At 33.0% G+C, this 72,089-nt stretch overlaps 4 protein-coding genes and 1 pseudogene across 5 annotated transcripts; all 5 read right to left on the reverse strand.

Annotated features, from left to right (window-relative positions):
• Window positions 1-5,962: 5,962 nt before the first annotated feature.
• On the reverse strand, window positions 5,963-9,792 carry LOC144559926 (protein neprosin-like). The gene is made up of 9 exons (XM_078309093.1): window positions 9,631-9,792; window positions 9,152-9,238; window positions 8,042-8,302; window positions 7,869-7,934; window positions 7,424-7,620; window positions 7,297-7,312; window positions 6,872-6,925; window positions 6,676-6,784; window positions 5,963-6,396 (listed from the first exon to the last, which is right to left on the reverse strand). Exons 1-9 carry the CDS (start codon window positions 9,790-9,792, stop codon window positions 5,963-5,965), a joined length of 1,386 nt encoding a protein of 461 aa, XP_078165219.1.
• A 1,309-nt stretch (window positions 9,793-11,101) lies between these two features.
• LOC144559927 (protein neprosin-like) lies at window positions 11,102-14,809 on the reverse strand. The gene is made up of 7 exons (XM_078309095.1): window positions 14,651-14,809; window positions 13,875-13,961; window positions 12,956-13,216; window positions 12,446-12,607; window positions 11,803-11,856; window positions 11,578-11,715; window positions 11,102-11,431 (listed from the first exon to the last, which is right to left on the reverse strand). Exons 1-7 carry the CDS (start codon window positions 14,807-14,809, stop codon window positions 11,102-11,104), a joined length of 1,191 nt encoding a protein of 396 aa, XP_078165221.1.
• A 1,644-nt stretch (window positions 14,810-16,453) lies between these two features.
• Window positions 16,454-20,786, reverse strand: LOC144559288 (EEIG1/EHBP1 protein amino-terminal domain protein). Its single transcript, XM_078308308.1, has 4 exons — window positions 20,306-20,786; window positions 19,407-19,616; window positions 18,675-19,004; window positions 16,454-17,569 (listed from the first exon to the last, which is right to left on the reverse strand). Exons 1-4 carry the CDS (start codon window positions 20,648-20,650, stop codon window positions 16,664-16,666), a joined length of 1,791 nt encoding a protein of 596 aa, XP_078164434.1. The 5' UTR covers window positions 20,651-20,786; the 3' UTR covers window positions 16,454-16,663.
• A 12,017-nt stretch (window positions 20,787-32,803) lies between these two features.
• On the reverse strand, window positions 32,804-36,011 carry IQD6 (IQ-domain 6). The gene is made up of 3 exons (XM_078309051.1): window positions 35,697-36,011; window positions 34,965-35,195; window positions 32,804-33,856 (listed from the first exon to the last, which is right to left on the reverse strand). Exons 1-3 carry the CDS (start codon window positions 35,760-35,762, stop codon window positions 33,014-33,016), a joined length of 1,140 nt encoding a protein of 379 aa, XP_078165177.1. The 5' UTR covers window positions 35,763-36,011; the 3' UTR covers window positions 32,804-33,013.
• Window positions 36,012-57,784: 21,773 nt separating this feature from the next.
• On the reverse strand, window positions 57,785-60,661 carry LOC144559725 (IQ domain-containing protein IQM1-like; annotated as a pseudogene). Its single transcript, XR_013513216.1, has 9 exons — window positions 60,525-60,661; window positions 59,950-60,380; window positions 59,695-59,809; window positions 59,352-59,606; window positions 59,173-59,260; window positions 58,944-59,081; window positions 58,757-58,849; window positions 58,561-58,662; window positions 57,785-58,460 (listed from the first exon to the last, which is right to left on the reverse strand). The product of XR_013513216.1 is annotated as an IQ domain-containing protein IQM1-like (transcript).
• Between the last annotated feature and the right edge of the window lie 11,428 nt (window positions 60,662-72,089).

A 72,089-nucleotide genomic window follows, 5' to 3' on the forward strand; every position in this document is an offset into this window, starting at 1 on the left:
GATATATATATACACACATATTATAAGAGAAATATATACTTATACACATTCCAATTTTGTATTATTCTTCTTCTTTGTTTCTAATTTAGAATACACACACATTGACATATTATATATTGAAAATATATTTTAAATTGCCCACACCAATATGTATAGAAACAAAGAAAGAGAAATAAGAAAAAAAAATTGATTTTCATTATGATCCGTATAGAAACGAAGAAGAAGTAAGGAAACAAAGAAATAAGAAAATGGAATGTGGAGTCTTCTCAATTGAAGATGAGAAATATAGAAACAAAGAAATAAAGAAATGAATAAATATATCGCTAAATTTCATAATTTGTTCAATTTTAATTGTAACATATTGTGTGACAGCACATGTGGTGAGTATACTTTTAACTAAATTTAGATTTTTATACATAAAATAGATACATTTAATCAAAAGAAGACAAATTATGTAATTGGAGGGCTGAAATCAAATCCGAAGTTTCATCTTTCAATCGTAGCCGTTGGCGGACTGGACACTCAACGTGCTTAATAATAAAATGGAGATATATATATATATATATATATATATATAGAGAGAGAGAGAGAGAGAATGGCTCCTTGGCAGCCACTGCCAAGCACTTTCAAAAAAAAAAAAAAAAAAAAAGAGAGAGAGAGAATGGCTAAACTCAAATCGTTTGTTCCTGGGCTCAGGAACAAACGATTCGGTTCTCCTATTTTTGTAGTTCAAATGGCCGATTCAAACCGTTAGATGTTTAATCTATATTAAAATGTGCTTGGAGACAAAATTTTATATTTTTTGGAATTTTTTACTATTTATTAAGATGATTTGAAAATCTCTGTTTTTATTAAAATTCTGCACCATAAAAAAACAGCAACTTTCAAACCATCTTAATAAATAGTAAAAAAAATCCAAAAAATATAAAATTTTGTCTCCAAGCACATTTTAATATAAATTAAACATTTAACGGTTTGAATCGGCCATTTGAACTTCGGAAATCAGAGAACCGAATCGTTTGTTCCTGAGTCCAGGAACAAACGATTTGAGCTTAGCCACTCTCTCTCTATATATATATATGGATATGATTTTACCACTGTCCGCTCTGTATCTGTTCCATTTTCACCCCTAACTATTTATGTTAATGATACTTGCATGTTTTATTATTCTATTGTTCTATGGCCGTTGCATTTGGGTATTAAATCTCATGTGTGACTTAATTAGTAGCCTTGTAGTTGTAGGCTAATATTCACTTGGATTTGTATGTATGTTTTATCATTGTATGATAAGAACCCAAATTTTAGATGTGCTTTGTAATATTTTTTATGAAAATGTGGAGGTCTAGCCACCAGATTCTTTTTACCAATTACCAGAACACCAGTGGTGTCAAATTGTCAATTGTTCCGTGATGGAACGAGTTGTTAATTATTGCTTATCTTTTGTAATCATTTCAAATTGAGTTATTAAATTCATTAGATAGGTGATCAAATAATTCAGTTGTAAACAAAAATTTGGCATGGAATACCAAAGAGAATGTTTTGACATGGTGCCGATTGCCGAAGCTAATGGAAATAGAATGAAGGGATGTGTGTGCGGGCTGCGGCATTGTCATAGTACTGCTGTCACAAGTTTTGGGGACCGAATCATCTGCCTTTCTGGGGGCAGGAAATTCCTGCCCCCAGAGTCACTGCGGGTGGGTTCCAATTTAAAAACAGTAACAGTAATTAAATCCTTTAACAGTAACTGGTCTCACCCCGCAGTGACTCTGGGGGCAGAAATTTCCTACACTACGGGGGGCAGGAGATTCGGTTCCGTTTTGGTGTATAAATGTATAATCATCATTCAAAAAGTTTCAGAAGTTGCCTTTCCCAAGTTCTAATCAAGTTCCTTAAAAAAATAGCATGCTCTAATAAGACCAGTATTCTAATTATCCAATACAAATTTATACATCTTATGTCAGGATAATTTCCGCCAAATCACTATCGTATGATGTTTCTATGGACAGAACCCGTTTCTTCCGGGACCGCCAAAATAAAAATTTGGCTCGGTGAACCTGATTTCGGCATAGTTCTCCGCGCTGTAACAATCAGGATGCCTACTGAAGGTCTGTCCAGGGGAACCGAATCCTCTGCCCACCTATGGGCAGGAAAATCCGGCTAACTATTGAGTTTAGCCAATCTATACTTGACACGTGGCTGCTATCTTTCATCCCATTAATGAGTATTAAAAAATAACTTTCTAAATCAATTAATTAATGAGAATCTTTTCTCTCTCCTTTGTCATTTCAACTTTCTTTTTTTTGAATAGAAGCCAGGAGGCGTTGTGTTAACAGAGAGGTTTCAACATTCCTCTGAAGGAAAAGTAAAAATAATAGAAGAGAAAAAAGTTAAAATAAAAGCTACAACTATGTGATAAAACTAGAACTTAAATAAATTAACCAAATCTAAAAGTTTAAACTGTTAACTACCTTTCTATTCTAAACCGTAAAATAAGGAGAGTTGGGGGGCTTCTTTGAAAACTTTATTTTACCATCTGACAGCTTCATTCTCCATTTACCAGTAAATATGTAATGGCCTTCTTCTCCATTTCAAAACCTGATTTCGTACCAGTGAAGACTGGAACTTCATCGTTAGTGAGTTCATGGGATAGGCGATGGTGAATATCAGAAATAAATTTCAAAGCCTTCGTTACCATACTTCTTGTCATCAGTATATCACTTTACTCTGCTCTGATTTCAGAAATAAATTATCTAAATTATAATATCATAGAAATGTTAAATAACTCCTCACACAAAAAAAAAGCAAAAAAAGAGAGTTAAAAGAACATGGTCTCTTCTTTCTGAAAAAACTAAAACATTTTGAAGCACTAAAATATATAAATCGCCTTTGAATATCTTCACAACTGCATGCCTATAAATTGGCCCTCCACGGATATTCTGCAATATCTTTATCCAAATTGGGCAGCACGGTTCCCTAAAAAAAATATGAATTATTTATATGAGTGTGTTTTATGATGGTAAAATATAAACTTAGCATACACATAAAGATTTTGAGTTAACCTGCGGTAACTGAGTATAAGAAGAAGAAACAGTAAATTTATTTTTTAATTAATTTTGAAATGGAAGGTGAAAAGACAAAGGAAAGAGGAAAGATTTTCGTTAATTAATTAATTTGGAAAGTTATTTTTTTAGGAAGCGTCTAATTGTCCACAGCCATTTGTCCACCATTTGTCCACAGAAAAATTGTCATTTGACCTGCGCCAATCCTGTAAAATTATTAATTCAATGTTGTAACTTGTACAACACATCTTATAAAAAACTAACTGTACTTTTCATGAACCGTTTACAATTTGGCCAACTTGACAAACTAACTGTACTTTATGTGGGACCACTTGACAAACTAACTGTACTTTACTTACTAACAGATAATGGCAGTTATTTACAGTTAATGGCAGTTATTTGCGGTTAATGTCAATTTTAGAAAAACTTCTAGAACATTCAAAACCGGAACAACATCTACAACTGGCATTTTTTTTCAAAATAAACCTTGAAAATATTCAAAAATATTTTTTTCCGGCAAAATTATAATTTTTTAATTTTTTTTTATATTTTATAATTTTTTGCTTCAAATGTGCACTGTAATTCCAATACTGTAAAATTAGAAGTTGTAAACAGTTAAATAAACATATGTCACTATAAATTTCAACACTGCAAAATTAGAAGATGTAAAAAGTCAAATCATATGTCCACTGCAAAATTGAATACTGCAAAATTAAAAGTTTCAAACAGTGAAATAAACATATGTCACTACAAATTTCAATACTGCAAAATTAAAAGTTTTAAACAGTAAAATAAACATATGTCATTACAAATTTCAATACTGCAAAATTATAATATGAAACCAATAAAACACACATAAAACATAGCAATATTCAACATACATCATTAAACATCACCATATATAAAACATTCACAACCACACTGTTCACCAAAACATAAACAAACAATCTTGTTCACCAACCAGATTATGTTCACAAGCAACAACATTTGTTCACCAACAAATAAAAGAATAATCTTATCTGTTCAAAACCATATAACTGTTCATAAGTGTCATTTGACTAGCACCAATCCTGTGAAATTCATCATTTAATGCTGTAACTTACGTAACAAATCTTATAAAAAACGTAATTTAAATTTTCAAACAACCAGAAACTTTCAAAACAATTTGCAACATGCATAACATCACAAAACTAACAGTACAATATGGAAATATTTCAATCTGTCATATACTGTAAAACTGACTTGCGCCGATACTGTAAAATTCATGATTCAAAGCTGTAACTTATGTACAAAACCTAATAAAAACTAATTAAAGTTTTCAAACAAAAACAAAGTGACATTTGACTTGCTCCAATCCTGTAAAATTCATCAGTTAATACTGTCACTTGAATAAGAAAACTAATAAAAAACGTAATTCAAATTTTCAAACATCCAGAAGGCTGAACGTTCCATTGCGATCATGTATAAAAAACGAGATCGAGTCAGTAATCTCAAATAAATTCCACATTGGAAAAGAAAACTGAATGAGTGAAGGTAAATGTCGAACAAACGTGCGATATCCTGTTAAATGTGACATATATCACCTAATTCACATATATATATATACTGTAAAATACGGATAATACAAAATTAGACGAAATTACAACATAACATTTGAAAAAGTACATCAACAATAATGTAAAACTGACTTGCGCCAATACTGTAAAATTCCTAATTCAAAGCTGTAACTTATGTACAAAATCTAATAAAAAATAATTACAATTTTCAAACATAAATAAAAAGTGTCATTTGACTAGCACCAATCCTATGAAATTCATCATTCAATGCTGCAACTTAAATAATAAATCTTATAAAAAATGTAATTCAAATTTTCAAACATCCAGAAGTCTGAACGTTCCATTGCGATCATGTATAAAAAACAAGATCGAGACAGTAATCTTAAATAAATTCAACATTGCAAAAAAAAACTGAATGAGAAAAGGTAAATGTCGAACAAACGTGCGATATCATGTAAAATGTGACATATATACCTGCAGCACGTGAACTAAAAACTCAGGCCTCTGGCTCTTGAAGAACTTGCACATCATTGACAATTAATCAGCAACTAGCTAGCATTATTAAATAACAAGAGATTAATTAGTATTTTAATCGAGTAATTAACATCATTGAAGAACTTGTTCCGGAAGCATGTAACTGGGGTTCCAGTTTTCATCATTAAATTAATATTTATAAACATTGTTAAATGCTGATTTCTTCATCTTTAGTGAATTCAGCTTCTGCGACTCAATCCACACGGCATCCATACCATCCCCGCCATACAAAAACTGAATCACATCCCCAAGAGAAAAACTACTTCGTCCATTTCTAATTTTCATCGGGAAAACGACAGAAAAATCAACAGATCCAACTGGTGTGCAATTCAGAGCTCAGTAGCGTACAGGAGCACAAAATCCATTAGATCTAGGGTTCGTAATAGGGTTACCTGGAATAGCCCAGACGATTAAACTCGCGATTTGGTACGGATGTTCTCAATCGCGGGTCGCTGTTGATCCAGTACGGTTGAACCGGCGATCCAAGAAAAAAGAGAGATTTTACAGATTATGGACTCGCGATCTTAATTTTCACTTGTGTATCAGAGATGAGAGGAAGGAAATAGTTGTTATTTTTGGTTTGAGATCTTAGCTATTGCATTTATTTTGTTTCAAAGAAACACAGCGGACGTCGAAAGGAAATAGAAAGAGACGTATCAGAAAAGGAAGGTTTATATACACGTATTTGAGTTTTTGTTGGAATGTGGAGAAGGATCCATTAAAAACGGTTAAACAATAGTGGATAAGATTTTGTGGACAAAATGTGGACAGAAGGTTGTGGACCAAAACCTTTTCTCATTTTTTTAATCCTCATTAATGAGATGAAAGATAGTAGCCACGTGTCAAGCAGAGATTGGCTAAACTCAATAGTTGGCAGGATTTTCCTGCCCATAGGTGGGCAGAGGATTCGGTTCCCTGTCCAGGATCTGGATAGTCATATTCCTTGGAATATCCCAATATTCTTGGTTTACGAATAAAAGCGGCATGTCCCCAGTGGTAGATGGACTGCTCCCCACTACCCATCTGCGTGGTGGTGTGTGGCAGCTGTTTATCCATGCGCGGACTGTAGACATCTCCGCCAAACAATGCTAGAGCACCAACCTTGCCAAGACTTCCAAAGAGCTCGATTGGCCAATATCCAATTGGTTTGCTATCAAAATAGACCCACCATTTGTCATAGGTCTTCAGGTCCTGGAAACAGCATATGACAAACACAAGAGGTAGTCGGTATATTTTTCTTTTGACAGCTTATTTGGCTTTTTGGAAAGTTGCTTGTTTTTCTTATTCATTTGTATTCATAATATTCCGGGCAATGATAGTATATTTTTCTGTTTAATTCTAACAATAAAAATTAAGAAATTGCAAAAATCTTGAAATTAAATCTATGCTAGTGATTTAAAAAATAAACAATGGGTCAGATGCAGTTACAAATGAACTGACTTCATCCGAATCCAACATATCAATAACAAAAGCAAATATTAATCTCACCATTAAGATTATTGGGCTGATTGAATATAGATTTCCACCCGGGCTGGATATCGGTGAAAGTTTAGCTCCGAGAAGCGAATTTGCACTAGTTTGCACAAAACCAGGACACACAACATTGAAGCAGCCTGTTGATAAACTAGAATCGTGCTGTTAAACACAAACAAAACCACATACCCAGGATCAAATATATGTAGTTAGCTTAAATATAATATCAAAATTAGGGGAGAAACTTACTGTCCAATACAGGAAAAATCTTGAGGTATAATCCCCATACAGCTCAGGGTAAACCTGATAAGATGAGAGTTGGGAGATTATTATTTCAAGATACATAATTTTTCTTTGACGTTGTTATGTTCTCTCAATAGTCAATTCACGACTTACAATAGGACACAGTAATATAGCAGAAAACTTGAAATTCTCAGAATCATTTTTAACCTTCCATATATATTGAATTGTCATAATATAAACAAAAATGAAACAATGTTATTTTCTGGTTTTGATATCTAGTAAGCACCAAAAAATATCCTACATGGCATCCAAAATGGAAAAAAAGTTTGTGCAAGTATAGATATACCGTGCAACCATTCTAAATGGACAATCAAAGTGCTTGCACAAAGCGTAATTATTTACTAGTATGGAATTTGTGCTCGTATGTATACCTGGTACATGACCATTCTAATTCATGGACTAATACTAGAGGTAGATAGATGCCAGGTTCTCCTTTAACTCTCTTCTTTTACCAGAGAACAATATTTTTATTAAATTTTGTTCTTGTGTATAATGTGCAGAGATGGTGAATAACTAAAAAATTGACTACTTACGATCCATCCAACTTCAATTGAATCGGATTTAAGAAATGGACCATTTCTGAGCCAGAACTGGCCAGAACTGTATTCGTCTTTGGCTTCAACTCTTGGGTTCCACACAGTAAGCTCACCCGTGATTCCTAAATAACTGTAGCCTGCCCCAAATAGTACACTTTCCTAAGATTATTATAGAAATATTTGAACTATGTACTGATAACCTTATGACGATAATCTAAAAGTTATGTGGCCATTTGAATTGTGTTGTTTGGTCATCAACCAAATAGTAGATGATCAAATAACTTCTGAGCTTGCAGTTGATAATAAATAAAACCACATGTGATACTTTATAAGAAATAAAGAAAGATTTCTTCAAACTAATTGTGGGCATTAGTTTATTTTAATGAGGCAAATTAAATTGCAGTCACCTTTGCTATGCCACAGGTGACAGGTATTAGATTACTGAACACAGTTATCTCTTTTACAGTTTTAGGCTTCCATTAGTATTTACCAAAACTACCAGCAAATGAAAGAAGAGAAAACTAGATATTAGACATAAATGAATAAATAAAAATTAAGGGATCATATCCAATGATCTCACCTCATGTTGTTTGTTGAACACCATAGGATATGAGCTGTTGAACGAATGAATATCCTGCTTCACAACGCCATGCCATGGTTTTCTGCCATAGTTTTCAAGAGATGATATGTTTAGCAACTGTGGCCTTTGCACTCGCAAAATAGGGACAGTTCCTTCGGGACAACTCTCATTATGTCTCCAGAGTTGAACTGGCATTGCATGCGGAGTCTCTATAGAAGATATCTTGGCTACTTTTGCCAGAGTTTCTTCACTGGGTCTCATCTACAAGATTGATTTGTGATCAGCAACAATTTGTGTTACTTGGTCTCTGTTGTGAACATTAATATTCTGTTGGTTGATTCTCGGTAATACATTGATTCAGAACTTAATTTTCAGTCTATGCTTAAACATATTGATATGTATTTTCTTAATCTTTCATGAAAAATAATTATTCTTCATTTATTTTATGTGTACCATTTTGTATATATACATATTGATTGCAGCATGTCTGTTTGTTTCTCTATAACTTTAACAGACTTTTATTTTGCAAAATCGCGGGCTTAGCGCAGTGGCTTGAGTTCCATCAACGCATGTTCAATTCTCGCGAAAAACACATAAAAGATGTTGGGGTATACCGGGGCCCTTTAATTAAAAACAAAAACATTTTGCAAATTATAGCTCGTGTGCAGTTAGTTACATTGGTTTGCAAAATTGGAAAATCAAACTGCCAGTACCGACAGTATAGATGCATAATATTCCCCAATAATGCTACTGAAGCACATCGACTTGCAAGACATACGGATCAATACTTCTGTAGGCAATAAATTTTCATGGGACAATATATAATTTCGCTGATCAATTCTTAAATATATATGAGAAATCATCAATTAAGGGATGACCATAGAAGCATATAATATGAAAACAGAGATTTAAAATTGTCTTACTAATTAAGGAGAAACAACTTCTGGTCTATTGGCTAACAAAATTTGTGTGGGTGATTTCAAATTTGAAATATGCATGGCTGAAGGATGTCATGTCAATATATATCTAAAGTTAAGATGATTGATCCCTATCTTTTATCTATAAAAATTTTATCATGCTAAGTCATGAAAAATTCAAGTTCCAATTCACCTGAATCTTGTGATTTTTAAGCAGCGGATGATCAAATGCTGGTTGCTTGTATATATTCACGCAGTCTATTATATCGTCATCTTCACTCTGTAAAAAAAAAAATTATATGGCATGCAGTTAGTTGGTAGACAACCAACAAATCTATTATTTTTTTTATTGCAAGACGAATTTCCTGCAAGAAATGTTAGATAAGATATATGATATCTTTAAACATCCAAAATGCATAGATAAGAAAAGGATGGTTTTTATAATTCTGTAACGCATGTGCGAAGCATAAATTATCTATTTTGTTAAAGGAATGGCAATCTAGCCCCCACTAACCCCCTATCTCGCTTATGCTTATAAGAAATTAGAAAAAGAAAAAGAAAACAGAGGAGGTACTGGGAGACGACCAAGAAAAATTACGAAAAATATTCCCCTTGTTTGAAGGAAATATAATCAAACATAAATAAAATTAGAAAAGTTGAGAGAGATCAGACATAAATTGTCTTGATAGCAGGCTTCTTAAGTTGCTTCAACTTCTCATCTATAGCTAATTCCTTCCCCGTAGACACTTTGAGTTGTGCATCCACCGGCACAAACATGACAGAGGCACCCAAAAGAATTATTAACAGTATTAAGCATGACACTATCCTCTTCATCGTCTTACTCTTTAAGTTTTCTCGCAAGATTTGGGGAATGGAGATATTGGTACTATTTATCGTGCGAAAGATCTAGTTAATAATTGTATATAGGGAAGTAAATCTTCTGATATCTTTTCTTTTCCAAAAAGTAAATCTTTTTTTTTTGGAGTAAAAATAAGGGTCATGCCCTCATTTCATTAATTGAAAAGTATATACAAGAATTCCATTTAGTAAATCTTCTGATATGCCTATGGGCTCATTTGCAAAAAAAAAAAAACTAAACTTCTGATATAATGGACAGATATTAAAGAAATTAATGGAAATAAATGCTGGCTGGTTCACAACAGGGGTTTGACAACCTCGAATGTGTACTTGCTCATGACATTCCTACTAATTTAATGCGTTTTGAACCGTACAATGGAGGCATTAAATCACTCCATTCTTACTAATTTATTTTCAACAGAAAAGGCCACAATAATCGGTCGTATGTCAATTATGGAGCTTCTTTCTAATATTACTATTCGGACTGGTATTTCATGAAAGAAAAAGAAAACATGTATGCGCATCATCTTTTACGGTACATCAATTAATTCCACAATTCTAAGAGTTTTTGGCATAACATAGTACAGGAGTATAAAATAACATTTTCATAGTATACAACATAATATATATCAGGTGTCAACTCATGCGTTCTTATTGTTTAGACTATTATGTTGCAATTGCAAATTAATATTTGTTTTGCAGCTCTACGTGTTTATATAAGGAGAAGAAATTTCTTTAAAAAAAATTGTTTGCCAATGTCATGTTTACAAACATTCTTGCAGATTGTTCGTGTTTTGGCGCAAGTAATTTGTGACTAGACATGCAATTTTAACAATTTTGCAGTTTCCATGTGTTTAAACTTGGCTGCTCGTGCCTCAAAAACCTATCAACACTTGGTCAAACATGAAACAAAACGGCACATATATAGAGTTTAAGTGTTTAACAATATGGATATATACTAGTTTCTTTTTTTTTTCCCTACTCCTACAGAGGTTTCGGGTCTACTTCTCAAAGCATCTAGCGCTCTGGAGAAAAAATGAGGGATGACATATCAGTTATCACTTATCACCATCCAAAACTCAACCATTTTTTTTGCATAGAAATCCAAGCAAGCAGAATCCTTGATGCAGAATTTAATTGCAAGGATATGGACTCTCCCAACTTCTAATTTTATGACAAGAAATAGATTATTTTACTTATAAGCAAATATGCTCATTTCAAACGACAATTAATTGGCATTAATGAAATCCATTGCTTTATTTTAATGAAATTTTCTTCCATATGACTACAATTTATTTGCAGTACATGTTTCTTCCACATGTGTGCTCACTGTCTGACCAGGATCAGGGTAATCATAAGACATTGAATAGCCCATTACCCTTGGCTTGCTAAAAAAGGCAGCCCAGCCCCAGTGATAATAGGCAAACCTCCCGCTGCCCATCTGTGTGGTGGTGTGAGGCTGTTGACTTTTCATGCACGGGCTGTAGACATCCCCACCAAACATTGCTATAGAGGCTGCCTTACCAAGACCACCATCGCCGAAGATTTTGACCGGCAAGTATCCGACCTCCTTGCCTTGGACAAAGACCCACCATTTGTCGTAGTTTTTTAGGTCCTGAAATTCCATGAATGAGAAAATACAAGTCACTGGACTTCTAGGAAGGGAGATACTTCAATAGAGGCAAAAAGGTGTTGTACGTAAAATTCTGTAGTCATTTAAACTAGAATGACAGTAACTACAGTTCATCTCATCATAATGACAATTGGCGTGATTGAGTACTGAGGTCCGCCAGGGGTGGATACGTGTGAGAACTTACCCCCGAGAAGAGCATTTGAATTTGTTTGAACGAAACCAGGACAAATGGTGTTGAAGCAGCCAGTTGATATACCTGAATCTTTCTGTCAAGCACAAAGAAACTATTTTTCACAACATACTCTCACTTGAAGTACCTCAGTGTAAGTATAAAAGATGAAGGGAAAACTTACAGTCCAGTACACAAAGAATCTCGCAGAACTATCACCATACAGATCAGGATAAGCCTAACAAGAATGGAGTGATATCATATTATATATGAAGATACAATATTCAAATTTCTTTTATACGGACAGAGAGGCTCAAATTCTCCATCCTTAAAAAAATGTACATTTTATTACAGAAATGCTCTTTGCTTTGTTATTTGTTAAGTCGTGTATATATCAAAACAACCACAATATGTATGGAAACTGCATGGAGCAAATAAAGTAAACAGAGAAACCACAAATTGTAAATATTACATGCTCAATTCATATAATTTCTTGTGATGCCATAAAGTAAACAGAGAAACCATCTGTCTTTTGTAAATTTTTGTAACATTCCAGCATCACAAATTGTAGTATACTGTCATATGAAAAATGTAGATTAACAGCAAAGGGATGCTTAGCAGGTGTTCTAATTGAAGTGCAGAATAAAAATTGACAGTCAAAACATACACTAATTACTCATTTTAGAGTACCTATCATGAGAAGCACATGGTAATATATGGGAAAGATTTTAAATTTTTAGAATGGCATACAAAAATTCCCTACCTGTATGAACTTTATTTACTTTAAAAAGTTGCATCGAAATTACAAAAACTATTGCAGAACTTACAATCCATCCAATTTCCAATGAGTCAGCATTACTGATTGGACCATTCCTGAGCCAGAACTGACCCGAGCTATACTCATCTTTCGCCTCAACTCTTGGGTTATACACACTGATCTCTGCAGTGGCACCAATGTAGCTATAGCCTGCCCCAACTAGCAAACTCTCCTGAAATTATCATGAAAATTTAATTTAGGAATAAAAGAGCTTCTGAGAATTCAGATATATTTAAGAAATTAACCTCCCTCCATATGTTGTAGCATCTAATCTAATGTTAGTAACACAAAAAAGATGTTTTAAATTAAATTGGGAGTGTGTGATTGATGCTTCTATTTACAACAATGATGGAAACATGCATGTCGGAATTTGGAACCCATATATAACACAAGTCATGTATTTAAAATATCATGTTATTCACATAAATAAATTGTAAACATGTAAGACAACTTTAATAAACTCAGATGTTAACAAATAACAAGATAAGAACGCAAGCGAAAGTAACAATATTTAAATCACCTCATGCAACTCATTAATCTCCACAGGATATGAACGGTTAAAAGAGCGGACCTCCCGCTTGATTGATCCGTGCCAAGGTTTTCTCCCATAGTTACTAATAGAAGAAGTGTTGAGCAAGTGGAGCCTTTGTACTCTCAAAATAGGAACTGTTCCTTCCGGACAGCTTTCGTTATGTCTCCACAATTGAGTCGGAAGAACATTTGGAGTCCGCATGGAAGATATCTCAGCTACTTTTGCAAGAGTTTCATCACTTGGTCTTATCTGCAATGTAACTTATAATGAGACAATATGGTTCTTGATTTTTGTCTGGTAAGATTTTACTATCAAATTGTATTCTAACAGCCATGATCCCATGACTGTTGCATTAAAGATTACCAGTACTCTTTGGTCTTTAATCACCGAGTGCCATATCAGTAAGTGTCTTCTATATATTAGCAAAAAAAATTCAATATATATTTTTATATTTTTTTTTCTCTTCTATTTGTTCAAGAGCTTATTTGAAGTTCTGAAGTTAAATGATTAGTACCAATTTCCATACATATCTTTTAATTATTTTTTCATCTTAGTTATCAGATCAGTTTGCAACAAATCTTCTGGTAGAACCATTATATTTTATATATTCACCGAATTTTGTCAGAAAAAATAGGGTATTGCCTTGCACAAATTTTCCATCCTTACAATTTCTTATCCTATTGGCAGAACCTTTGAGGGCTTTTATTAAAATGATATACTTCCCAACACATAGTTCACCGTGCATCTAGTCTTAAATAATAAGAATGGTTGATTACCATATCTTTCGTTAAACGTATAGACGATCCATTACTGCAGAGAATTATAATTCTTTTGTACGATTATGAATAAGATGGTAATGTAAAAGTTGGGGGTTGACTCCTTTGAAAATAAAATGGATTTAGCTTACCTGAATTTTATGGTCTTTAAGTAATGGATGATCAAATGCGGGTTGTTTGTATATATCCACACAGTCTATTACGTCGCCATCTTCGCCCTACAAAATTACAAATATTAATTCTCAATTGTGAAAGAAACTAGCAACAATGGAATATTTTACTCAAAAAAAACTAGCAACAATGGAATAATGTCAAATTATAACTTCTCATTATTTTTTTTCAATTTTTATTTATGATCCATTACTAAAAGAAATTATTCAAATAGAAACTCTTTTCAAATTAACTCTTTTTGTTTTCCAAAATTCCTTAAAATAAAAATACTATTTCATCATGTTTAAATTCTCATTTAAATAAAATGAAATGACATTTGCATAACACAGCTTTTTTTATAGTATTAATTTACTCAATTGACAATATTGACAATGAATTTATTGACTCGGAATCAAAAAATTAATCGAGATCATATCTAATGAATCCATTTTTTTTTTAATCAAATCACTCAATTATTTTTACTTCCAATTTTGAACCATCAGGTATCATCGTATATCAAGTGAATCATATCTCTCCAACACAGTATGAAAAAAAAAATAGTCTGAACATTTTTTTAATATAAGAAAAAAAATAAAACAAACCTCATTTTCTCACTTATTCAATAGAAATCTTACTAAGTTCATTGGTAAAATCTAAGTTCTTAATTTAAGCAACTGCATAACAGATTTAAAATTTCAATTGGAGGGCAATCCCCTGTTTTATACATAGGAAAGAAGAGAAAAATCCCTAGACCAACCTGAAAGGTCTTAACAGCGGGTTTGTTTAGTTGCTTCAGTTTTTCCATGATTGCAATTTCCTTCTCCACAGGCAGATCACTTTGAAGCGTCGTTTGTGCATCCACCACATAACAACAAAGGACCAACAAGACCATCAAAAATGGGTCTAATCTCTTCATTTTTTTTTTTGCTAGCTTTTTCCCAAATGGGTGACGATTGAGATGCTAACATATTAGAAATAAGAAGATATTCATAAAGATTTACTGCAGGTTCACAAGTAGACTTGGGTACATTGTATCTAAGTCAAGATGACCTGCTATTTTTCGAAAAAAGAAAAAAAGAAATTGACTTGTTATTTACAGATGGGGGCTTAAATTATAATATCACCAATTAATTCACTAATTTATGTAGTTCAAAAGATAAAACAGGTTCACAAAGTTTCGGTCAACTCTTTAATGTACTGGCAGGAGTTTCCAACTACAGGCTGGTAATTACTAGTGACTTAATGAGCCCCACTTAGAGTGGGAAAAATGGAACGGCAGAGCCGGCTCCGTTACGGAATGGCATGGCACGTGTGTTGGTTACGTGCCTTGACTCGCATGTTCCGTGCCGTGATCATCTTTAGAAAATTTAACACGACACGACATGACACGCGAAAGATTTAGTCATGGCACTACACGTAGTCACATGAGTCACGTGTAATTAGGACCATTAGAACTCGACCAAATGGTGAATCTTTAATAAACAAATCTAAACTATGTTAAATGGCCACGGACGTTTGATCACGGCACGTTTAGGCACGGCGTGACCATTCGTGTGCCGTAACCACCCCTTGACATTTTAGCCATGGTATGGCACGTGAAAAATAAACTTGATCACGACACAGAACGGCACGAGACCAAAGTCACGACACAGCACAGCATGTTTTTTCCCCTCTAGCCCCACTTGTACAGAGATATGAAATTGCCTATTCACAGTCGGGCAAAGAAAACGAAACGAAAATTATTAGTATTATGAAATAAAATTTATTTTTCTGACTGTATCAAGCATTTGGAAGTTTAGAAATATTCAAATCGATTTTGAAATTTTTGTAAATGGAGTATACAAGAGAAAGTGCAAAAATATGCTGTGTTAATTCAAAGTAAAGATTTTAACAGAGTACTTCTTGCTTCATGCAGCGCACAAACCACCTGCAGTGCTGCCTTGATTTTACAAGTACGTGCGCTAGCTGCATGATGCCAAAACTGTTCCTTTAATTCACAACTAAAACACAGAAGTACCCCGAGGCCCATTATCACAATTTCGGCCACCATAGTGCGCTATTAGATTTTGGATCTTATGTTAGTTGGGCTGGACGCAACGAGAAATTTTGACCAATGTAGTAAGAGCCTTAAGCATAGCTCTTGAAGGCTTTTCTTTGAGGGAAACACAATGAACCTCACATTTGTTAACCGAATTTTAAAATTTGAACAAAAACTTTTATTTTAAAACAGAACATCAATTACCTCCTATCTAACCTTCGTAGTGATGTGACATCAATTGTCATCTAAACCTATACATTTACCATATCATTAAATATATTTTCCCATTACTGGATTGGGACATCTTAATTTTTTTCCAAATAATAGAACATAAGAAACCACGGCGCATTTTTAAATAAAAGAAAGGAAGAAAACTAAAGAGAAAGGGAATAATTATCCCGCTTCATTAACCCTAGAACAAAAATTAATTAGTTTTTTCCAGACTCAACAAAAAAACAAATCAGCATAAGTTTAGATTTCATCCCCAAATATAAACAATTGCAAATCTAGAAACGAAGAAAGTGAGAGATATAACTTAATACTATGAATTGGGTGAGAAGGTTAGTACAGGCTCATTTAATTTATTCTCCATATTCACAATCCAGGTAAGAAATTTACAGTTAATAGGTATGTACAGTGAAGCAATCTCACTCTGTTTCCTAAACTAAACAGTAATGCCCCTAAATCTTTATAAAATATCAAATCCTACATATGTGCAAAGCAAACCCAACTTCACTTACCAATCTGTCGTGGCAAATTTACTGTATCACCTTTCTCATCCAATAATACAACCTCAGTATCTGAACTGGGTAAGCTCTGTTCTGACAACACTGTAAAATGGAACTCAATTTGCAGTCTTTGATGTGGGGCCGCAACAGTAGCTGCTTCAGGACCTTTTTTCTCTATCTCCAACTCCTCTCTCAGTGGAATAGCAGCAAAAAATCGACCTATAAACTCTCTGCAACACTCTTTTCCCCTCACAATCAGTTCTTCTTTCCTCCCACCCCGACTTTTCTCAGGTAAATTATATATTTCTGACAACTCATCAAACTTGAGCATGTACGCTTTCTTGCAGCCCTCAGATAAGCGTTCCCCCAACGTGTCTATAATATAACAAGCATCAAATTCCACCTTTAGGACAAAGAAATGATCATTCCAACTCACCACATAGACCTTTGCCTCACCCTCTTGGACGTTGCTCATGATCTCATTCCATATCTCATCAAAAGACTTTGCACCAGACAATGAGGTGAAGCTCTCCGGCTGGAAGAACCCAATAAATGATTTCTCGTCAACAACCAAGATGGGTCGAACCTTGGCACTCACCACAGTTTCAAGGTCAAAATGCTTGTTGGGGAAGCGATCTATAAGAGTAGCATCATCACACAGCTTTCGCCACTCTGATGAACCATCCCTGATTAGCATGTCAAGGTCCCGTTTTGTTGGTAAGATTAGGTTTTTCGAGAGGAGAGCGTGTGCGAACACCACTACTAGAGCAGTGCATGCACTCTCTCCACCAGCACTTTCATCTCTTTGATCAATGGAAGCGAAAAAGACTTCAGTTTTCAGTTTTGTTTGAGCTTCTCTGCAAATGAACTCTTTCTTCTCCCAATTGCCAACGGGATCTTCATCCAATCCCTAGGAAATTAGAGTCCAATATTAGATCTCATGACAAAATTTTCTATTGACCAAAAGATAACGGAGAAAACTGATCTTTATTTTACAGCCTATCCCATCGAAGTGAAAGGACACTTCCTATTTAATTTCATAAACTGCTATTCAAGCCTCTAACACACTAGATCAGGTTTTACCATTTTAGAGACTGATGCAACATAAGAAAAAAATAAAAGGGAAGGAACTGATGGTACTGGAGGAAAAACACACAAAAGTACTGCAACAGACTCAATAACCATCACAAAAATGATTTCCAAACCAGGAGGACAACCACAATGGTTTTTTAATTAAAAAACTTCCAATTAAAATTGTAAAATTACAAAACTGGAAATTTCAATACTAATTTTAACTGCCCAGACATTATCAATTTTCTGTGCTGTTATTTTTATTTAGCTAACTGCGGCCTTACAATTTTTCAAGTAGTGGCAGCTAATTACAATAAACGGGGCCATTATTTATTTAATTTCAGTCTAGAAAACAGGATAATTTCAAAAAAAAAAATATTGATTTTCTAGATCAACGGGATTTCCAATTACAAAAATGAAGATCGATTTAGAGTCCGTGTTGCTGCCGAAATTTACAGCCTATTAAATCTTTAGTAGTCAGCAAAAACTGTACCATTTTGCTTTATTACTTTAAATTCTTACCTTTCTTTGGAACTATTGTATTGTGCCTCAATGTTCCGGCAGTGAGCTTTCTTAGCTTCAATTAACACAAATGTAATTAAATAAAGAGAAACTAAGTCCAGATCAAGCGGTATGTAGCCTTCATTTCCGATGTTATTCATGACTGGATCATAAAAGGCCTACTTCCCAAAATGAACCCAACCAGATCTCTCTGCTAACATCATAAAAGAACAACCCCTAGATGATGTCAACAAGTCGATCAGGCACGTTCGTTTTAGATCAGAGGGTCCGAACTAGAAAAGTAGGGTCCTATAATCCAAATTAGGAATGCTAGCGGATACAGACTCATGTATGTAACCTGCAACAGCTGGGATTTTGTTCTATACAAACCAGCATCAGACAGACAAAAAAGTAATCTAAATACCACGTGGAGGTCAAGTTACCTTATGCTTCTTGGACTTTCTATTATCTCCTCCCACCATACTATCTTTATATATATCCTTATTTACATCCAAGTCCTTGCTGCTGCTCCTCCTCCATGAGAAATTTCTGCAGAAAAACTCATAGCTTGTACTACCCCCGAAGCTGCTTCTTCTGGGATCGGAAACCAAACTGGGTGCCGAATTGAGGAGCTCATGTGAGCCAACAAATTCAGTACAAGAGCTCGATTGACGGTGCATTGTAGTTGTCATGACGGTTGATTTCTCATCACGGTTAGATGGTGTGACCTTGGAGCCTTTACTAGGTGGTACCACCACAACTCGTAAATCGACCTGTGTAGCAAAATCTGTAATCAGAGAACTATTATGAAATATCGACATAATTCCAGTTATAAGTTTCAAAGGCATTTTCAATGAATATTGCTCCTACATTATACAGTTAGTGGACAGTTTAAAGGTCATGGAATCCTCAATTGGCACTGTTATGAATTTTGGACATCCATCCTTCCCCATTTCTTCCAAGCTAAAAAATAAACATTGTGGCATTCACTCATTAAAGTCATATATAGAGTATTTTGATAAGGCATACACAATTAAAACTGAAAAGGAGAAAAAAAAAAAAAAAGATAAGTAGGAAAATATGCCGACTGACGTACAGGTTCATACAAACATCATTATAATAACAACAATAACAATCAATTTACATAGCAGCATAAAAAGAAGAGCTGTTCTTACAACAAGAGTAGCATTATATGTCCTGCTTCCAGTACTCAGTGTGATGGGTACTTGCGTTATTTGTTGCTGAAGAATTGATTCTTCTACTATTACTTCTTGCACCTCTTTGTTTGGAGGCTGGCAACCTCGGGCCCACTCAGCCAGGCTTACAATAGCTGTGCCGATCACCTCAGATCTAGTTTCTTTGCTTTCGCCTTGACCTTCGTATCCCTGAATTCACAAGATATGTTATTGTTGGATAACAAATTTCTTCTTGCACGCTAAATAAAGATTCTTTGGAATTTCATGCAATTATATTGTCTATATGTAATGAATTTAATACACAGCGAGTCAAGATAACTATTTTATCATCTTCTTATTAAGAATGCTACGAGTTTTGTCAAACTTTATCACTTATGAAAAAGTTGAGAAAAAGACACACTTTTTATTTTTATCTCAATTTCCTCATACAATAAAATTAAATGAAAGATAACTCCATAAAGGGCTTAAAAAACTGTTGTGCATAATATCAAAAGGAAAGCTGGTGCGCATAATATCAGAATAATCAACAGTTCAAAATCCGAATTTGGATAAAATCTGACTGTACCAGCTATAAACTGAAATACAAACTTTAGGGTCCCAGTTTCATTTGTTCAATTTAACATTAATTAGACTTGGGTGTAGTCAAAATCAACCATTGACCAGTTCCCGCGTTAACCAAGCAATCAAACAATCTGGCCGTACCAATCACCCCAACTGAGATACAACAATCACCCATTTACCTGTCAACTTCTATCCTTTTATCTGGTCAGTTTCAAATTTCCACAAAAAAACAAAAGAAAGAAAGAAAAAAAAAAAAGCTGAAAGTCAATCTCTGACGTTTACCCCGAATTGAATAGCACGATTAAGAATTAACTCACAAGTATTACAGAAAAGGAAACGTCGGAGGAGGAATCAACAGCTTCACGATCACATCGTGAATCGGAATCGGAAGAAAAGCTGGAACCAGAAACAAAAACAGAAATATTATCCAAGCGCGCGGCTTCCTCCTCCCTCTCCCATTCAATCGACCCGCCACACTCTATCCGTTTCCTTTGGGAAAGAGATACTATTTTCTTCCTTCCGGTGAGGAATGGGAACAGCCCGTACCGACGTCCCTGCCACCTCACCTTGACCGCCGCTGTTTCCTGTTTGTCCGTCGACGGGGACAGCCCGTCGAGTCTGGTCACCGCCATGGTGACTTTATACTTAGTGCTCTTTGCCATTGCCTTCGTATCTACTATTTGGTTCGGTCTGCTTTAGATTAGAAAGAAAGAGATTAATGTTGGACCTTTTCATTACATAGAGAGAGAGAGAGAGGTTATTGTGGCTTGAAGAGATAGAAAGGTGCAGGCTAGTTCCCGGACAGAGAGAACACGTCATAGGAGGGGTAAACCTCTTTAGCGGGAAATTGCATACACCAATTCACTTACTCGTGGGTCCCACAAGCGTATTAAGCGAACACGAATTATCTTGTCCTATAAATCAGGGGACTTTACGAAATTATCGGTGGACATGTTCTACCGTAGGAGAACTGATCATAACCGTATTAGTTTACAGTAAGGTATGACATAATGACATCTCATTCTCTTATGTAATAAATATTTAGACCAGGTTCAAGGAATGTTTGACAAAATCCATGGTCAAGTCTTTGGCTGAGACGCGGTTGGAAGGCAGCGTAGTTCCTTTGACTGGTCTTTGAAAACAATCGGATCTGCTCCAACGATCCGAATCCTGGTACTTGTTCAGCCATAGCGAATCCTGATTTCTACAGCCAGACAACAGACAAGTCACAAGCATAAAATTCCTTTTCCTCAGAAGGCCGCATCTCCTCCGATTGCCCCGCGTGCCACCTTAATGAAATCTGTAAATGCTTTTAAAATCTATATAGGATTTTGAACATGCCATCTTTGTAGTACGCATCCATATATGAATATTCAACACAATATTATGTATTATATTTGACTTATTTTGTATTGAATACGGGTATCGATGTCGTATCTGATACAAAAAGGTACAATTCTAGAGTTATCCGACTTATGTATTATCCTTAACAGCAATGACAATATGACATAATTTGACTACGAAATAATTAGGTGATAATTGTCACGTTGCTAATGAGTTTTTTTATCTCATCACGTAATTAATTATAACTCATATTTTTCTACAGTACCTCTGTTTAAATTCCAAGTTATATATTTAACTTTCTTTTCTCAAGAAAGCGGGACAAGGAAGTGCATCTCAATCCCAGTATCAATTGTAAAAACGTAAAATATATATATAGAGTTAGGCTGGGGTGCTATGGATAGCATAGTGGCCTCTATGCTACGGCTCAATATTCGAGTTGTCAAAATCCAAACGGTTGATCTGAACCGTTCATCTTATTCTCCATATTAATATCTGCTTGGAGACCAAATTTTATAATTTTCTGAATTTTTTTACTATTTATTAAGCCACTTTGAAAATCGTTAATCCAACGGTTTTACTGTTTTGTGCAGCCACCGTTGGATCAACAATTTTGTAAAATACTTAATAAATAGTAAAAAAATTCAGCAAAATGTAAAATTTGGTCTCCAAGCAGATATTAATATGGAGAATAAGATGAACGGTTCGGATCGACCGTTTGGATTTTGAAAACTCGAATATTGAGCCGTAGCATAGAGGCCACTATGATATCCATAGCACCCCAGCCTAACTCTATATATATATATATATATATATGAGGAGGGTTCAAATGCACTCAAATTTTTGTGCACCCAAATACATCCTATTTTTTTTCTTCGTTTTCAAAGTCCGAATAGTCAATCCGAACCGTTAGATGCGATCTATATATTAAGATGTGATTGGAGACCAAATTTTACATTTTTTGAAATTTTTTTACTATTTATTAAGCCACTTTGAAAATCGCTGATCCAATGGTCCAGAAAATGTAAAATCAGCGATTTTCAAAGTGGCTTAATAAATAGTAAAAAAATTCCAAAAAATGTAAAATTTGGTCTCCAAGCACATCTTAATATATAGATCGCATCTAACGATTCAGCTTGACTATTCGGACTTTGAAAACGGAGAAAAGGATTTGAAAGATAGGGTGCATTTGAACCCTCCTCTATATATATATATATATAGAGAGAGAGAGAGAGATGGGCTACGGTGAGTTGCGAAGTAAAGCGACTATTTTACTTCACGCTCATATTTTGCGATTTTTAAGTTCAAAACGTCGATCTGAACCGTTCATCTTGTTCTCCATATTGAAATGTGCTTGGAGACCAAATTTTACATTTTTTAGAATTTTTTATATATATATAGAGAGAGAGAGATGGGCTACGATGAGTTGCGAAGTAAAACGCGTTTCTACTTTACGTAATATCTTCATTTTCAAAGCTCAAAACGTCGATCTGAACCGTTCAACATGATCTCCATATTGAAATGTGCTTGGACACCAAATTTTACATTTTTTGAAAAAAATTTACATGATCTCCATATTGAAACGTCGATCTGAACCGTTCAACATGATCTCCATATCTTCATTTTGAAAGTATTAATATCTTAATTTTCAAGTATTAATATAGAGTATGGCTAATATAACATCAGTGTCATTTCAGTCTATATAACACCAACTCCAAAACCTATCAAATCGAGTTTAAATGGTGAATCCAAACCGTTCAAACCAATTTACTTTATGAGTGATGCGTTTACATGCAAACTTTTTATATTTCCAAGTTATTTTAGTATTAAATCAAGCGGCAAAAAAATTGAAAAATGAATGTATTAAAATTAACTTAAAAACTCAAACATTTGACCGCTTGACTTGATATCAAATAAACTCAAAAACTTATAAATTTTACATGTAAACGCACAACTAATGAAGTAGATCAGTTTGAACGGTTTGGATTCACCATTTGAACTCGATTTAATAGGTTTTGGAGTTGGTGTTATATAGACTGAAATGACACTGATGTTATATTAGCCATACTCTATATTAATACTTGAAAATTAAGATATTAATATTTTGTTGTGTAACTTGTTATGATCATCCATCGTCCCCGTGTCAACCTTTCTTTAATTAACTAGTGGGTACCCCGTATCACCATATCAACCTTCTCTAATCGTCCACGCGTCAAGATATAAATACTTGCATGACGAGAAATAAATACTTGTGTGACAACAAGTACCAAAGTACTTCATTATGGATCTTATTTGAAAGAGAAAATTGCGTAGAAGATGTTTGTGGTTTTAGATTTCACAAAATTTCTCACAAATCGTTAGAAATATGGATGAGATTGAACGGAGAAAAAAAAATCACCTCTAAAAACATTTATGCCCTCATGTATTTATGGTGCAGGTACGTACGTTTGAGATAATTAGTTGAGAAGAATTATTTTACGTAAAAAATATTCACCTCATAGGCATGAATACTTTCTTGTACATGTATTGATATTTCAGAAGAAAAAATATTCAGTGCTGGAGTTTTTACAGTTTAAATAGTTATGGTCGTTCAGCTATATTGATTAAAAAAAGTTTAATACAAATATGACTGCATATTGTGCTCTCATTTATCTTGCACTATGATATATAACCCCAATTGTATGTAGTTATGATAGTTATGATGCAGGTACAGTGGAGATATTGTTATCAGCTTCTTTAAAAATATTGAATGAGTTTAGTGAATTGAAACGAAAATGAATTATAAGACTTTTTTGAAAAAATAACCACTTTGATATTAATACGATAGAAAAAAATATTCTTAGAAATTTACATAAAAATTATTCTTATCCTTGCTGTTATACGTGTGGGACTTAAAATAATTTTATAATCTACTAGCTCTATCCATTTAAAAGAGCCGCCCATAAAAAGACCAATTAACAAACAAACAAAATGATAGTTAATTATGCGCTAAGAAAATGAAAGAAAACATAAGCTAGAAGACTGTTCAAGGGGGCGATGTCACGTGTGAGCTACAACTGGCGTCAAGTTATCCCCATGCATCCTGGATTGGTGCGAGTTCCCACGTGCAATTTGCTTGCCGCGTTCGCTTATGAAACATGATATTCTTTAACGCGTGTCTTTCTTCTCCCCTGCTAAGTCTCCCTTCCGTACCTTGATTAATTACAAGGGTACGTCGCAAAACGGAAATGCACTCTTAATCATATATGATTGTCAAGAAATTAAATTAATTATTTTATCTTACTTTTTTTTATTTTGCATATATATTATTTATTATTCAACAGTATTATTTAACAGTTTAAGTTACGGTTTAATTTACTTCGTGTGGAAGAAAAAAAAAATAATTTGTTTTACATCTTATAAGAAAAGTTAAATCTGAAATAAAATATTAAGAGTTGTATTTTACATCTAGTTGTGGAGTATGAAACTACTCCACCTTCTAATTATATAATCAAACATGACCTCTAATTAAAATAGAGTTCCCACTTTCTTTTTATCTAATAAATAATTATAATTTGACACTTGTCACTACGTAAATTTCTATTTGCTTTTTTCTTAATAACGAGGCAATCATCTTAATTTACAAAATCACGTTTATATTGCAAACAAGAAAAGAACCATGTTACCGAACCTCTGTAACTGCGAAAATAGTGTTGTGGAAAACAAGTAATATGACACTGTTCTTTGGATATTATAATTGGAGAGAAACAAGTGTTTTCAAAATACTAATTTTTCTACTTTGCAGACAGTTGGTTCTAAAATTATTTATTTAACTACTTTTTGGTGCAAAATAGTAAGTCGTAGTATGTTGCATAACTTGTCACTAATCTTTCCTTTGGGTGTTCACTCTATGCTTTATCAAAATATAATTTCAATTGGGAAAGAGGTAGGGGAAGAAGTACTAGTGCTCAGTATCAGGCTGCTAATGTTAGAATAGGGCCTTGTTTTGATTTTTTTAGTACTTTGGTTGTTCATATTTTGATGCTATGAGAGCCTATGGTTGTCTTGGTAGCTACTACCAAGTTTTCAAAAAAAAAGAGCCTATGGTTGTCAGTGATGCATATATTTTTTGTGTGTTGTTACTGATAACCCAGTAGTAATTATATATAGTTGTTTAGGCCATATTGTTTGTCACGGGATTACATGGGATGAGATTTGATGAGATAGGAACTCACTTTTGAAAATGTGAGAACCCACGCACAGGATTGATTATAGGAATGTGGTGAAATGAGTGTTCGGTTGTACCGTAGAATTATTTATTTTTCTTTCTAAAATGCTTGATATTATACAATTATACTTATTATTAATAATAATATTATAATTAAATAAAATAGATTAAATAATAACATAATAACGTTTATTAATTATTATTCCATAAAAAATAAGTATTTATTTTTATAATTAAATAAATTATATTTAATGAGAGAGATATATAATCTAATCGTGTATTTATAAACTAGATTTTTAGTTTATGCATTTATTAGTGAGTTGGATAAAATTGTTAAAAAATCATGTATCTTATCCACGCTTAAACCATATCTCAAATAAAAAACCTTTCTCATAATTATTTTGGTCTGAGATATAGAACCGAGCAAATATGATTTAAAAATAAGATGAAAACAAATCACATTTTTCTTTTTAAAATATTTAATATTATATTATTATTCTAATTAATAATATTATGACATATAATTAATTAAATAAATTGGATCATAACATATCAATAATTCTTATTTTATTATTTTATAAAACACAAATATTATTTTTGTATAATTAAATAACGTGTATTTAATGAGTATAATACTTGGTTTCTTCTTATTACTTAGTTTAGCATTATCATGATTCAATTTTTAGTATCCGCATTATAGAATGAATAAAATACATAGAGAGAGGGCGCCAACAGAAAATATTTGATTCTTTCCGAGTGCATTTTTGTCTGAATCAGCTTTGGTCTTTAGTTCCACAATTAAAATTATAGAGGAGAGAGGGAGCTTATACAATACCCTTTATCAAACAGATGCAAAGCAATGGAGGAAAGAGACAAAAATGTTGAGTTTAATTGTGATATAATTTGCGGAGAGAGAGACATAGGAAAAAAATAAATTCACTCTGACTTCCATTTTTATTTCCTACATATTTGCACTGATATAGGAACTGCGGTGGAAATATGAGAACGGGACTGTCGAACAGGGCCTTCCGTTTTTATTTCCTACATATTTGCACTGATATAGAAACTGCGGTGGAAATATGGGAACGGGACTGCCGAACAGGGCCTTCTCCAGTTATTTGGAGTAACTAACAGTATAATAGTTCATGATTTTGAATGAAATCGACGAGTTATACCCTACTTGTTTTCTTTAAAAAAAAAGTAACATGGCACTATTGGAGACATGCAAGAGGATTTGAACTTGAGAGCAGAGATTTAAATAATTTTGTATGGGAAGACGATGCTTATTTTCAACCGCGCATTATAATTAAAAAAAGTTATTTTTAAAAAATAAAATTAATTCAAAACATGACTAGTAGGTTTACGATTATGAAGATATATAAAAATAAAAACAACAAAGAGCATTAATTATACAAAAATCTCCTATCCCTTAACCTCCTTGTTCTCCAACTGAATCCTACCTCTTTTTCTCACCAGTCATAAATGAAAAATATCGTTCCATTTATCATTCTTTTCCACCTTCACTCTGTCTCCTCCATCCTCCATCCTCCATCCTCCCTCCTTTGTCATGTCATCATTCCTCTGCCTCGTCGATGCTCCCACTCTCCGGATTTTCTCTCATTTTGTAATTAAATTGACAAGACTATATTTTAGATTTACAGTGTTATAAAAACTATTTTGAAAATGAATGATTTGTACTACACTGAATTTACAATGTCATGATAAAATGACTTGTGAATAATAGTATTAAAATTTGTGAATAGATTTGTGTAAAACAATATTAGAACTTCAAAGAACAACTATTTAGACTTGTGAATAGAAGTACTAAGATTTGGGAAAAACAAACTTTAAATTTAATAACATATTTTTATGGGTATCAAAACTTGTGTATGGTAATATTAAGAAGTTAAAGCATAACTAAATAGTGAGAAGAAGTATTAAGACATTGATTCCAGTTTGTGAGCTGACCTTTTTAATACGAATGGCACGACTTTAAAAAAAAGTGATTCAACCGTCAAAATCTTTAATCGTTATATATAGTTGCAGGACGCCTGAAAGATTTTAGTTAGGGGTGTCAATGGTTACGGTACGGGTCGGGTGAGGCATTTTCATATCCATACTCATTAAAATTGACTTTACTCATATCATATCCATACCCATTAAAATTTTACCTTACCCTATCCAACCCTTACCCGTTAATATTATCGGGTAACGAAACAGTAACGGGTGATAACGGATAATACTAATATAATAATTAGTTTTATTATATTTTACAAATTAAATATCAAAAACTCATTCATTTCACAATATGTAATTGTATTTTTAATAAAAAAATAAAACTGAATGTGCAATCAGTTCCAACTAAATTGTTTTTTATAAATGAATAAAATTCAAAAACACAAATATATATATATATATATATATATATATATATATATTTAAGTGGGTTGGAAATTGTATTATATATATGTGTAAATTTTATAGTTATCCTATAAGGTAACGGGTACGAAATAATCATTACCCATACTCTTATCCATTTGATTAATGAATTTTTTTTTTACCCATATCAGCTCATATCCAATAAACTAACGAAAAAAAAATCTTACCAATACCCGTCTTATCGAATACGATACAGGTCGGGTAAACGGCTAAAAAGGTACCATTGACACCACTAATTTTAGTTGAGAGACTGTTGGTACGTCCAAAAAAGGTTGAATGTTTCGAGTCCATTCGAAAGTAGATCATATTTTCTCTTATATCTTTATTGTCATATATTATTTTTGAGACGTTTGAATTTATTAAGATGTATATTAAAAAGAACATTAACAATTTAAAAAAAAAAAATCGCTACACAATGTCATGCTAATTTAATGGGCGGATTTAATAATGACAAACCAGGATCAATGTTCTCCATTTTTATCTAATTATATGTGCATATATAGTATTTTTAGTGTTATATTTATTACATGAGCAAAAGCTAGGATGTTTTGAATTCTAAAAGTCTATCAACTTGTCTTCAAACGACGGATTCATCTACTTTATTAAGTTATGTATGTGCATGAAATATTTTGGAAGTTTTGAATTCATTTTATACAAAGTCATTTTATAAGCTGCTTATGTTGTATTTATTTTTCATCATTTTTTTACTGTTTAATCTTGTACTAAATGAATTTAAAACTTTTAAAATTTTGCATGTACATGCATCACTTTTGAAGTAGATGAATTTCAACAGCTTATATTTGTCATTTTAAGTTAATCCGATAAATTTTTGAAGTTGTGTTCACTAACTCTTCTTGATGAGCACATCATACTCTGGCTTTGCTCTTATTATTTTATTTTTTTTAAATCTTGACAATAGTTGTCAAGTATAATTCATTAAATAAAATAAAACTACATCCATTATTCACATCTACCACAACAACACATCAACATCTAACAACCCATGATCATTCACATCAACCACAACATTAATACATCAAAATCTAACAACCCATCATCTAGATCATTAACAATACATCAAAACATCTAACAACATAACACAAAATCTAACATCACACATCTAGCTACCGACTGCAACCGGTCGTTAATCCCCACTGGCATCCACTGCACCAGCTGGATATATGAGGCATCTCATTTTTTTTTTTTAAGTATGGTGGCGGGTGGGGGAGGCCGATACGCACCACAGCCTCCCCGAACTCTTTTTAGGGTTTGGGTGTAACTGGTTTAAAGGTAAAGATGTATCGATCTAGGATTTATATATGACAAATAGTAGGGGTTGTCGTGCAGCAGATCTAGCCTCTTTCTCTCTCCCTCGAAGTCGGAGCCTTCGATCACCAAGTCGTGCAGAGATATTGGAGAAAAGAGAGAAAGACGAAGGTTACTGATGAAGGTGGAGAACTTAAGGCGTGGGTGGGCGAGGGTGAAAGGAGGGGTGTTTGTTCTAGTACGGAGTGGACGACTCTTAGACATGGATGAGAAACAGAGAGGGATGGACGAAAAGGGAGGGGAGATGTGGGTTGAAGGCTAAGATTTGGAAAATCATCTCAAGAGTCGTGATGACGCGCTAGCTGTAGGTACCATTGATCTCTCTCAGTTTCGCTCTTATTATTTTCTTAAAAAAAAAAAAAATTGGGCCCCAAAAATGTTGTTCAATGGCTGACTCCCGTAGTTTTTATCTAACGATTTTGGTGTGATCATGGCATTAAATCAATGTTTGATATCGTACCTCATTCAAAAATTGGTTGACTCTGCCTAGGCTAGGGGTGATGAATGAGCGAGAATTAGCGAGTTGGGGTATGCTCATGTTCGACTCATTAAGTTAATGAGCAAGTTGATAATGAACGAGTTCAAGCGAGTTGTTAATGAACCTTTAGCGAGCCAGTTATGAACGAGTCACGAGTTATGAGTTATAGAAATTAACAAATTGTCATAATCCATGTAACCTTTTTTTACAGTAAAAACCCGTAGGTTATCATTAATATAACAAGAAATTACATAAGTGTTTAGTGTTGTTACAAGGCTGTAATGAACATAAAACATGCTACAACATAATATCAGCAAATGATGGCCCGAATAACAGTAAGAGTAGGTCCTACGATCCATTGCAAACACTTTAATTCCAATTCTCTGTAAACAACACACTTGAGATTTGATGATGGCACCACAAAGTTAGAATGAAAATACTTCAACTTCAATACTTGGCAAACATCACATTGAGCTTTAATATTGGCACCACAAAATCAATTATCATAGCCGGTTGAAAACTGGCTCAAACACCTGCTCACCTTTGAGATTGGATGTGGGCCATGTGGCATAAACCTGATTTATTTTGGTTTGACAATTTGGGATTGGATGTGGCAGAATTCATGTAACTCAATTTTTAATGAGCGAGTTGAAGTATGTTCATGCTCGGCTCATTAAGTTAACGAGCGAGTTTAAGCGAGTTGTTAATGAATTTTTAGCAAGCGAGTTATGAACTATTCGTACGAGCAATTTACTCACCACTAGCCCAGGCTAATTTATGTTGATATTTTTGTATTTAGAAATAATATCTATTAAATTATATACGTTATCATTTGCCTATATTTAATTTAATTAGTGCATACAAACGTTACAAACGTATGGTAATATTATTAGTATATTTATGATATTTTTTTTATTAATTGTCTGTTGTGTATTTGATAACATAATATGCCATATAAAAATGAGTGCGCGCGTATCCTCTGAGATATCTCATATTTTGCGTGACTAACATGTCCGGTGCATATTCTTTTTTTCTTTCTTTTTTCCTTTTTTTTTTTCTTTTTTGTCATTAGTCATCTTACAATTAGGGGCTGTTCGGCGGAAGTAAAAATGTTACTGTTTACATGGAAAAAAATTAATTCAATCTGAGTGAAATTTTTTTTCCCACGTGAACAGTAAAACTCAGTTCAAAATTTTTACAACCCATTCCTATGGTATTGCAGCAAATTTATTTCCAAAATGAAGAGGCGGCATTATTAATTTATTCCCCACTCATAGCTACATACATTATTATTTCGGCATATATAAACCGTGTTAAATCGAAACAAATGAGACAGAAGTGATGAATCAAACGGTTAATTTAGCATGATGTAGCTATTTGAAAAAAAAAAAAAAAAAAAAAAAAAAAAAAAAAAAAGAGGAACACCCAATCATAATTTCGGGTATATAGATGTGCACATTTATATCAGACTTTCTCGGAATTAAAATTCCCGCAGAATCTCCATCGGCCCAATTCGCATGATTTGTTCGTACTAGGCCCATTCGGAATTTGAAAAAAAAATAAATAATCTGACTGATATTTATAAAAGCTTAAGATTAATTATTTTTTTAATATTTTATATTACTTTTGATACGGAGTATACATGAAAGATTTCAATTTAAATTAAAGTAGAACTAGCATTAGTTGCCAAAGTTTTTATAAATAGCTAATATTTTGTATAAAAACTTGTACAAGTAAGTTTAAAGACTTGCACGCACCAACTATAAATGCACTAGCAAATTTTTGAAAGGTGATTCTTGTCAAAAATCACCCATTAATGTAGTTAACCGGAAATTATTAAAAATCACTCATTATTTTAGTCAACCTACAATTTTTTTTTCTAATGTAAAATTTTCGAAATTATTAAAAATAACTATTGTCAAGTAATCTCTTTCTTAAAAAAAAAAAAAAAAAAAAAAGGGCCAAGTCCTGGCCGAATCTCCTTGAGCTGTGCTCCACTAACGTTTTTCTCACCACAGTAAATCCTACACCCAAATCGGAGTTACGAATTTCGGAGCTTTGCACAACAACTTACTCTCATTATAGTAGCGCGTTCCTCTCCTTTCCTCTCCGATTACCTTCCTCTGGGGGAGGATCGCAACGTGGCAGCCAGCTATCTTCTCCTCTTCCCCTTTGTTCCCATTTCTTTCCTTTAATGAAGAGATTTCTACCCCATCTGGAGCACGGCCTTATGAGATAACAATTTGTTTAATTAATTTAAGCAATGATATTACTCATGGGAAATATATCTTGCCTTATTTGCATATTGTTTATATGTTTTCCTCCTAAATCTCCAGTCTATTGGCAACTTTCTGTTGCTCTGATATAACTTTCTTGTTCTGCCCAGTGCCCTCCAACAAATTGATCTCCAAATTAGCATCAGTTTTTGTTATTTTACCTTGCTTAATTCTTTCATGAAGTTCAATGGCTTAAATAGCAAATTACCCGGGCAATTACATTTTGACATTTTCAACTCTGTTTTAGATATACTGATTCGTTCAAATGTTCTGGAATCTTCCTTCTGTTTCTTTCAAAAATCGTCTAAATTGAAAGAAATTTTCTGAACTATTTCATTACCCCCATATGTTGTTATGGCAAATACACTGACCGAACTGCATGCGTGCATACTGAAACAGCATTCAATCAGAATTCAATATGCTATTGAAAATTTTCCATTCACCAAACATGTACCTTTTCTTTTGAAAATTAGCGATCACCGAGTAAAACTCCTTTGTCCGGCGACTGGTGTTAGAAAAACCTGTATTTCTTTTTGTATATAATTGTACATATTTTGTCAATTCGACTAAAATGAGTACCGTAGACCGTAGTCGACATGCAAGAGGAAAACTGATATACAATGCTGGTATCTTTTTGCAGTAACCAGGGGAGCAGAAAATTAAATTAGACACACATTAAGATACCGCACCAAAATACAATTTCTGCTACCAAAGAATTGTCATGATCAAACTTGCAATTCCTACCTTCAACAAGCAAAATCGTTCTTTTCCAAACAAACTATATTACAAATAGCACATCAGCATTCAAACACCAACTGCCAATCAGACAACAAGTCGTTGATCCTGGAAAAAAAAAATGACACATAAAAAAGGACAAAAAAAAAAAAAGGCACTCCAAAGCGCAATCACATTCCGTGTAAACCGGCCCGAAATTAAGTTCTAAGACATTTCCAATGTTTTATGCTTCGATCCCCTTCAAATTAACATCGGACAGTGAACAAATTTCCGAAATAGGTTCTTTCTTCCATCTCTTTATCTTGGCTTTCCTCGACTCAGTCAAGTTCATGTAACTTGGCTTACACAATCTATTGCAACTCTCATCCGAAATTGGTGTTGACATGCACATAGATGAAGAAGAAGCCGAGCTCTCGTCATAATGAAACTCAGTACTAGGAGAAGAACTGCACCGTGTTTTTGAACGAGGATTATAATTTGGCTTTGCACCAACTCTCTTTGATATTGCATTCTTCACGACTTTTACTGAAGCCGGCTCACAATAGCTTTCCAGTGTTTTGCTATTGTCGCACTTCTCTTCCATCAACCGGCTTTCCCATGGCTTGGCAGCCATCCATCTCTCAAGCCAGCTCCAGTTCCCATTGGCATTACCAAAATTGGCACTCTTTGAAAGGACAGTAGATTGATTTAGATATTTTCCATTCAATGCAGATTTTGGTTGCTGTTGAGAGAGAGCATAAGCAATAGCACGCTCTCTCTTCATAGCTCCTTGTTGACGCATTTGTAATTTAGCCCTGACTTCATCAATAGTTCCCTGGCAGTCACACCATCCCTCCTCAGCTTCTTTGAGGGGGTCCAATTCGCCACGGCGAGCAAGGAGAAGCTGTTGCACGGCTAGTCCTTCGTGTGTTGACAACCTGACATGGCGTGCCCGGATACGTGCCTGAACACGTACCAAGGCTTGCATGCATCTCAATGTTACTGCTGCCTGCTTCCGTACCTGTCTCCCCCGAACTATTGCTTGTAGACGTACCAACCCTTTCAGAGCCTTTAAGGCCCTCCGAGCCTAGAATTAGAAAAAATATGTTATCCACTGTCGCCGTACAAGTCATGACAACTTCGTTTTGTGCTCAAGTTTGGAGCACAAACAGATATGCACCAGATTACCATTATGGTTCAACTGGATACCCTAAGGGCATGTAAGGTATCCTTTTTACTAAGTAATAAATGTCACAGAACCTTCATCGGTTGCATGCATGCAATTAATATAACAAAAAATAAAGAAATTAGAAACTTGAAATTTAATCATCAAAAATCGAAAGTCAGACAATTATGGAGTGCAGATCAAACAGACTTATTTTGAAAGCTCTGGACATTTACAATGTTTGCATGGGGACCAGAGTTTTCTTTGTCAGTGAGATCTGACAGAAAACAAAAAATGGTTACTATTTCATTCAAGAGTCAATTTTTTATGGCAATTAATGCATATATGTATTGGTGATTCCTTGAGTTTGGTGATGGGAACAATTAAGAGAAGTTATTTCAAGTCAGGACCAACTGGGTACTGTAAAGGTCCTTTCCATATGAAGCTAGTTAACATAACATAGTAGAAAGAGCACCAAACATTCTCCTATTTTCTTTTTCGCTTTTTGGTAGACAGCATAATGATGTGAAGACAAAAAAATAATAAAAACTTAGAAATCATTGAAGGCAAAAACATAATACTTCTCACCAAGTTTGAGGGGATTGATAAGAATTAGTCTCCAAATATTCAGAAATTAAATAAATAGACTCTTTTACCATGATTTACACTTTTATAATTCTAGTTTACAATTTTGGTAGTGAGACAAGTATTTTAAATTGCAAAAGTAATTGCATATGTGAATTTGGAAGACAATTTAGTTCAAGAAAACACATATCACTGAGATAGATCATGGTATCAAGCTAGGAAATTAAATTTTAGCTATGGACCCAAAACAAAACAGAGAAACTTCCATCAGAGATAAAAATATAGGTGCAGATAGTTTGACAGGTTAAAGGAAACCGAGTTTACAAGTAAGAAAATTGAAAAGAACAAGTAACAGTATAATGTTTGTAAATTAACTAGTTTTGTTGGTGAATGAAACGGGCTTTACAGCCTTTTATCAAAAAAAAAAGAAATGTCTAAAAATTACCAAGAAACCACGAAAGGCAGTTTGAATGCGAATGGCAGCCCATTCCTGCCTGACGGCCATGAAATCCTTTGGCGGGGCCCTGACCACCGTGGCTACCGCCGCGCTGAACGCATCAGCCGATGCTTCTGAGCCATCAGATGCCAGTAAGTTATTTTTTCCCCTCGAGCCATGTTGCCTTGGTGAGCTCTTCCATACCTTCCATTTCTTGCTCTGACCGCCACTATGCTTCTCCTTTCAGAATTAAAAGGATTTCTATTTAATTAGCTATAGAAGGACCTTCTAACAAAATTTTCTTTTCCCATTGAAAATAAGGTGTTGAATACCATACAGATGAAACTGAGAAATGTCCAGAATTTTTATATTTAACAAGAGAACAAATTTAAGAAGTTAATAGTAAAACTTGCAAAAAGAAAGGTATTTTTTCAGTGCGAAGTACATATAACTTCTATCTCACTTGCTAAGAAATCATTTTTTATAAACTACTGATTCAAGTAGAAAAAGAAATAAACATTTGGTTCTACCCTAACCCAGCTTAAAATCGGAACTCATACAAAAAATCCAAAAATCTTCTGATCAAAGAACAAACATAATTTCAATAGGCTGCTATCCTCAAAAAAAAATTGAAAAGGCTGCCCATCTTTGGAGGACATTTAAAAATTCAACAATATAAAAAATAGCACAAGAGAAACAAAAAAAAAAAAAGGTAAGGAATAGAGAGTTTTATTAAGTTACCTTGTCATCATTTTCTTGATTTTTGAGGCCTATGAGAGATCTTATCCACTTCCTTGAGCCAGCCATTATTACAACACTGAGACACAATCAACCTTAGAGGCTTCACAAGGTGAGCTGAGAGGCAAAGTTGGCACCTTTACTCTCTAGAGAGAGAAAGTGGAGAGCGGTAAAGAGAGGGGAAAACAAACGAAAGTGGGTCTGGCTGGCTACACCAGAGGTTACCTTGGAGATTGTAGCCGTTTTAGAATTTGAAATTCGAAAGAGAGGGAAGAGAGAGGAGAGCAGGTGTGAGCTGAGAAAAAAGAGAGAGCGACAGAGGGGAGCATTGGATACTCTGATAGAGAAAAGATTTTATTTTTTTTCTTAGTTTTTTTTTTTTGTGATTTGTTGGGGAGTGCAACGCAATTATGCGCCGGGGCTGTTTGTTTTGTAATAACGACGCTGCTGTTTTTCTGTGCGTGCTTTTGTGGCTTGGGAAAGAGAGCTCTATCACAGAGAGGCACAGGGTTTTACTTTGCTTTAGTTGATTCAAATTTTTAGTTTATTTGGTCACGAAAAAGATATTGAGTATACTTTTGTTATGGGGGACAGATAGACAGTAAAGTTATTTTGTATTATTTAGTACAGATCATGAGAGTGACACTGGTCACTTGTTGACTCGGAAATGAAAATTATTTAGGAGTCCTGTAGCCTGTATGATTGATCTGGACCATTTGATATAATATATATGATCCAGATCTACCTAGGATTTTTCGATGAAATCTCTACAGAGGGGGGGAGTGGGCCAGTGGGGGACTAACCCTTGAACAAGTTGAATAGTTCAATTTTGTTTTTTGAGGTGTCAACAGTCTATTTCAACACCACCTGATGCTGATACTTCCAAAGTTTGGGTCGTCAACACTGTCACCCGATGTGTGATTCACATGAACCCAGGTAATATTAATTTTGGTACGTCAAAATCAACATAAATCATATTGCTGTTCACTTTCAAAGAAGACTGTTTTAATTTGAAAACGTATTTTCAAGGAAGTTATTGAAAATCTAATATACTTTTCGTCTTTTCCCCATCCAAATGACTTTTTCTGACTTACTACTACTTTTAATAAAATCAACTCAGATCCTCAACTTATAAGCTCGAAATTAATTTCAATCTTTACCTTTCAGAAGAACTATTTATGATGGAAGTCTAAATTTTTCCATTTTTCCTTTTTTCCATTTTTCCATCATCCTTATTTCTATATATTTTCTACGGTTTTGTGAAAAATCATTACTTAAAATTTAAAATAGAATTAAAACAATTCTTCTAAAAAAAAGTGTTCAACGAAATGATAAGCAGAAGATTTAGCAGCGTTGATTCCGAGATCGTCTAGATAAGAACGGATATTGATATTGACGGCTAAGGGTAATGATATGTAAATACAACGTAGTAGATTGTATTATTACAGTGAATATATGATTATAAATTTATAATCTCGGCTTCCAATAAAAATAAAAAATAAAAAAGGAACCATTGATTTTGCCCAAAAGAAAAGCATGATCACGTTTGTCTTTGTTCAGACGAAAAAAGAAGCTTTTCAGTCTGGGTTACATAGATATGATTAATTATGTGAGTTACCGTGATTTTGCAATAATGACAACAATACACATTTGTTCAAGCATAAGTACGCAGTTACACATCTACGCCTCCTAAAAACCGGCGTGTCCTTGGGTTCGGGCCCTTGGGGGGAAACTTAGGCATTGACATTGACAACCGGACATTGAAGGGGATATCAAATTTTCATTTGCACTAGAGGCTCTCTATTTGGAGATGATTTAGTAATGGATAATTTTGTAGCACATCTTTTCCATTAAGAGGACGGTTCAAATGCCTCCATCATGTCTCAATTTTTAAAAAGTTTAATAACTCAAAATTTTAATTTTAAAATTCAAAATGAAACCATTGGATATGAGCTACATCATTTTATTTATGGATGTGTAAAAAATTATGACATTTCAACTTTATTTTGGTTGTCATCTTGAACTTGTAAAAATATATAATAATGTGGATAATTTCTAGACATTGATTTTTCATCTTGTTGATTAATATAAAAGCAAAATCAAAATGTAATAATTTTTTATGAGCACGTAGAGAAAATAACATAGATCACATCTAACGGTTTTATTTTGACGTTTAAGTTTTAAACTTTGAGTTATTTAAATTTTTAAAAATAGAGACATGATGGAGGCACAAAAAATGGAGGCATTTGAACCCTCCACTTCTATAAATTGGAAATTGGAGGGATATCAAATTTTGAATATACAACGATTTGACAGTCAAAGATTCTCTACGAACAATTATGTGAAATCGTTAAGTAGAAATATTCTTATGATTAGTTAGGAAGAATAAAATATTTACTGGACTTAATCTTGTTTGGCAACAAGGCTTTAGCCACCTTAGAGTGGCTTTAGCTTCCCTAGTTGCTTAAGCTAGCCGAACAACAATTCCTTAGACAGGCTTAGAGCACCTTTCTTAAGCTTCTTTGGAGCAAATTCTTAAGTTAATAAAAACCCAGACTTAGAGAAAAGTGTCTCCTTAGAGCTCCTCCTTAACACCTTTATACACCTTAAGCTTCATTGCTCTAAGTCTTTGTCAACTGAACATCTCCTCCTTAGCACAGCTTAAACTCTTAAGCTACAACACTCTAAGCTTCGTTGCCAAACATGATGGTTAAGAGGGGTAGACTAGATCCACTGATTGCCCCTTTTGTGGTTTATTAGTCTACTGATCATTTTTTTGTAGTGTACACTTATGTTTTACAAATTTGAAGATGAATTTAATCTTTTAATAGATTTACTTTTAATTACTCTAATATATCTAATCTGTGGTACATTGATTCACCTATATCATTGAAAGACTGATTATTAGTTGAATTAATAAGTGGAGTTATATTATGGAAAGTTTGGTCAGAAAAGAATATTGTCTTTTTTAAAGGGGCTATTTCTCAAGAGAAAAGGTAACGTCCCCCAGGCTACAGTCCCCCGAAAATTCCCGCGTATAAAAATCTTTCATTTTTAGCTTAGTTCCGACGCGCTTTCAACCGCCGGTAACGGAAGAAGTACTTTTTCGGCCACGCGCTTTCAACTGCCATAACCGGCAACGACGCGGTCCCCACTACTACAGCCGTCATTTTTCCTATTTAAGCCCTTCCTTTTTTTACCGCTTTCCTTTTTAAAAAAAATTGAATCGTTTTTTGAACCTTCTTTCCTTTTCTGATCTGATTTTTTTTCTTTTCTTTTTCTTCTTTGTTTCAATCGAGTATTGAGTCGCAGAATCGAAGAGCAGCGTCTCCTCTTGTTGTAATTTTAGTGCCGTTTGTCCATTTAATATCATCGTTGAGGAGCATCAGCATTGACGAACAGCATCGAAGTTTTAAAAACTACATGTCATTTTTCTCATTCAATATTGCTTTTTAGATCAATTTTGTTCATTATATACTGGTATTGATGTAATTTTTCAATTTCGTATAATTTTGAAACTTCTTTCCTTTTCTGATCTGATTTTTTTCCTTTTATTTTTCTTCTTTGTTCAATCAAGTATTGAGTCGCAGAATCGAAGAGCAGCGTCTTCTCTGGTTGTTTGAATCAAGCATTGACGAACAGCATCGAAGTTTTGAAAGCTACCGGTCATTTTTCTCATTTAATATTGCTTTGTAGATTAATTTTGTTCATTATATGCTGGTATCGAACTTTTGAAAGTTACATAGATCGTTTAATTTTGAACGATTAATTGACTTAACTATGATGTGAACAGGATTCAATGATATTAATTGTTGTTTCAAGATTCAATAATTTTGTTAATATGATTTATTACATTAGATTGTCATGTTTATGTTTCAATTACATATTCACAGTGTGGTAGTTTTTTACAAGAACAAAATTAATAAATTAGTTTACATTGTGATTTTTATGTGTACTGTATACATAAACTGAAGTTTCAAACCTTGTTATGCATTGGTTGATGAAGTATAAATTGATAAATTGTTATTATTTGGTAATAGGATTGGTTGCTTCCATATGATATGTATTATGTTATGTTTATAGAATTAAACATATGTTCTTATAGGTTTGTATATGTTTGTGTAAAGGCAGGTTTATATAATGGATTCTGACTTGAATGAAGAAAGTGTGGATGACACAGTTTCCCACTCATGTATGCATGAATGGGATCTGAACAAGGATGCTTCTGAATTTTCTGATGAGAAGTCGATTGAGAATGTGAATTTTGGTGAAATTACTGATTTGAATAGAAATCGGTAAAATATATTTCTACTATTATAAAAAATGAAATATGCACTGAATTTTTTTACAACACAAATAAAAATTCTCTCTTATTGATATTTATTGATATTTTTAATAGAAATCGGTGAAATGATAATTTTACATTTGATACAACATTAGTCAGTATATTTCTGCCGTTTGGTGTTTTGTTGATGATTATTTATAAAATAGTTCATTGTGTTGAATTTTTTTTATTTTGCAACTAATGATTATTTTTTCTTTATTTTTCTCATAATGAGTTTGATTTCATAATCAGAGTATTATAAGAGGGTTAAACGGATGATAACCACTTCTGACAATGTTAAAGCTGGTTGCTTTTGTTTTTAATTAAAAAAAATCTCTATTTTTTTTAATAAAATGTTATTCTTTAGTATCAATTTTGCATGCAAATATGTCAGGATAATTCCAAAATACTTGTAACCGCAATTCCAGATACTACAAGACCTATGATCAGCTTAAAAGGATCCACATATTAATTAAAAAAAATATAGTTATAACAACTAATGACATATATTATAACGACTAAGATCTACAGAATAAGGTAATACTATTAAAAATAATTCATATGCTAAAAATATTATATATATTAGCTAATGTCCTGTCTGCCGATTGTAACCTTTAAGATCTATTTTAGAAATAATTTTACACTGAATAAAACATATGCATAAATTATGCATTTCTTAGTTCACAAAACTTCCATGGTGGAACAATAAATACAAATGTATTCTAACTCAAACAAAAATATATGGTCATGCTTGGTTGTAGAGTAAAGTTAATGAAGATTAAATTGTCTACTTCATCTTATTCTTCATATTTTATATCTTGTTTGGTACTTAATAGTTTCAATTAATCCGTTTAGAGGGGTAAGATAATGTTGGAAAATAAACACATATTTATGATAGTGGCCCTACAAGCGGGGTAAGTGTGAAGTAAGTTAATCCACATGAAGAGGTAAAGTAATGTATTATGGATTAACTTATATATTACTCCATCTTGCTCTTCGTTTGACGGTGTAAATATAGAGTAAGAGGTTCACTCCACCTCTTACTGCACAACCAAACATGGCCTAATAGGATTGAATTAAACGGGAGGAGTAGGAGGGAGAGGAAAGAAAGGAAAAAGTAAGACCCACAAAAATATTTTGTTAATTATTTTTAAAGAGAATATTTTATTTGTTGATTTGAAAAGAAGAGTATGTCATAAAATTTTACTTAAAAATAAGTACAAAAGTTCCAATAATTTTATTGTGCAGTGTCACGAATTCTCATCTCTCTATCAAGAGGATGTAAATTTAATTTTTGAGAATAGTATTTAAAAATACTGAAATGTACAAGGGTTCTTTAATAAAAGAAACGAGTGAAGTAACAAATCGGTCTGTATTTGACTAACTAACAAAATAATGTTAGGAGGTTAATCGCCGGCCAATTAATCAAATAAGTCAAATAAATTGATAAGATATATAGTTTATAATACTAAGAGCATTGACATTAATCTTTCTATTCTAATTTCTAGTCATATTTCTATTTCAATGTTCAAGCTCTATGAAATTTTTATAATTAACAAGCTTTCTTTGAAATAAATCGCTTTATATTTTTTATGTTGGTCAATTTATGGTTTCTCATTCTTTGATTGTTAATTGTTAATTCTATATAATACTTTCAATTTTAATTTGTAATTCAACACGATAATTTCTCTTTTTTTTTCTTTTTTTTTTTAAATTGTCTTCTACCATTTCTAATGTCATATTTCATAATTCAAACTAAAATTTTAATATTTATACGGATTATGTTGTTAATTAATTGGAAAACAACTTATTAATCAGGTTTACAGCCATTTTAGCATTCAAATATTAAAATATCTAATGGAGCACTTCTGGAATGCACAAATATCGTATTTTGATTACGAATTAATCTTATCAGGTAATTCGCATACAATACCTCAAATATTAGCGCCACAAAAAATCTCACACATAGCTCGCTCTTATCTTATAAGAATCCTATGTTCCCACGTGCGAACTCTAAGGTCAGTTTGACCTTTATTAAGTGGGTCCCAGTTACTGGGATTATATGTCGGTTATTCTTCCTTAACTTGATACTTAATCTCAGCTACAAATACAATCTCACTGACTTGGCCTACATAACATTACCATATTTCACGGGTTCCTTGGAATTAGGCGATGCCACTTTCTCGATATAATAATTTTGTACTTTAGAAAGTAGCCCGTTGTTTATTGACCACAATTTGACTGTACCGTATGTATCTATTTAACGAATGCATATGAAATGTTAATCTTCCTCTGACCTCGTAGCCTTTGTCAATGATTTTGCAAATGTATATAATCAATATTTTTTATGCAGTCTCCGAAATTTATTGATATACTCAAACGTCATAAATGCTATGCTTTTGTCCTGTATGTTTTCGATCCTGCTTATTTGTAAATAATGGAGTAAATATTTATGGTGATACTATTTTCCAAGATGTGAAGCTTCTAGTTTACTACCACTGTTTTTTATTCCCACAAAATGGAACTTTACTACCACTGTTTTTTATTCCCACAAAATGGAACGTACTATTCTAGTTTGACATGTGTTATTAAAATCAAACGGTTTGAATCAGATTCATGTAAATTAGTTTAGCATGAAACCTCACTCAGTTTTAGAATCATATCCTGTCCGTTTATTGTACATGTTTGAATGAAATAGTAATACCCTATATTGTTATATTAGATAACTTTTATTTATATTATTTTGAATTCATTTTTATAAGTTGAGTTGCAATTCATAGCCAAAGAATTCTCTCTATATAAAAATTATTGAACGCCAAAGTTCAATAGAAAAATTCATAAAAAAAATCAATAGAAAATTGTGGAGAGAAAAATCACAATAATAAAACTAGGAAGGGTCATATCGAAAAAAATTCATATCAAAGTAAATTCTTGTATTTAAGTTCGCTCCTATGTGTCAGTGTCACACTCCCGATCGAGAGATGCAACAACCTACCGCGTCTATTTTCTATTTAATTAAGGTAACATAAAGCACGTCTTTTGTATACAATATTGCTAATAGCATCTATTATATTTTGCCACATCCTAAATAATTTACAAGAATTATCTAACATCTTATAATGAATAGTGCTAGAGAAATATTATTTGCACTATGTCAGTTATAATAAACCAAATCTCATGCCTAGCCTTTAAGTGGTCATGCTGTCAATTATAGCCCAAAGACGTCTCTTTATCTTTGTAGAACAAACATGTAAACCCACAAGGGAAAAACGAATGAGAAATAATAAATACTATTTCTCAATGCTGATTTCCACTCAGATTATTAGATTCGAAATAAATTCATATTTAGAATGAAAGCTTCTCACGAGAAAGTAAAATTTTATTTTGTAATGACGAATGCAAATGCTCAATAACAAACAACAAAAGGTACATAAATAAATCAGAAAACTAAAAATCTTATGAGAATAAATGCTTTGGGTTTAAATCTTTTAAACCATAGAGTGTAGTAATATTTGATATCCTAACTTTAAAATTTCTAGTCTAGTAACACTGATAAATACCATTCGACTTGCCATGCAGACACCATTAAGCAACTCACGTCTGCCTTTTCACATAACACGTATCTGTCGTGTCAGGGCTTATACTGTTCTAATTATCCTGACAATCTGTTAACGAAAACAATATGAAACTAATATTACAATGCTATCATTATCATAAAAAATCAATATAAGACAATTACCACAGTTCAATAGTTTTACAGTAACAATTCACATTTGCTCAATATCCCCTGGTTGGTACTGGGTTCAGTTAGGGTCATTTATTAAATGCGCATAAGGGTCCTGGAGTAAAGTCTAATACTTAGCTAGACTTTATGATATATTAATAATTTGTCTCCATTATATCGAGGTTAAAGGATTACAATATTCAATCAATTCAATCACAGTGGTCTCAATTAATCATTTGCATTAATAATCAACCAATCGATAAATAATATTAACATGACAGTCAACAGACTTGTAATTCAGTTTCAATTGTATTGGGCTATGCATATAATGCAACAATTCAATCAATACATTCGATCAAATATTCAAAATGCACAACGAGTTACGATTTAATTCCTAGTAATGAATTTCAAACTAATCCAATAACCTCGCACCTGATATCGTAGGGCAATATGTGAGGTCGCTAGTAGTCTGTTCTTTCTAAACATTTTGTCTCATCAATTTTTTTTCATAATTATAGATATATTAACAATAATATACACATTTTAATCAATACTTGTATTTAATTTCAATATCATGCGGTTTCAATGTCATGCAATGACCTGTAATATTAGTTAAATTCTTATACATGTTTTTAGACACTTTTATAAGCCATCCCAACCCATTTTAAATTAATAGAAGTATTCATTTCAGATAATGACATTTTGATCAATTATTTAATTATTTTGTCAAAAAAAAATTTATGTCAATTTGGTTTTCAGTCCAAAGTCCATATTCGGGTCCAGTCCGGTTAACTAAGTTCAAGTTCAACAGTTCAATAGTCCAATAAATCGAAGTTCAAGTCCAAGTCTCTTTTATTTTATTTTCAGACAGAGCCCAAATGAGCCGACCTATGTTATTTTCCCTTTTATTATTCTCAAGTTCAGGAGCCGAAGACCCAGTCTAATAGTTCAAAACTTCAAATATTTGTTTCTTTTCTTATTTTATTTTTTTTCCTTTCAAGTAAAAAGATCTATTTCACTTTCTAATTTATTAATGAAGTCCCAAATGCCCCAATCAAAATCAATTTCCATCTTATTTTTTTCCAGCATTTATATTTTTGTAATTTTGCACCAAGGCCCCTCTAAAAAGTATTAATTACCAATTTATGGAAATTTTGCAAGTAACTAACTTATACTCTCTCTCTCTTTTTCCTTTACAATCAAGAGCATGGTAATATAAAACCTCATACTAGTACACAAAATAGATTGATACATTTCCTTTACTTTTAATTTCACGGCCAGCCTATCTCTAATGTTTTTTCCTTAGTCACTTTAGTCCCTTTAACAAGATCAAATTATCAACTTAAGAATATTTTGTCATTTTACTCTTTATATAATCTTTTCTTGTAAATAAATACCTAGAACAATAGAAACTATATAACAATAAGCACAATCCCCATGTTTGATTGTGGCCTAAAGCTAAGGAGGCCTAAATTGGTTATTCCAACTTAGGCCGGTCTAAATTATTCATGTTTGGTTGAGGTCTAAAGTTAAATCATAGCTTAAATTATTCCTTGTTTGATTAGAGTTGGTGAAGAACTAAAGTTTTGAAAGCCTAAATTGGTTAATTATTTTTAATAAGATACTAATTATATAACATTAGTATATTAATAATAACTGTAATATATTATATATTATTATAAAATTTATTTAATCTATTAATAATATAAAATATTAATTATATATTAATATTAAAATACTAATTATATAATTATAAATTAATAATAATTATTAATAAAAAGATACTAATTATATAATCTTATTAAAATAATTATTTAATATATTAACAGTATAAAATATTAATTATATAATTATATATTAATAATAAGATACTAATTATATAATATTAATATATCAATAACAACTATAATATATTATAATATTATTATAATAATAATTTACTATATTAACAATATTAATTATTAATTATATAATTATAAATTAATAATAAGATACTAATTATATAATATTAATATATTAATAACAACTATAATATATTGTAATATTATTATAATAATTATTTAATATATTGACAATATAACACATTAATTATATAATTACATATTAATAGTAATTACGAATAAGAAAATATTAATTATATAATATTAATATATTATAATATTATTATAATAATTATTTAATATATTAATAATAACTATAAAATATTATAATATTATAATAATTATTTAATATATTAACAATATAACATATTAATTATATAGTTATATATCTTTAATAAGATACTAATTACACAATATTAATATATTAATAATAACTATAATATATTACAATATTATATAATAATAATTTAATATATTAACAATATAACATAATAATTATATAATTATTTATTAACAATAATTATTAATAAAAGGATATTAATTATATAATATTATTACAATAATTATTTAATATATTAACAATATAAGATATTAATGATATAATTATTAACAATAATATAATATTTATATATAAATAAAATATTATTATAATCATTCAAGTTAGGTCACGAGGTGGAATAAAAATTAAACCACCATGTGAGGTGGTTTAATTTAGGCCAGCCTAAAGATACGCTTATGCCATCTTAGTCTAGCTCAATTAAGACACATTTAGTGGAATAACGAGGTCTAAACTCCTTATCCACCCTTTAGGCTACAACCAAAATAAGCTTGAGAGGGTCAAAGATAATACCAATTCAGTATAACACCATAAAGGTGAAAAGTAGCGATGCCAATCATAATTAACGGGTTCAAATCCTACAAGGAAACAAAAGAAAAGAAAAAGATTTCCAATCAATCTCTTATTCCAACTTCTTTAACCACTTTATAGCTTCATAGAGCTTGCTTACTCAATTCTCATATATTATCAAAGTCCTCATCGAGTAAGAAAAAAATAGAACAGAGGTAAAATGAGATATCCAATAGCAATGGCGGAGGGAGCTTATATGAATGGGGTCAATTGACGAATTCACATCCCCTCAGATTACTAGACTGAGTACAATTGAATCAGATGGTTCAAAATTGTTCTATTTAACTTGGCACGAATCTCAAAGCACAAATAATACTGCTCCTCTGTCATCCCGAGCAAGGACCGGCTGAGAGTAAATTTGGGACATCCGTTTCAATTGTGTTACATGGGAGGATACGGATCCTCAATTGACCTCCATTTTTTTATTTATTTTTATTTATATTTCATTTTTAATATAATTTACAGTAAAATGCCACAGTATTGTAAATTGATCCTGTTAAAAAAAAAATATATGATTAATCTCCATCACGTGCTTGACCCCCATAGTTCAGAAGTTTGACTCTGCCTTTGTCCAATAGTCGCACTAAAAATGCTGAAAGAGAGAAAGCATACGCATAGACAGTTGACGATTCAATCACTTTGGCCCTCGACCGAGACAGAGAAACTTCTGTGTTTCTTTTCTTTCTTTTCTTTTTCTTCTCTTTTCTCTCTGTTTTTTTTTTTTCGAGGAATTATCTTTTCTCTTTCAGTTTCATTCTTTTTCTTTTCCGAGTCGTACGTAAGATTGTAAGAAGGACATGGAAGTAAAAGGTGTCAAGGGAATCAATGCATGGAGGGTTCAAATTTACTCTTTCAGCATTCATCAAAAAAAAAAAATACGGCAAGTGAGCCACTTTCGTTTTCATCATTTATATTTCTTTTTTCAATTATATATTTTTATAAATAAACCTTTAAGTTTTTTAATTTTGAAAATTAATCCAATTACTTTAAGAAGATTATAAATATTACATTGTATTAATTTTTTTGAGGAGGGTTCAAATGCACCCAAATGCACTCTATCTTTCAAATCCTTTTTCTCTGCTTTCAAAATCCGAATAGTCAATCTGAACCGTTAGATGCAATCTATATATTAAGATGTGCTTGGAGACCAAATTTTACATTTTTTGAATTTTTTTTACTATTTATTAAGCCACTTTGAAAATTGCTGAATTTTCATTTTATGGACCATTGGATCAGCGATTTTTAAAGTGGCTTAATAAATAGTAAAAAAAAATTCAAAAAATATAAAATTTGGTCTCCAAGAACATCTTAATATATAGATCGCATCTAACGATTCGGATTGACTGTTATGACTTTGAAAACGGAGATAAAGGATATGAAAGATAGGGTGCATTTGGGTGCACAAAAATTTGGGTGTATTTGAACCCTCCTCTAATTTTTTTATTATATCTATCTTGTATCATTCTGAATTTCAAAAATTCGTTTCGAAATATCTCTTTGTTTTTTTTGAAAACTTTCGCAGAAATTGCAAAATCGTGAGGGGGAATCGAACTCTCAACCTTGGGTACAACAATTTTAGAACTTTTTCCTAGTCAATTGTATTACCTCCCCTTTCTCTCGTTTTGAAATATCTCATGTACATACTTTGTTTCAGTGAAATAGATTTTCAGATGATATGTTTATCGTATTTAACCTTAAATTTATTTTATTTTATTTTTTTTGTTTAGAAAGCAAATACTATATGTTCTTCGAATGTTACATATTTAAAATGAACAAACACGTTCAAACGTTCACATATTACTTACAGCTGTTAATTTCATATATATAATTATTTTTACATAATGTTACAGCCATTGTTTTTCCGTGTGAAAAACGCTAACACAGACAATGTTCATGCTAAGATTCGAGATTTCGCTAATTTCGTGTTACTTTTTTATTATTGGTAATCCTAAAAACAAAAATTTCGGGTCATACATCGCGTTTGGATGAAGTGTCGCGCAGCACATGTATGGAACACCATCTGACGGCTACTTCTCATCAAGATTCGTGCTCTTCTTCAAATTCACATCAAGTCCCCTCTCTCAAAAAATCTTGGCCGTCCGTACATCAGGACGCGCATGTTGCGCCCAGCGCCCGGCAGAAAATTAGTCCGCAGCAACAGCAACAGTAACAGCAACAGCATGCATCTGATTCTGATATCGCTTCGCCGAAAAATGGCTGAAAAGCTGCAGACCATCTCAGGTCAAATTATGTAATTTATCAGCTGTCAGGCTTTGTTGCGATCCAAGAACAACTGAATCTTATCTCAGCTAGCTAGCTAGGTTGTAATGTTGTATCAGTGCCATACTGCCATGTGGGAAGCTCCACCAAATGACAAAATCAGGTACGACTAATAATTATCTTTAGAAAATTTCAACCTTTGCTGCATTCTGAAATCTGAATATCTACATGGTACTAGTGATGTGACCACTTTTGGGTTTCGAGTAGTAACCATTTTATCTCATGGTAACTCAGCAAATTCGATTTGGAAATGAAGGAAGAGCAATTAAGTTTTACACTAATTAACCGTAAAAACATATTTCATGCCTGTCTAAGAACAAATCAAAATTGTATACAAATATATTAATATATATTAATGTTTAGATTAGCATTCGTTTTCCTTCTTCAGTACTCATCCAAATTTCGGATCCCAAGGTAATTGAGATTTTGTGTTTGGATCCTAACCGTCTGATCTGCTCAGACACAAATATTAAAGAAGCACCGTGCATTCTATCTCGAATCAAATTTTCATCCGACGTTGCGAATCTAAACTCAAGATGTGAGTTATTTCAGGGGATCCCGGCCTAACTGATCCAGAAACAGTCACAAATAATAAAAAAACAAAATTGGCAGAGAGAGAACTCTAGGCCTCCATTCTCTTTTACTGAACTCCTCTCTGCACAAGTTTCCCTTCAGAAGAGCTTCAAACCTTTTGGTTTGCTATTATTTCTCTTTCCTTTCTTTCATCCGATTTTTAATTAGGTAGCACTAAAAATTAAACTCCAAATTTTTATATTTATGAAAATAACATAAATGTTACAATTGTCTTCTAATATATAGAGAGGTTGTAGTCTACAACATTCCTTAAAAAGACTTGAAACTTTGTAGACTATATTATCGGAGGCTTCTCTCTTTTTTTTTTATGACATGAGTTTGCATGTATATGTTAAATCCGAATTTTTTTTCTTACCACCCTAATAAATCAGAATTAAATCATTACCACCCGGTTAATCAGATTGAAGATTCCACTACGAACGCATACCCAGTACGCGAACAAATCGGTGCGCAGATTGGGTATGCGTACCCAGTACACGCATGGATTTTTTTTTTTTTTTGGTTATGTTATGAATTGTTTGAAATTTTTTGACTAATTTTTTTTTTGTTATACATATATAATTTGTATTATAAAACATTTATCAAATTCTACGTGTAATTTGTAGCAATTTGTGCACCAACTTAGTACAAAATGATGCTCAAATTGTGTGTATATTTCGTTGTGGTAATTTTTATTTCAAATTTAGTCAAAAAAATTATTTGTTAAATAAGTGCGTTTTATTTTCTACAATTTCACCGTCAAATTTTATGTGTACATATAATTCTAAATACCATAGAACGAAACATAATAGAACATAAAAAAAAAAAATTGGTCAAAAAATTTCAAACAATTCATAACAAAACTAAAAAAAAATCCGTGCGCATACTGGGTATGCGAACATATTAATAAAAAATTCAAAAAAAAGATTAAAAAAATAAATTTCGGTACGCATACCCAGAGTCCGCGCACTGATCCATTCGCGTACTGAGTTTGCGTTCCGATTGGGATCCGTCTGCATACTGGGTATGTGCCGAAATTTTTATTAATACCAAAAAATATTATAAAATTACGCAATCTGCCCACTCTTTTGTGGAATTTCAAAATCTGTCTCTTTCGGTGACTAAATAACCAGACAAAGCCTCTCTTTCCGGTTATTTAGTCACCGGATCCAAAAAATTAGTCCGGTGACTAAATAACCAGAAAGAGAGGCTTTATCCGAGTTATTTAGTCACCGGATTTATATTTTGAATATTAAATTCAATAGACATTGGATACGAATACGCACTCTGAATGACAATACTCCGCTTCCAAAAAAAAACCTGCTTTGTATTTTTGTGCACGGGCTAGGAACAGGTCCGATGCCCTTTGGACCATATCTCGTCCAAAGGATTTGTTAAACGTCGGATTGAGTGATAAGGTAATAGAGGAGGGTTCAAATGCCTCCATTTTTTGTGCCTCCACCATGCCTCCATTTTTTAAAACCTTAATAACTCAAAATTTAAAACTTAAAAGTCAAAATAAAACCGTTAGATGTGATCTATGTTATTTTTTCTATGTGCTCATAAAAAAATTATGACATTTCAATTTTGTTTTAATGTGAATCAATAAGTTCAAAAATCAACGTCTAGAAATCATCCACATTAATGCATTTTTTACAAGTTCTCGATGACAATCAAAATAAAATTGAAATGTCATAATTTTTTACACATGCATAAATAAAATGACGTAGATCATATCCAATGTTTTATTTTGACTTTTAAGTTTTAAATTTTGAATTACTAAAGTTTTAAAAAATGAAAGCATGGTGGAGGCACAAAAAATGAAGGCATTTGAACCCTCCTCAATTTTTTTTATGTCATCTAAATCAGTGAAGGAAACTATTTGTTTATTGTTTAAACATCAATAAATGGAGATTTCCATTACCTTTTTATTATAAAAATCAAATGTTAATCTGTGACAAGTTTATTTCAAAAATAAATATATAAAACTATAAAGATGGAAATAATAAATAAAAATTAACTTGTGCAATCCGTTTTTTCTTATTCTTTCATTAATTAACATCTATTTAAATATATATTAAATAATCTTGTGCTTCGATATGTTTATAGATATGGATGAAATTGATAAAAGAAAATATTTTCAGAAAAAAATAAATATATCATTTTAGGAACAAATTAATGTCTTGTTAGAGTTTAAAAGATCAATTAGATTACAAAACAATTAAATATTTTCAACAAAAAAATTGTTCTCTTGAATAAGTGTACTACACACGTCAAATTTGTTCTCTTGAATAAGTGTACTACACATGTCCAGTTTTGTAAGAACTGGAGTAGAACAGACTAAAAATAAAAGTTGGCTCTTTGTAGAAGTATCGTAAAATTGTTACGTCCTATCTGTTGACTGTTGCCTGTATACATGCTCCCAGTCCTTTTATTTTGTTTGGAGGAAAACGCCAAGTTATTCAGGCTAAGATCTGCATTGATCTTAGAGCTAAAAAAATAAAAAATAATATTTTTGTCCTTCGGATTCAAACCAAAAGAAAAGCATCTTTCTCGTGATCAAATAATCAGACAATCCTTCCGATTATTTAGTAACCGGACTAATTTTTTGAATTCAGTGACTAAATAACCAAAAATAAAGGCTTTGTACGGTTATTTAGTCACCGAAAGGGACAGATTTTGAAATTCTACGAAAACGTGGATAGATTGTATAATTTTATAATATTTTTGGGCATTAATAAAAATTTCAGGAGTATGTGTTCGTGGTGAAATCTTTAATCTGATTAATAATTTAATTATAATTTATTAGGATGGTAAATGAACCGAGATGTACATAAATGATTGACTGATATTTACTCGTTGGGTTATTCTCTCTTTCAATTTTTCTGTTAGGTGCGAGAAAAAAGAAAAAGAAAAAGAAAAAGAGAGATAAAGAGACACTATGAATAATAAACTGAATTTACTGATTTTACTGATTTTTTTTGTCTTATTAAGAATTTAAATTGCATAATACATATAAACAAGATAATGATCTATGGGTCCAAATAGCAATTTGGATCAAAACAAACCTTTTACTGAAGTTTTTGTTATTAGAAATTATGTAACCATTTTTTCCAGATAGCACTCAGAATTTATTATTACAATTGTCTTCTACCGTGACTGACTTAAAATTATTATTATTTCAAAATGATTCAATTACCAAATATTTAACAAACTTAATTTTGATATTTATTATTTATTATTTATAAAAGCAGCGGCAATATTAGACATTTTTTAAGTAACATTTTTTGACTCGTCATGACATAAAATTTCCAAATATATTATAAATGAAAAATACAATTTTCTCCATCTACTTTAATAAGTAAAAGATAGTAAATATCAACATTAAAATTGTTGAATATTTGATAATTATATTTTCTTATAGTAATAAAATGTAAGACTATCGATGAATATTTCAATATTATTGTGATGAGAAAAAATCCTTCAAATATGGTAGCACAATTGGCTACGAAAAAGTCATAAAACTGCTGTATCCAAAGATCAAGAGTTCAATTCCTCTCGTGACTTCGCAGCTTCTGCAAAGATTTTTAAAAAAAAAAACAGAGAGAAAAAAATCCTCCATGAAAATAGTCACTGCAAGTTGTAATTTTGTAATCATGGTTTGTTGTTTTTAATCAATATAAAACTTGACAGCTTCTGTCAAGCTTCTCAAAAAGAAAAGAAAATGATCAATTAGTTTTAGAGTTGTATTGCGTTCACATAGCTTGAGGCTCGATCATTTGATTCATTTCCATAAGTTATCCTTGCTCGAAATAAATTTCATTGCTTTTTTGGTCTGTTGAGTTACTTCTGGAAACACTAATTTGTAGTTGTCATCTCAATTTGCATGCTCTTATTTAGATGAGGAGGAGCACAATACAAGCTACTTTTTTTTAGTCAGCCCCACACAGTGCCCTAAAATATCTACTAGGCTTTGATTGGGCCTAAATTTAGGTTCAATTGGACCCAAAAACTAAGCCTTATCTTCTTTTTTGCTCCTAATTAGGATAAAAGAAGAAAAATAAAAGGAAATCACAAATAAGTTGATCCCAAAAGCTACAAAAAGCATTAGAGGCCTTTAGTTTGAATGTCAAAGCTGCATGCCTGCATGGTTGAATCCTTCTTTCCAGCATGGGTCCCAGCAGCTGATTTTTTTTCCTTCAAGTTCTAATTTTCTCCGCTGGATGGGCACCTTTCTCAGTGTCAGTTAGCAGTTGGAAGAGTTCTGACAATAGCGTTGGTGATTTTACTTTTTTATATTTTAATTTTTGAATTTCAACGCGTTTTCCTGAAAAGGTCAAATGAATGTAACATCATGTTATATAGAGCGAAGTAGGTCGAATAAATATCGGATTTATTTTGGATTTGATCCGCTTTATAATTCGTACATATTTTTTAAATTTTCGTGCACACATATTTTAAAACATATCGAATGAATTTTGAGACCATCAAATCCTAAAATAGGTTTGATGTCCATAAAACCTACTAAACTACACATCTTATTGGAATTGTTGATAAGAAAAATATGGATATCAATCTTGTAATTTAACACCGATTAAATTAATTTAAAGTATTATGTCAAATTAATTGAATAGAAGACCGTCTGTATAATATATTTCTTTTCTTTTGATGATTTTCTACAATTTAAAGGGAGGCGAATCAAAAGATCACAGAAGAAGAATAAAAAGGAGAGATTTGCCTTTATCTTTTTTTATTTTTTATTTTTATTTTTTATATTTCATCTTTTGTTCTGCATAAAGCAAAATTTCTAATTTTAAATATACGCCTTTTTTTTAATTTTGACAATTGTATATGCATAAATAAGGAGGTGAAAAATTTATAGTATATATACAAAAAAAATATTTAGTAGCTAGTTTGATCCCTCTAAATAGTTAGTTTTTAAGTATTGAAGTTAATTTTTAAAAATTAATACTTCCCGCATTATATTATATACATTCTTTTTTAAGATTTTGCTCACTCCGATGCTATCTAAAAATAAAATAATTAACTAGGATTTCCGGGTCACTGTCTAGAACTTGGCTCCTAAGTTTACTTCATATTTTCAATGTTGCGTCGACATGCAATTTGTCTTCATTTGGACTACGTCAAAAAAGTATGGGAAACGAAGTAAGCGTTTGAAATATGTATGAAATTAGCGTGTTGTGTGGGGAGTATAAATTTTAAAAAATTATTGAATTGACTTTAAATGACAAATTCAAACTGTTAAAACTAATTTACTTCACGAATGATGCATGCACATACAAATTTTAAATTTTTTGAATTCATTTAATGCAAAATCAAGCGATAAAAATGAATAAAAATAAATATATAAAATAATATGTAGAATAACTTATAAAAAATTTATTTTTTATTACCATTTCTATTAAAAATATTTGAAATTTATAAAGTATCAATTTTAACTTTTATTAAATGTTGGTCTTCTATGCAGTCAACTAGTTGGTTTCACAGTGAAAATGGTTCATTTCTCTAATTCTGAAGCGTACACAGTTAGGTCTACATTTTTTTAAGCATTAGAAGTTGAGATATGAGTTATGACCAATTAGAAAACTAACATTTTTCTTAATGAAACTACACATTTTTTTTCTTTCTTTTAAATAAAGAATAAATGAATACTTTGTAAATTCAAAATAATTTTTAGTAGAAAATGCTTCATCGGGATCTGCATCAAATAACATGTGAGGGAAAAAATCACACAATTTAAGTTTAAAATTATCTTTAAAACTGAGATCAACTATGTTATTGCGAATAGCTACTTTGATCATATATGATGAAGCACCAATGATAAATTGATAAACAATTTAAGTATTTGATAGAGCAATGCAAGATAATTAATTTTTTTTTCAATAAATTATGTCATTTTATATGAGAATTTTTTTTTTCTTTCGTTACAATATAAGAACACGATAATAGTATTTATATATAAAAGTTTGAGATAATTTAAAAGAAAATCATACATTATCCACGAACAAATCTCTTGGATTTGTTCCATATCTTGCATGTCGTATTTAACTTTTTCTTAATCATTTTCCGTCAGTATCTTTATGTTTTAAGGAAGTAATTTCGTCATTCAGCCTTCATTTGTATCACTTTTCTCGCTCACTTTGTTTGCTATATATATTAAAAACTTCAATTAATTTGTCTTACGTATCAGTGTTGCCTAACTAAATGTGAAGCACAATAGTTATTAAAATTTATTATTGAGGTACTTCAAAATTTAAAGTCGACACATACAGTTTTAATACCAATTAGGTATTTCAATTTTTAAAACACGAAATTTTATAATTTAATTTATTATGTCCATATTTCGTAAGCACTAGATTCAAATATTTACCAAAACTGAGACAATACTTTTCGAGCATAAAGTCGGGATTAAAATTTTCAGTTTAAACACCAAAATCCTCAGCTATAAACACCTAATTCTTCTTTTATTAATGCTTGAGTTTCAGATAATCAGATTCTAACTAAGAAAAAAATAAAAATAAAAATTCCAACTCTAAATATCAAAGTGTGGCATTATAACGCTTGATAGATTTATTCTTAGTACCTAGAGTTTTAAATTTTAATATATCTAGAGTCCAGACTAAAATTTGAATTGTGAAGATTTAGAGTGTGCAACTATTTACATCTAAAATGTGAAAAGAAATAGAACTCAACTCACAACTATTGACAGCTTATTATACAAGTTATAAATCTAGACAGTTTAAAATATCCAGTATTGTAGGTATAGCCTATAGGTATTATTTAGTAGGAGTAAGGCTACGGTGCTATGGGTTGCATAGAGAACTACGGCTCAATATTCGATTTTTTAAAATTCTAACGGTCAATCCGAAATAATAATATGTGTTTGGAGACTAAATTTTACATTTTTTGAAAAATTTTTACTATTTTTTAGATAAGTAGAAAATCACTTGATCTAAAAAATTCTGCACCATTCAGATATTTAATTTTTTACCTATCTAAAAAAATAGTAAATTTTTTTCAAAAAATATAAATTTGATCTCCAAACACATATTAATATGGAGAACAAGATGAACAGTTCGAATTGACCATTATAATTTTAAAAAGTCGAATATTAAGCCGTAACACTATAGACATCTTTGCAACCCATAGCACCGTAGCCTTACTCATGTAGTAGATATAAACATGTGACTGTGTTACGAATAAACACCCGTAGAGAGGTGTCATTGGTCTTGGGAGCGGTTGGTCAACCCCGCGTGAGGAGGATTTTCACGCATTTTTTCATTTTGAGGATGAAGAAGGGTCAAGGATCACAAATTATTATTATCACTAGCAAAGCATTTAGGAAGTCAATTTTTTTTTTGTGATGCTATTAGCACTTATCTTTTGCACGTTTCTTCCAGCGAGTATTAGCTGATGAATGATCGATAGACTATAAATGAGCCATATTTTTTTTCTAATATTTTCTAAGTCTGAAAATGTTATCTCCATTTTCTAAAATCCTCTCATTTTGACCGTTTATTTATATTTGAAGATATTATGCAAAATGAATGACACCTACTGACCTACCCCTTCCCGGCCCTCTCTTCAAATTTTCACTTTCTTCATATCAGACGTTTAGAATCTAGTACAACTAATATTTGATTGGTTCAAAGGAGGGGTGAAAAAGATGAAAAGTTACGATAAGAGATATTACCATATTTTGTATCCTCCAATTTTTTCGTGCCTTATTTCCTCCTCTTAACACTTAATTTGTGTAACCAAGCACAAGTGTTTAGGAGGATTTAAAGGTTAAAAGAATAACTTCCCATTAACTTCACCTTAAATTAATTTAATTAGCTTTTCTCCTCTTTCTTTTCATTTCTTTCTCCAATAAGATGTAAGAGAGAGCTGAACTCTCCAATAGCAAAACAACCGCATCAATAAAAAAGAAGGACAAAAAGAATAATCAGAAGAGAAAAGAAGAGAAAAGAAGAAAAACATAAAGCAAACTCTTGTTAACAAAATAATTTACCATGTCCCAAGTAGCAGCAATGACAAGATTCTTAAAGGTCACCATAAACCTTGATTGTGAAAACTGAGTTTTAATTTGAGATTTAGTAGACTAAATTTTAAGTTGCATTATTGAGCAATACAGTAGCACAACATGGCTATCTCTCACTTAGCATTAACTGACGCTAAATTACACAATTCAAACCAAAATTAGGCCTCGATTAATTCCCCGTTTAAGATGGTTATGTTTCTCCATCTGAAATGCGTCAAAGGCTAAAGCTGAATTGCAGGGAGGCAAAGATTTTAGTACTGGTGCTGTACCAGTTTTCAGCAAATCATAAATTGTTTCAGTAAAAGCTTAAGAACGCTAGTAAAAAGGGAGAGGATGATATACTGATAATTCATGCTTCTATTTATCTTTCAAAAAATGAAACCAAAAAATTTAACTATTTACATCTCGAACTTTTTCGAGAAATAGCAAAAAAGGGATTATTCCCTGAAACTAAAATCTAAGCTAGATCAGCCTGGTATCAATCGATACCACCTCTACAAAAGAATTGGTAAAAACTAAAATTTAACTCTCTAATCTTCTCTGTCTAATTCAAATTGTAACTTATTTTAAGCTTTATTTTTTCTTGAAGTCAGGCAGTGTAAGAGAGATGTTAGATGGTGGGACTGTCATGCAAGTGAACTTGCGCGAAAGCCGAATTCCCGGGCTGGGCCTGGGGGACGGAATGGGGTTCTTAACACCACCAATTGGTGACATGTCAGACCTTGGTGATAGATTTACATGCTCCAGTGCTTTGAATTGAAGATCTACGGGGTAGTCCCGCACACACCTAATGCGGGGCCCAGCGCCAGAGGTCCACTTACGGTCCATGTGGTTCTCAGGCAAAACACTCAATGGGCTTTTCAAAGACGTGGTATCATCAGATTCAGTGTCGCTTGGGTCTCCTGTCTCGGTTTCTACTTCTGGATTATTAACTTCAATTGATTGTCTCGGTTCCTGAGATGAGGCAGAATCTATGTTGGGTTTAGAGTATTCCTCTTCTTGATCGACAGAGCATCTCTGCATATAATTTTTTTTACAATAATTTTATTAGATACTCATTTTTCCTCCAAGAAAATCAAAATATGAAATGAAATTTAGTAAAACAACACAAACATACCTTGACATTAGTCAGGTCCACATCCTTTTCTCTGAGATAATTCATAAACTCTTGGAAATGCTCTTCTGTTGGATGGTAATGGCCACTATAAGGCCAAATTGCCTGAAAACCGAACAATAAAAATGAATGTTAAAACCAAATAAATAAAACATATCAAAATAATTGTTTGTTCTGTATAACATATATGCGCACATACTATTAGAGTTCCTTCTTTAACAACCAATCGACCGGCAGCAGTTATGGCACCACCTGAAAGAAAACTTGAATGCTGAAACGACCCTTTCTTTTTCTGTAATAAAAAAAATGAAATATTATTCTCATTTCATCAAGCTTGTTTGAACTTTGAACTATGAATATAATGATGGTTTGAAAAGAATATCTACCTCTCCAACATATAGAACCTTGGTAGTACTCAGCACAAATATCCACTTGGACCCCTCATTTGTATGCACCAAAAGCCTGCTATTTTTCCAGAGGAGCATTCCATTTTCTACAATTACTTCATAAGCTTCTCTTTCATTCTACAATGGAACAAAGATGACAAAATTGTCAACACAAATATTTCAAAAAAAATGTTCCGAAAATAAATAAAAAATAAACAAAACATTATACCGGTCCAAGATACTTGATGCATTGCTGTTGCAATTTGGTCCTGGGGCATTTCTCAAGATTAATTTCTTTTCCTTCACCAATATCCAACCTAAAAAAAGTAAAAAATAAAGGTTTAGCATCAGCAACCTTTTTAACAGTTTTAAAGACAGATAAATACTTGGGATTTTTTAAATACTTACCAATAGAAGAATGGTTGTGCGCTTTTACTCACGAACCAGATTTCATAGTAAAAATGTAGGTTGTGGCCGTATCTATGTCGTGGATCAATCTAATAAAGAGGCAAATTTTTTAGGAAAAATATTAGTCAGGCTGTTAAAATAAAATTCAAATAAATAATTATTTAAAATCTTTAAAAAAAAAGTAATTACCGCTTCAAGCCAATGTTGTAATGCCAACTTTTGGGCCTTGCTACTTTTTGACAAACCCTTGCCAACCTGAAAAATAATCACAAAATCACCAATAAGCACTCCTTTCGCAACAAATTTGAAAACTTCTGAAAATTTCCTTAAATTGTGCAATTACCTTAGCAGCCCTGGTAAGAGCCCGGGCCCACCGCGAAGAAGCTGACTCTGGTTTGTTTTCATTGAAGAAAGATATTGAACTATGCTTCAGAGATGCAAAATCCAAAGCCTTCCACCTAGATTAAAAAAAATGAAATAACCAGATAAATTAAAAGGTTACAGAGATTGCATCATACCCATTCTACTTATTTCCTTCTTCTTCTTTTTTCAAAATTCATAACACCATCTTGAGAACAGAAGAAAGATGGATACATACCACAATTCTTCTACAACAACAGCACAGTCGGCGAGGTTTCTTCTGGTACGGTAACTCTTGTACACCTTTTGCAACTTGACAGCAGCTGCATCAAGTTCACACTTCGGCCGAGGCGACAATTCAGCGCACAATGCATTCTCAAACTTCAGCCGAGGCGACAATTCAATACACAATGCATTCTCAAACATCTCACCATTTTGATTAGGAATTCCATTTTTGAGGTTAATCTCCTCAGTTGCCTTCCAATTTTTGAAGCTCAGGGACCACTCAAGGATTTGTTTTGGTGATGTCTCATGTGTCGAATTAGAGCCGGAAGTTGAATTGAGGAGATTGTAGGGCTTCAATTCAACCCATGCTGAAGAAAGGGGGGAGAGAGATAATCCCATAAATTGCTCCAATTTCGGTGTTTGTACCTTATACTGATCTATATCCTACAAAAATTAACAAATTTCAAGCCGAATTGATCAGAAATAATCAAAATTCAGCTATTCTGGACTGCAATATTGCATTGCTGAAAGAAAGATAGCTCAAAAGTGTGACCTTTTGACCTTTTCAAGGGCAGAATAGTAGTTTACCTGGTAAAGCAGAGAATAGGCAGTGGTTTAATTTAAAGAGAAGAGGCAGAGAAGAGCTGTGTCTGATCTGACCAAGAAAATTGGAAAGGTAATGGGTTTCAATTCTGTATGCAGCCCCAAAGGAGGTGACATTTCCATATATATATACCCCAAATCCGAGGTGGGTCAGCCCCAGAAGAGACTTTTTGCTTTTGTTGAAATCCATAAAAGGTAGTTGTGGTTTTGGTTTTCTGCACAAGAAATTGAACAGAGAATGCAATGCACTGAGAATAGTGGGGGAGTCGTCATAGTAAATGTCGTTTTCATGGTATATGAACTGAACAAGATTAGAGGATTTATGAATTGACCATTGAAGGCTTCAAGTTCTTTTCATTAGCAGCCAGTTTGTGTTGGGAGTTGGACAGGAAGAAAATTTCATTTGCACATGGTCTACCGTTCAAGCTGTCGATTTGACCCGTGTGAAAGGCAACTTAGTTGATTGTGTTCGATTTTATTTTGTGATTTAGTTTATTTCAATCCGACGGCGAATAAATTCGATTTGGACCGAGGAGAACACCTCGTTCCATATTGAGAAAGAGTCAAAATGCACGAAACATATCATGTGATTATGTCACCCACATCGAAAATTGATATAGGAAAATAATGATAGAATAAATATATTGAAGACAATCAAATTGAACTTAGCATCTTATTTGTTATAACGTAACGATTGCAAATGAAACCAGGGACAACACATGGATAGGAAGAGGAGATTGTGGATGGAGCATTACTCTTTTTTTTTTTTGAGCAAAGTGGATGGAGCATTACTCGAGCTTAGCTATGGAGACGTACATTAATGGGGGTAACTATCGTGCATGTCTTCTTTTTTAACACGATTTTTTTTGTTAATTTTGAGTTACTTTGTTTTTCGCATCGTTCGGAATGGGTCCATAATCTAATTTACTAAATTTAAGGTGTAGATGCATGTATCCTTTTCTCAGTTGGTTGATGTTATTATCATCTAAGAGGACATAATTCAAATCACTGAATTAGAAAGTAATACAAGATAAAACATAAAAGAAAATCAAATCAAATACAAAAAAGTAAAACAACTTATAAATTAATTAAACATTAACGAGTATTCAGATTTACAACCATAACTCAAGAAAAGAGTTATCTAGTCTCTCATTGACAAATCAATAACAAAATTACAACAGATATCACAGAGGCATTAGCAAAGGATAACCAACAGAGGAAGCTTGGCCCCACTACCCAGGCCGGGTCTTTAGATATGGCAGTTGATGAAGAAGGACTGGATATGGACTTTGACTCTGATGAAGACCTACTTTCAGATGGGGAGGAGCCTACTCAGGCTTAGTTAGCTTGGGTCGAGTCGAAGATTGCAGTCAAACTGTTTTTTAATGTTTTTTAAAAAATTCAGATGTCTTTCTTGGAATGTTAGGGGTCTTGGAGGAGATGACAAATGTTTGGTGGTTAAGAATACGATTAGAAGTTCGAGGTGTGACGTTTGCATTTTACAAGAAACTAAGTGTAACAATGTTGATTTATCAGTGGTAATGAAGTTCCTGCCTTCCTTTTTTTCTTTTGATGTTGCTTTTAATTTGGCGTTTGAATCGGCTGGGGGCATAATAATCGCCTGGAAAAGATCTTTCAGGATGATTTCCTCATGGTCAACCAGGCATACGGTGACGGTCATCTTACAACAAATAGCTAGTGGAGAATTGTTAATGGTGACTAATGCCTACGGGCCGTGTGATGACACCATCAAACCGGCTTTCATTGAGGAACTGAGATATGCCGCTTCAAACGCCAATGCTCACTGGCTATTAGGAGGTGACTTCAACCTTGTTCGGTGGTTGATAGATCGCTCTGGCAACCAGAGAAGTTTTCGGCTGATGGAACTATTCAACCAATTCATAACAGACGCAAGCCTCTTTGATGTCCCTCTTCATAACCGCTCCTTCACCTGGACTAGCAACAGACCGCACCCTGTCTTTTCTAAGATTGATCGTGTTTTTTTGACCTCCGATTGGGCTGTCTCCTATCCAGTGATCACTCTGGAGGCTCTTAGTGTACTGGCCTCTGACCACACCCCTCTTCTCCTCACTTGCAAGGGTCTACAAAACCAACACAGAAGATACCAGTTGGAATCTTTTTGGTTCAACTACAGTGAGCCAAAAACCATAGTCCAGAACCTATGGGGAACGATCAGCTCGTCTCAGGAACCGATCCTGAGCTTCCATCAGAAATCAAAGTCTCTTCACAAACAACTATCATTATGGCACTCACAGAAGTTCGGTAAAATGGACCAGCAACTTGATTTATGCAAAAAAGCCCTCCACTTTTTCGATCTGATTGAAGAGCATCGCCAATTGGAGAATCATGAATTCAGGATGAGAATTAAAATTCGAGAAAAGGCTTATGAATTGGCAACCAATATCGAAAGCAAATGGAAACAAAGATCTCGCTGTCGATGGTTAGCTCAAGGAGATAGGAACTCGCGTTATTTTCACGCGATTGCCTCTTCTAGATTAAGAAGAAACCTGATTTTGTCAGTGGAAGATAGCGGCCGCATTGTCACTGATCAGGCCGAAATAAGGGAGGTTTTCTGTGCGGCAATGAAAGAGATGCTGGGATCCAACTCTGAAACCTTGCAATTTGACCCATCCGCTTTCTATTCTCCGGACCCAAACCTAGAACAATTACAAATCCCATTCTCTTCTCAGGAGATTCAGGAGGCAGTCTCGCAACTGGCAAATGGAAAAGCTTCGGGCCTTGATGGATTGCCGAATGAGTTTCTGAAAATCTATTGGCCCGAGGTCAAAGATGAAATCTTATGCATTTTTGAATCCTTCTTCAACAACACCATTGATTTGGCCCCGTATAATGAAGCAAAAATTGTCTTGGTTCCAAAAAAGGACAACCCAGTGACCACCGGTGACTATCGCCCGATCAGTATTCTTAACCTGATCCCGAAACTCATCTCCAAGGTTCTTTCCAATAGATTACGAAGGTTTCTACCTAGTCTGATTTCTGGAAATCAGACGGCTTTCGTCCATGGCCGTCAAATCGCGGAAAATTTTGTCACCACTAGAGAGCTACTCAACCACATATCACATGAAGGAACACCGGCTGTTTTTGCAAAAATTGACTTCAAGAAGGCTTTTGACTCAATTGAATGGTCCTTCCTGATAAGAGTGATGCAAGCACGCGGGTTCCCAACGAGATGGATTTGCTGGATGAGGACTATGTGGTCTACTTCCTCTTCCAAGGTGATCATTAATGGTGAATACTCGGCTGCCTTCTTTCATAGGAGGGGCCTTCGTCAGGGTGATCCGTTGTCACCTATGCTCTTCAACCTAGGTGTCGACGTTTTCCAAAGAATGGTGCAGGCGGCAAGTGCAATTTCACAAGCTTCCCTCTCGAACAAGCTTCAAGACTCCATTCTGGCCCTCCAATACGCGGATGACACCGCTATAATAGCAAATGGGGAATCCTCTCTTTAATCTCCTTTAAACTTGTTCTCAGGCTATTTTCTTCATTATCGGGTTTGAAGGTCAACTTCTCGAAGAGTAATTTTATCCCCCTGAATATCGCTACAGAGGAGTTACCATGCATTGAGGCCATAATGGGTTGTCCAAAATCTGACTTCCCGACGACTTACCTTGGCATGCCTCTCACCATTAGAAAACCCACAAAGCAGATGTTCATTCCACTGATTGAAAAAATAGAGGACCGGCTCCAGGGGTGGCAGTCCAAACTACTAAGCAGAGGTGGTAGGTTATTACTCACTCAAACGGTACTCTCCTCCATTTCAATCTACTACATGGTCTGCTTCATTATCCCAAAATGGGTCATTGCCCGCATAGACAGAGCTCGGCGACGTTTCTTATGGGGTCACTCGGCTAATAGTAGCCGGGCAATCTCCCTCTACAACTGGAATCTAGTTTGCTTACCTAAGAATTGGGGAGGGTTAGGTCTTCCGGACCTTCATTTGCGAAACATCTCATTAGTACTCCGTTGGTGGTGGAAGTTGTATAACGAACCAGATTCTATTTGGACACTCATGATTTCCAAGATTAGGTGGCAGGGGAGACCATCAGTGGGCCCCTTGTTATGGTCTAAACAAGGCTCCTTTTTCTGGATTCAATTGATCAATTTGAAGCCATTGTTCAATTGGGCAACAGAATGGGAGATTGGGGACGGAACCTCAATTTCGTTCTGGTACGACCAGTGGGGTCCCTCTTCTCTGGCATTGACAGGCTCCAGGCGGCAGCTGCACGCCATCTCCCTCAGAGATGCGCTGTCTGACTACTATACAATCACCCTCCCTGACTCGCACCAACCTACCCCTAGACTCACTGACACAGATGATGTACTCAAATGGAGATGGTCCTCAAATGGCCGGTACAGTGCTGCCTCATTATACGAGATGATGGCATGCGGAGGTCTCCTGGATTGGCAATTTAATGGGATTTGGAATTTTTTAGTCCCGCCTACCGTTAAAATCTTCCTATTTCTGTTACTGAGGGACAAATTGCTAACCAAAGAAGTTATGATCCGAAGACAGTTCAACTGCCAAAGTGATTGTGTACTTTGCAGTCCGGGCCGGCTAGAATCTCAAGCACACCTCTTCATTCACTGTGAATACGCGATTCGAATTTGGGAAGGTATCAGAAATTATTTAGGGGTTCCAATACTGGTCAGCGACTCCTCTCTTCAACTGGCTTGGTCGCGATCAGCCAGCAGGTACCGAGGCAACTCAAGGGCCAAGAAAAGATGGGAGATTTTCTTCGCCAAGGTGTGCTGGGCAATATGGCGCCAAAGAAATTTGCAAATCTTTGAAGGTAAAAGGCTCCCAACGGGGATGGTAGTGAACTGGATCATCCGTGAAGCGACCTTGTGGGAAGCTAACTGTAGAAGGGGCCAATGATAAGATATCATGCCTCATTACCTTTATCAGTTTTACTCTTTCTGGTTCGGTGCTAATTGATAAGTTTTACAGGGGTTTTTCTGCATGATGGTTTTTAGATGGTTCTGTTGTTTGGATTCTCAGTAGGAGATCCGATATAATTGGTAGGACGTTGTAACCCTGTATATCTTTCTTTGTTCTAATATTACCCTGGCAGCCTCTGCCCGGTCATTTCAAAAAAAAAAAACAAAACAAAATTACAATAAAGAAACATCCTACAAACACAATATAGTTCGCATTGACAAAAGATAATTAATTATCTAAGTTTTGACTTTAATAGACTCTCTCAATGTTGTAGAGATGTGTCTCTAGGATTCATCATTCATGTATGCTCTCAAAATTTATGGAAAGATAATGTGGCATGAAAGTGATAATGAAAAATAACTGGACCGATCTGAAAATAATTGCTTCTCCTCTTTAGAAATTTTGTCACACGGGTTACATATAGTTTGCATAAACATTGTAGCTGATTCTTCAGCCAGAGCCACATGATGCCATACGTCTGACATGTGATCCGTATAAGATGCTCTTCATCAGAATGTGCTTCAATTTCGTCTGATTTTGATCCAAAATTTTTCCATTTCTCCAAATCTGCATAAATACACAAAATATATGAAATTAACAGTTTCTCACTAAAACTCCTAATCTAATTAAGATTTGTGGGCTTCTAATTTAAAATCTAAATATTTTAGTACAATTTTGGATCCTATCGGAGGTCAAGTATAAATAACTATAACCATCGATAAAAATAGGTACCATTTTAATATTTTAGCATTTTAATCTTATCAGCGACGTTTTGAAAGCTCCGTTATTACCATCTACGTAACTCCAAGGTGCATAATTTGTGCAGTGATAGAACTAAATTATATACATATTCGATCTGATTTTTATCACAAAATAACATCAAATATCTTGTATTTTGAATATAAAAAGATTAGAATATATCTATAATCAAGTTACTGCGTTTGTTTGATTTTAACTTATAGAAAATGAAGAAAAACGAAGAAAAATGCCTAACCCGGACGCATAGTTTGCGATACAGTCGCACCAAGTAGTTAGATTGATTTCTGGACGCGCGTCAATTTTAAAAAGCTATAATGAGCTATACATCAAAATTCGTGCGAATGCATGGATTTCGATGCAGCTGAAATCTGGCCGCACAGAAGAAAGTCTGAACCAAGTGCGGACGCACTGTAGCAGAACGCAGAACTGGAGCCTAAACTTAAAATAGCCATAACTTTTGACTCGTAACTTCGTTTTAGGCATATGACCACTTTTTAGAAAGCTAGTAACAAAATATACAACTTGAGAAGAATAGTGTGAACGCACCTTGGTCGCAGACAGCGTAAAAATGCATTTTGACACGTTTTTTTTTATTTTTGGAATTGTTGACCATGTTTCAAGGGCCTAAAATTAGACATGCCAGTCTGGGAAACATGTAGAGATAGCACCCACTAACCCCACATTATAGCCTCTAAATTGGGCATAGTCTTTGGCTATAAAAGAGGGGGGGGGGGGGGGGGGGATTCATTACCATTCAAGGCATCTCTTTGCAAAGATCAATCTTATCTCTCAAAATCTTTTCTCCATCAATACTTAGCGTAAAATTCTGCAATCAAGGAAGCAATTCAAGGAGGAAGAAGAAGAAGAAGAAGAAGATTTCAAGAAGGCAAGAATAAAGGCTCTTCATCTAGAGAAGGGTGTAATCTATTTCTGTACTTAATTTCTCTTTGTTTTATGCCAATCTTTGTAATGAATTCTTTGTTGAATACTTTCATCTCCATGAGAGGCTAGTTTTCTCTAGAGGGGCTTAGGTCATTGCATGAACTTGTTTAATTTTATCTTATTCGGTTATTTATTTTTATTATGATTGTTTTATGGGATTTGATTGTTAATTTATGTGATTTATTATTTCTGTTGATTACATAGTTTAGTACTTGCAATCGAAGTAGTTCCGCTTTGGAATTTATTTGTAATGCAAAGAATCCAAAGAAGTTAGGATGAGAGGAGAGTACCAAATTATGAACACAAATACCTTAGGATTTGAATTAGAAGCGACCGTACTTTGATATCCATATTCGGAACTATAGAAATTAAGGGTTAGGGTTTGGTGATGAACGAAAGTGAAGTCAAACTCCTACTTATGACACCTAGATTGACTAAGTATTGATATGTATTTTGTGTGCAAAAGATTGTTAAATATCTCTTTAGGATGGTGACAGTACCTAAAATTCGAGGAACATTAACCCATCTCACCAAAATACTTGTATCAATAATTAGTTGAAATGGGCTAACAAGAGTTTAATGGGTATAAATAGCTAAGGTGATGAACGACGGTGAAGTCTGAAACTATCTAGGCACGTTATTAATTCACGAAAGTGATCTTTTTTAACACTTTAGGTTAGAAACCTCATCAAATCATACATGAATTCAAATAAAATCGAATAGATAGAATTAACAAAGAATTGTAGACCAAATGCCCCTAGATCTTCCCAATTCTTGAAAGCAACCAAAATTATATTTTTTTTTTACTTTTATTTTTTTAAACCTCATCTTCTCGGGTATTGAATTCCAACCTTAGGATTGTTAGAACAAATCTCCCCCAATCAACCTTTACTTTTTTTTCACAAGTATGAAACGAATCAATAGAGTTAAAGACTAGTATTAAGATGATACTCATCATGTAGGTGGTAAAATTGTAATTATCCAAAAATTTCTTATCAATTTTAAAATTTAAAATATTAAGATGATAACTAAAAAATTTTCAAATTTAACAACAATACAATACAATACAATTCATAATTTTCTTTTTAGAAACAAACAATGTACTCTTTTAATGGAATTAGCATTTCTATTTAAAACAAGCGAATTCGTGTATGAATTTGTGTATTAATGATATCTAATAATTATGTTAATATAGAAACATTCCAAATCTAAGGTTAATTGCTATGTTATTATGTTAGTTTTTAACATCAGGGTTTAAAATTGGTATTGTTTGGTATTAGTTTCAACGAATTGAACTAATTTGATATTATTATGGTATAATATAGCTTTTATTATTTTATTTTTTTATTAAAGGGCTGTACCTTAATGCTGCACCGAGTCCACAGACAGCTCCGTACGATGGAATGATGACTCTAGTGATTAGGTCACTCAGAGAAAGAAAGAGTGGTCAAAAAGTAAGAGGTGACACGGCAGGGGATAATGAGTCTTTCGGAGTTAAGACTCCTCTGTCCTCTCCAATAGCACTGAAATAAATACGCCATACTAGAAAATCTTAACCGTTCATTTTGCATCGGAAGCTCCGAATGATTAAGAGATGTCATGGAATACGTACGATGTACTAACTGTCCCCGAACGGTTTCACCCGTTCGATCATTATTAGAAGGTTTAGATCTTTCCAGTGCATCCGATGTATTCTCTTTAATTGAAGAGAAACTGAACTCGGTGTTTTGTGGGACTCGGGTACTTGACATTCAGTAACTGAATGCGTGGTGTCAATTTTTGAGAGTCAAATGTTTGTCCTGTCTCCCAACAATTCTGGTTCCCGTGTCGCTAAGAAATCCCAATTTACATTTCTGCCCTTGGTTCTGTACATTGCCTGATAGTTGTAGGGTAAAATCAAGAACTTAGTTAGTATAACATCAGTGTTATTTTATTTTATATAATATTAATTTTAAAATCTATCAAATTGAATTCAAACAGTGAATTCAAACCGTTCAAACCAACCTACTTTATTAGTTGTGCGTTTACATATAAAATTTATAATTTTTTGAATTTATTTGGTATCAAGTCAATCGATCAAATGTGCAAGTTTTTAAGTTAATTTTAATACATTCATTTTTCAATATTTTTACCGCTTGATTTGATGCTAAAATAACTCGAAAATGTAAAAAGTTTGCATATAAACACATCACTCATAAAGTAAATTGGTTTGAACGGTTTGAATTAGTCGTTTGAAGTCTATCAATTAATTTTGAAGTTAGTGTAATGTGACACCAATGTCATACTAACTCGACTCGTAAAATCAAATAAAAAATGCTCCTAAAAAGTTGAATAAAAAATGAAAGTGTTTTACCCGAGAAAATATTTGTACAATGGAAATTTGCTTCGCTGAGATTATATATAATAATTAGCTAGACGTGATTGATAATTGAGGGAATACAATTCTTTTATTAAAAGTACAGTGAGGAATTAATTTGTTATATGTTTATTTTCATTGATTCTTTACTAGAGATGATATTGACAATTAATCACATAATACAGATTTTATCACATATGACATTCTTTTAGACGCTCAATTAGAGGTCTTGTGAATCACATAAGTTTAAGAATATTAAACTATTAACAAAATTAAAGACTTGCGAATAATGAGGACAGCTGGACAGGTCTTACTTGAAGTGAATTAAATTGAAAATGTGCAACTAGTGGGAATATATATATTTTTTAATTTCTCGAGGCCAAAAATGTAATTTGTTAAGCAGCAGTCGACCTGTCAACCTCCGGAGCTCTGGGATTAGACTGATCCCGTCAAAGGGTCACCAACTTAAGGGGTAGTTTGGTAATTTATTTATATTATTTATTTAGTACTAAACATAGAAACTATTACGTGTTCAAACGATGACATATCGGATGAGCTGGGAACAACTGTCAACTCTCTCTCCATTCCCTGTAGAGTTTAGAATTCTTTAAAACTATTAGAAGTTTCCACATCTTAACCCTCTTAATCAAACCTAATAATTAAGCAAAGTGATGGTAGACACTGCAAAATGGGCCCCACGTAAATTAATTTCCAAAGGCAGTGAATTGTTACTTGTTGTGTCAGTCACGCCAAATCGATGTAGAATCTTCTAATTAGGTGATTTAAGAGGTTGTTAATTAATGGCATGACCAAATCAATTGCATTACTGGTGATTTAAGAGTTTGTTAATTAATGACATGACACGATCAATTGCATCACTGGAGAACTGGATCTAAAGTCTAAACTAATTCCCGCGTAATATCTGAGGAAGCGAGAATACCTTTCATTGTCAATTAATTATATATATTATAGTAATGGCTATTTGGGGGCATTGAATTGTGATGCTGTCAAGAGCCTAGTTGCTATTGGTTTAATTTATTTGTTGCCTACCAAACTTCAAATAAATGGTCACGACTCGATCACGAGTCTAGAAGCGCAACGATTTATGCAGATTATCCCCAGATTTGACGAATATAAATGAAATTCTGTCAGTTACGCACGAATTTTAAGATACTTACCAACAATGTTGCTCTGTGAATTTGCAAATTGCCAATTGTTAAGGTTTAAAACGTTGTTTTGGCCATTTTACTCGATTCCTTGATGAATCATGAATGTATCTTTAAATTGCAAATTAATGACTTCCAAATTGGCTGGAAGTTGGTTTAATTGGATGTTTAAATTCTAACCAGGAATTAAATCTTACTGCTTCAGTACATTTTTTCTATATAGTAATATTTTACTATATATGTAACTCGAAAGATTTAAAATATTTTGCAACATTCTTTTTCTGTTATTTTCATGTTGTGAGAATTTATTTGAGATCCACTTATCTATCTTTTCTCTTAATCAACACTACATTAATATTATTATTTTTCCTTAGTTACAACTATTTACTATTTCAAATATACAATTCAAACAATATTTTTACTAAATCAAATAGCATCATTTTCACACTAATATTAAAAATACTATTTTTTTCTCTATTCTCATATGCTATAGAGAGCTTTCCATTTGTTTTTTTTTTTTTTGTATATTTTCTAATAATAAAATAAAATTGTTAAATGTTGATAGGAAGCACTCAATATAAAAGAGAGATTGTAAACGACTTTTTTTTTTTTTTTTACTGTTTTAGAATGCTCTACAAAATAAACATTGTTTTTAGCTATTTAATGTCAATTAACTAATCTTTTGAAAAAAAAAAAAATTAAGAATCACATTTTGCAAAATATTTTCTCTTGTTCATGTATTGACTAAGTATCTTTACATATTACCATTTGATATTCATTCACAAATTTTATATTGTATTCTTTTAATTTTAGTTAATAAGTATTAAATAAAGATGAGATAGTGTTTATTAAGCCGAGAAAGCTGTTTGTTTATGCACAATGTTATAAGATATTTAAATAAATTCTCTAATGATATAATAAGTATATTACTACAAGTTTTAAATTCCACGCTTATGGATTTATTTATTACTTTTTAAAAAAAAGTTTCTACAAAAGATGATGTTTAACAAATTGAGATCACTTTTTGTTAGGTAAATTCATAAAATAATTTTAAATTTATCTGCACAGAAAAAAGCATACCTAAAAGTCAACTAAAAAATGTGCCGAAGAAGCTGAGGCTTAATTCTCTCCTAAAAGTTACCTCTGAAATTAGCACATTAACTCCAAATTTGTTTGATTAGCAGTACATGTGTTTATTGGTTTAATTTAAAACAAGAAAAAAAAAATGAAGATGTAGGTATGAAGCTATACATGCGTTCAAATAACATTTTTTATGGATGTATGTTTTCATATGGATCCAATTTGACATTTATTTGAGAAATGAGAGGGATTAATTTTAAAAATAA

This window comes from Carex rostrata, chromosome 9 (genome assembly GCF_964058835.1).
Source record: "Carex rostrata chromosome 9, lpCarRost1.2, whole genome shotgun sequence".
Classification (NCBI taxonomy): Eukaryota; Viridiplantae; Streptophyta; class Magnoliopsida; order Poales; family Cyperaceae; genus Carex; species Carex rostrata.

Bases quoted from the DNA above. Each gene is read 5' to 3' on its own strand.
- LOC144559926 (XM_078309093.1), bottom strand. From the start codon at position 9,792: ATGAAGAGGATAGTGTCATGCTTAATACTGTTAATAATTCTTTTGGGT. The intron at 6,785-6,871 runs GTAAGTTTCTCC...TGTGTTTAACAG, and splicing joins GATTTTTCCTGTATTGGACA to CACGATTCTAGTTTATCAAC. The intron at 6,397-6,675 runs GTGGAAATCTAT...AAGCCAAATAAG, and splicing joins TTCACCGATATCCAGCCCGG to CTGTCAAAAGAAAAATATAC.
- LOC144559927 (XM_078309095.1), bottom strand. From the start codon at position 14,809: ATGAAGAGATTAGACCCATTTTTGATGGTCTTGTTGGTCCTTTGTTGT. The intron at 13,217-13,874 runs GTAAGCTAAATC...GTTACATTGCAG, and splicing joins TTAAAGACCATAAAATTCAG to ATAAGACCAAGTGATGAAAC. The intron at 12,608-12,955 runs GTGATTTAAATA...TGATAATTTCAG, and splicing joins AGATTAATGAGTTGCATGAG to GAGAGTTTGCTAGTTGGGGC.
- LOC144559288 (XM_078308308.1), bottom strand. From the start codon at position 20,650: ATGGCAAAGAGCACTAAGTATAAAGTCACCATGGCGGTGACCAGACTC. The intron at 19,005-19,406 runs GTAAGAACAGCT...TTTGCTACACAG, and splicing joins CATATAATGCTACTCTTGTT to GTCGATTTACGAGTTGTGGT. The intron at 17,570-18,674 runs GTAACTTGACCT...CTAATTTCCTAG, and splicing joins GAAAGTCCAAGAAGCATAAG to GGATTGGATGAAGATCCCGT.
- IQD6 (XM_078309051.1), bottom strand. From the start codon at position 35,762: ATGGCTGGCTCAAGGAAGTGGATAAGATCTCTCATAGGCCTCAAAAAT. The intron at 35,196-35,696 runs GTAACTTAATAA...TAATTCTGAAAG, and splicing joins ATCAAGAAAATGATGACAAG to GAGAAGCATAGTGGCGGTCA. The intron at 33,857-34,964 runs GTAATTTTTAGA...TTCTAATTCTAG, and splicing joins CTGCCTTTCGTGGTTTCTTG to GCTCGGAGGGCCTTAAAGGC.